Below are 72,089 nucleotides of genomic sequence, written 5' to 3'. Positions count from 1 at the left end.
AAAAAAAATCCTAACACTAAGCCACAAATAGGTACTCACCGTTCCTGAAGTACGGCAGAGAAGGTCTTCTTCCAGGCGGCTCCATCATCTTCTATCTTCATCCGGAGTGATGATGCCAGACAGCTCTATTCAATACCGGAACATAAAGGTACATAGGTATCCTGGCCAGGCTCCGCCCCCGTATCCTATCTTTTCTATGGGATCTGCCTAACGCCTGTATTTGGAGTCTTGGGAGAAGTGAGCGGTAGACCCTCTACCGACAAGACTCCTACCGCCAAAAAAAGTCAGTAGTTAAGAGCTTTATGGGCTAACGCCGGACTATAAAGCTCCTAACTACTGTGCTACAAAGTACACTAACACCCATAAACTACCTATGTACCCCTAAACCGAGGCCCCCCCACATCGCCGTCACTCTAATAAAAAAAAAATTAAAGCCGCAGAGGACCGCCGCCGTTGAGGACAGCCGCTGAGAAACCACACGTCGGGGAAGACAGCTCTGCACCGCCGCTGAGGACCGCCGCTGAGGATCCACAGCTCTGCACCCTTCGCTCCGGATGAATATAGAAGATGATGGAGCCACCTGGAAGAAGACCTTCTGGGGTTTTTATTTTTCAGATTAGGGATTTAATGGGCTCGAAAATAGCTGATTGACCTTTAAGGACAGTAAAAAAGCTGAATGCCCTTTTAAGGGCAATGCCCATACAAATGCCCCTTTAGGGGCAATGGGTATTTTAGATTTCTTTAGTGTTCTTTTTATTTTGAGGGGGTGGGTGGGTTTTTTTTTACTGTTAGGGGGTAATTGCTAATTTGTTTAGGTAAAAGAGCTGTTTAACTTGGTAGTTTAGTATTAGATTAAGGGGTGTTTTTATTTTGGGGGGATTTTTATTTTTATCGGGGTATTAGTTTAGATTTACATTTTTTATTTTGGATAGCTTTGTTTATTTTTTTCTGTAATTTTTATTTTTTTATTTTTTGTAGTTTTAGCTTTGGGGGTTGTAGTTTTTTTTAAATAGACTGCCCTGTGGGCAGGCTTATCGCCTAGTATATGATAAAGCTATTTGTAATTAGTGCATATTAAATGTTTTCTCTCCTTTTCTTGTAATTTTATTATAAAATTAATTCTGCCCCAAATCCATTTTATACTATTTTTTGGGGCCCCATAAGTATGTTCTACCTAGGTAGAAACATCATGGAGGCCCGCATTGTGCATTAAAACTATTTTTATGGCCAAAGCATGTGCAGAATCGCCCCGCTCTATCACATGGATTGTGACCTTGATGCCGGAAGGAGCAGCAGCAGAAGAAAGCTTAGCCAGATTGGTTGCAGTAAGTACATAAAGTACCGCTAGACCAACAAGCATGTTGAATAGTTATTTGTATATGGAGTACTAAATTTTTGTCTACCAAATGCAGATATGGATGTTAACACCATACTGAATACTGTAGATTGTTTATTACAGTTGAAATGTATTGAATCTTTCTATGTTGTACTTAACTCAAGAATCTCGATAAAAGAAAATTGAAAAAAAAAAAAAAGTACACTAACACCCATAAACTACCTATTAACCCCTAAACCGAGGCTCTCCCGCATCGCCGCTACTATAATAAACATTAACCCCGAATCTGCCGCTCCCGACATCGCTGCCACTATAATAAACATATTAACCCCTAAACCGCCGCACTCCCGCATCGCAAACACTAGTTATATATTATTAATCCCTAATCTGCCGCCCCTAACATCGCCGCCACCTATCTACGTTTATTGACCCCTAATCTGCCGCTCCGGACATCGCCGCCAGTATAATAAACATATTAACCCCTAAATCTAACCCTAACACCCCCTAACTTTAATATAATTAAAATAAATCTATATAAAACCTACTATTAATAACTAAATAATTCCTATTTAAAACTAAATACTTACCTGTAAAATAAACCCTAAGCTAGCTACAATATAACTAATAGTTACATTCTATCTAGCTTAGGTTTTATTTTTATTTCACAGGCAAGTTTGTATTTATTTTAACTAGGTAGACTAGTTAGTAAATAGTTATTAACTATTTACTAACTACCTAGCTAAAATAAATACAATTTTACCTGTGAAATAAAACCTAACGTGTCTTACACTAACACCTAACCTTACACTACAATTAAATCAATTACATTAATTAAATACAATTACCTAAATTAAATACAATTACCTAAATTACAAAAAAACACACAAAATTACACACAAAAAAAAAGAAATTATCAGATATTTAAACTAATTACCCCTAATCTAATAGCCCTATCAAAATAACCCCCCCCCCCCCACAAAATAAAAAACCTCTAGCCTAAACTAAACTACCAATAGCCCTTAAAAGGGCCTTTTGCGGGGCATTGCCTCAAAGAAATCAGCTCTTTTACCTGTAAAAAAAAATACAAACAACCCTCCAACAGTAAAACCCACCACCCACACAACCAACCCCCCCAAATAAAATCCTAACTAAAAAAACCTAAGCTCCCCATTGCCCTGAAAAGGGCATTTGGATTGTCATTGCCCTTAAAAGGGCATTTAGCTCTTTTTCAAGTGCTCAAACCCTAACCTAAAAATAAATCCCACCCAATAAACCCTAAAAAAACCTAACACTAACCCCCGAAGATCCACTTACAGTTTTGAAGACTGGACATCCATCCTCAACGAAGCCGGGAGAAGTCTTCATCCAAGCGGCAAGAAGTCCTTAACGAAGCCGGGAGAAGTCTTCATCCAAGTGGCAAGAAGTCCTCAACGAAGCCAGGAGAAGTCTTCATCCAAGCAGGCAAGAAGTCTTCATCCACACGGCATCTTCTATCTTCATTTATCCAGTGCGGAGCGGGTCCATCTTCAAGACATCCAGCGCGGAGCATCCTCTTCTTACGACGGCTCTTATGGAATGAAGGTTCCTTTAAGTGACGTCATTCAAGATGGCGTCCCTTGAATTCCGATTGGCTGATAGAATTGTATCAGCCAATCAGAATTAAAGGTGAAAAAATCCTATTGGCTGATGCAATCAGCCAATAGGATTGAGCTTCAATCCTATTGGCTGATCAGCGCTGCGGAATCTGTTGGCGCTCTACAAATACCTGATAATAATAATAATCCAATCAGCCAATAGGATTGAGCTTGCATTCTATTGGCTGATTGGAACAGCCAATAGAATGCAATCTCAAACCTATTGGCTGATTTTTTCACCTTTAATTCCAATTGGCTGATAGAATTCTATCAGCCAATCAGAAGTCAAGAGACGCCATCTTGGATGACGTCACTTAAAGGAACCTTCATTCCAGAAGAGCCGTCGTAAGAAGAGGATGCTCCGCGCCGGATGTCTTGAAGATGGACCCGCTCCGCGCCAGATGGATGAAGATAGAAGATGCCGTCTGGATGAAGACTTCTGCCCATCTGGAGGACCACTTCTGCCGGCTTGGATGAAGACTTCTCCCAGCTTTGTTGAGGATGGATGTCCGGTCTTCAAAACTGTAAGTGGATCTTCGGGGGTTAGTGTTAGGTTTTTTTAAGCTGATTTCTTTGGAGCAATGCCCCACAAAAGGCCCTTTTAAGGGCTATTGGTAGTTTAGTTTAAGCTAGGGTTTTTATTTGGGGGGGGGGGGGCTTTTTTATTTTGAGAGGGCTATTAGATTAGGCGTAATTATTTTAATTATCTGATAAAAAAATGATTTTGTGTAATTTAGTGTTTGTTTTTTGTAATTTAGGTAATTGTATTTAATTTAGGTAATTGATTTAATTGTAGTGTAAGATTAGGTGTTAGTGTAACTCAGGTTAGGTTTTATTTTACAGGTAAATTTGTATTTATTTTAGCTATGTAGTTTTTAAATAGTTAATAACTATTTACTAACTAATCTACCTAGTTAAAATAAATACAAATTTACCTGTAAAATAAAAATAAACCCTAAACTAGCTACAATGTAACTATTAGTTATATTGTAGCTAGCTTAGGGTTTATTTTATATGTAAGTATTAAGTTTTAAATAGGAATTATTTAGGTAATGATAGTAGGTTTTATTTAGATTTATTTTAATTATATTTAAGTTAGGGGGTGTTAGGGTTAGACTTAGGTTTAGGGGGTTAATAATTTTAGTGTAGTGGCGGCGACATTGGGGCAGCAGATTAGGGGTTAATAAATGTAGGTAGGTTGTGGCGATGTTAGGGGCGGCAGATTAGGGGCTAATAATATTTAACTAGTGTTTGTGATGCGGGAGTGCGGCAGTTTAGGGGTTAATATTTTTATTATAGTGGCGGCAATGTCCGGAGTGGCAGATTAGGGGTTAATAACATTATGTAGTTGTCGGGGCGGCAGATTAGGGGTTAATAAGTGTAAGATTAGGGGTGTTTAGACTCGGGGTTCATGTTAGGGTGTTAGGTGTAAACATAAATTTAGTTTCCCCAGAGGAATCAATGGGGCTGCGTTACGGAGCTTAACGCTGCTTTTTTGCAGGTGTTAGACTTTTTTTCAGCCGGCTCTCCCCATTGATGTCTATGGGGAAATTGTGCACAAGCACATAAAACCAGCTCACCGCGGCTTTCAGCAGCGCTTGTATTGGAGTGCGGTATGGAGCACAATTTTGCTTTATGCTCACTTCTTGCCTGCTAACGCCGGGTTTTTGTAAACCTGTAATACCAGCACTGTAGGGAAGTGAGCGGTGACAATAACGTGCAAGTTAGCACCGCACCCCTCATAATGCAAAACTCATAATCTAGCCGCAATTTAATAACTAAGCCCCCTAACCTAACACCCCATAAATTAACCCCAATACTAATTTACAAAATAAAAAAAATTAAACCTAATCCCTATTAAAAAATGCCCCCCCCCCCCAAATAAAAAAACCTCTAAAATAAATTACCAATAGCCCTTAAAAGGGCCTTTTGTAGGGCATTGCCCTAAGTTAAACAGCTCTTTTACATTTAAAAATTACTAAATTCCCCCTAACAGTAAAACCCCTCATCCACTAAATCCCCCAAAATAAAAAACCTAACACTAAAAAAAACTTTTAAGGGCAATGCTCATACAAGCATTTGTATGAGCATTGCCCTTAAAAGGGCATTCAGTTATTTTACCTCTTTTACAGCGCCCAAATCCCTAATCTTAAAAATAAAATAAAAATAAAAAATTTAAAAAAAATCCTAACACTAAGCCACAAATAGGTACTCACCGTTCCTGAAGTACGGCAGAGAAGGTCTTCTTCCAGGCGGCTCCATCATCTTCTATCTTCATCCGGAGTGATGATGCCAGACAGCTCTATTCAATACCGGAACATAAAGGTACATAGGTATCCTGGCCAGGCTCCGCCCCCGTATCCTATCTTTTCTATGGGATCTGCCTAACGCCTGTATTTGGAGTCTTGGGAGAAGTGAGCGGTAGACCCTCTACCGACAAGACTCCTACCGCCAAAAAAAGTCAGTAGTTAAGAGCTTTATGGGCTAACGCCGGAATATAAAGCTCCTAACTACTGTGCTACAAAGTACACTAACACCCATAAACTACCTATGTACCCCTAAACCGAGGCCCCCCCACATCGCCGTCACTCTAATAAAAAAAAAATTAAAGCCGCAGAGGACCGCCGCCGTTGAGGACAGCCGCTGAGAAACCACACGTCGGGGAAGACAGCTCTGCACCGCCGCTGAGGACCGCCGCTGAGGATCCGCAGCTCTGCACCCTTCGCTCCGGATGAATATAGAAGATGATGGAGCCACCTGGAAGAAGACCTTCTGGGGTTTTTATTTTTCAGATTAGGGATTTAATGGGCTCGAAAATAGCTGATTGACCTTTAAGGACAGTAAAAAAGCTGAATGCCCTTTTAAGGGCAATGCCCATACAAATGCCCCTTTAGGGGCAATGGGTATTTTAGATTTCTTTAGTGTTCTTTTTATTTTGAGGGGGTGGGTGGGTTTTTTTTTACTGTTAGGGGGTAATTGCTAATTTGTTTAGGTAAAAGAGCTGTTTAACTTGGTAGTTTAGTATTAGATTAAGGGGTGTTTTTATTTTGGGGGGATTTTTATTTTTATCGGGGTATTAGTTTAGATTTACATTTTTTATTTTGGATAGCTTTGTTTATTTTTTTCTGTAATTTTTATTTTTTTATTTTTTGTAGTTTTAGCTTTGGGGGTTGTAGTTTTTTTTAAATAGACTGCCCTGTGGGCAGGCTTATCGCCTAGTATATGATAAAGCTATTTGTAATTAGTGCATATTAAATGTTTTCTCTCCTTTTCTTGTAATTTTATTATAAAATTAATTCTGCCCCAAATCCATTTTATACTATTTTTTGGGGCCCCATAAGTATGTTCTACCTAGGTAGAAACATCATGGAGGCCCGCATTGTGCATTAAAACTATTTTTATGGCCAAAGCATGTGCAGAATCGCCCCGCTCTATCACATGGATTGTGACGTTGATGCCGGAAGGAGCAGCAGCAGAAGAAAGCTTAGCCAGATTGGTTGCAGTAAGTACATAAAGTACCGCTAGACCAACAAGCATGTTGAATAGTTATTTGTATATGGAGTACTAAATTTTTGTCTACCAAATGCAGATATGGATGTTAACACCATACTGAATACTGTAGATTGTTTATTACAGTTGAAATGTATTGAATCTTTCTATGTTGTACTTAACTCAAGAATCTCGATAAAAGAAAATTGAAAAAAAAAAAAAAGTACACTAACACCCATAAACTACCTATTAACCCCTAAACCGAGGCTCTCCCGCATCGCCGCTACTATAATAAACATTAACCCCGAATCTGCCGCTCCCGACATCGCTGCCACTATAATAAACATATTAACCCCTAAACCGCCGCACTCCCGCATCGCAAACACTAGTTATATATTATTAATCCCTAATCTGCCGCCCCTAACATCGCCGCCACCTATCTACGTTTATTGACCCCTAATCTGCCGCTCCGGACATCGCCGCCAGTATAATAAACATATTAACCCCTAAATCTAACCCTAACACCCCCTAACTTTAATATAATTAAAATAAATCTATATAAAACCTACTATTAATAACTAAATAATTCCTATTTAAAACTAAATACTTACCTGTAAAATAAACCCTAAGCTAGCTACAATATAACTAATAGTTACATTCTATCTAGCTTAGGTTTTATTTTTATTTCACAGGCAAGTTTGTATTTATTTTAACTAGGTAGACTAGTTAGTAAATAGTTATTAACTATTTACTAACTACCTAGCTAAAATAAATACAATTTTACCTGTGAAATAAAACCTAACGTGTCTTACACTAACACCTAACCTTACACTACAATTAAATCAATTACATTAATTAAATACAATTACCTAAATTAAATACAATTACCTAAATTACAAAAAAACACACAAAATTACACACAAAAAAAAAGAAATTATCAGATATTTAAACTAATTACCCCTAATCTAATAGCCCTATCAAAATAACCCCCCCCCCCCACACAAAATAAAAAACCTCTAGCCTAAACTAAACTACCAATAGCCCTTAAAAGGGCCTTTTGCGGGGCATTGCCTCAAAGAAATCAGCTCTTTTACCTGTAAAAAAAAATACAAACAACCCTCCAACAGTAAAACCCACCACCCACACAACCAACCCCCCCAAATAAAATCCTAACTAAAAAAACCTAAGCTCCCCATTGCCCTGAAAAGGGCATTTGGATTGGCATTGCCCTTAAAAGGGCATTTAGCTCTTTTTCAAGTGCTCAAACCCTAACCTAAAAATAAATCCCACCCAATAAACCCTAAAAAAACCTAACACTAACCCCCGAAGATCCACTTACAGTTTTGAAGACCGGACATCCATCCTCAACGAAGCCGGGAGAAGTCTTCATCCAAGCGGCAAGAAGTCCTCAACGAAGCCGGGAGAAGTCTTCATCCAAGTGGCAAGAAGTCCTCAACGAAGCCAGGAGAAGTCTTCATCCAAGCAGGCAAGAAGTCTTCATCCACACGGCATCTTCTATCTTCATTTATCCAGTGCGGAGCGGGTCCATCTTCAAGACATCCAGCGCGGAGCATCCTCTTCTTACGACGGCTCTTATGGAATGAAGGTTCCTTTAAGTGACGTCATTCAAGATGGCGTCCCTTGAATTCCGATTGGCTGATAGAATTGTATCAGCCAATCAGAATTAAAGGTGAAAAAATCCTATTGGCTGATGCAATCAGCCAATAGGATTGAGCTTCAATCCTATTGGCTGATCAGCGCTGCGGAATCTGTTGGCGCTCTACAAATACCTGATAATAATAATAATCCAATCAGCCAATAGGATTGAGCTTGCATTCTATTGGCTGATTGGAACAGCCAATAGAATGCAATCTCAAACCTATTGGCTGATTTTTTCACCTTTAATTCCAATTGGCTGATAGAATTCTATCAGCCAATCAGAAGTCAAGAGACGCCATCTTGGATGACGTCACTTAAAGGAACCTTCATTCCAGAAGAGCCATCGTAAGAAGAGGATGCTCCGCGCCGGATGTCTTGAAGATGGACCCGCTCCACGCCAGATGGATGAAGATAGAAGATGCCGTCTGGATGAAGACTTCTGCCCGTCTGGAGGACCACTTCTGCCGGCTTGGATGAAGACTTCTCCCAGCTTTGTTGAGGATGGATGTCCGGTCTTCAAAACTGTAAGTGGATCTTCGGGGGTTAGTGTTAGGTTTTTTTAAGCTGATTTCTTTGGAGCAATGCCCCACAAAAGGCCCTTTTAAGGGCTATTGGTAGTTTAGTTTAAGCTAGGGTTTTTATTTTGGGGGGGGGGGGGCTTTTTTATTTTGATAGGGCTATTAGATTAGGCGTAATTATTTTAATTATCTGATAAAAAAATGATTTTGTGTAATTTAGTGTTTGTTTTTTGTAATTTAGGTAATTGTATTTAATTTAGGTAATTGATTTAATTGTAGTGTAAGATTAGGTGTTAGTGTAACTCAGGTTAGGTTTTATTTTACAGGTAAATTTGTATTTATTTTAGCTATGTAGTTTTTAAATAGTTAATAACTATTTACTAACTAATCTACCTAGTTAAAATAAATACAAATTTACCTGTAAAATAAAAATAAACCCTAAACTAGCTACAATGTAACTATTAGTTATATTGTAGCTAGCTTAGGGTTTATTTTATATGTAAGTATTAAGTTTTAAATAGGAATTATTTAGGTAATGATAGTAGGTTTTATTTAGATTTATTTTAATTATATTTAAGTTAGGGGGTGTTAGGGTTAGACTTAGGTTTAGGGGGTTAATAATTTTAGTGTAGTGGCGGCGACATTGGGGCAGCAGATTAGGGGTTAATAAATGTAGGTAGGTTGTGGCGATGTTAGGGGCGGCAGATTAGGGGCTAATAATATTTAACTAGTGTTTGTGATGCGGGAGTGCGGCGGTTTAGGGGTTAATATTTTTATTATAGTGGCGGCAATGTCCGGAGTGGCAGATTAGGGGTTAATAACATTATGTAGTTGTCGGGGCGGCAGATTAGGGGTTAATAAGTGTAAGATTAGGGGTGTTTAGACTCGGGGTTCATGTTAGGGTGTTAGGTGTAAACATAAATTTAGTTTCCCCAGAGGAATCAATGGGGCTGCGTTACGGAGCTTAACGCTGCTTTTTTGCAGGTGTTAGACTTTTTTTCAGCCGGCTCTCCCCATTGATGTCTATGGGGAAATTGTGCACAAGCACATAAAACCAGCTCACCGCGGCTTTCAGCAGCGCTTGTATTGGAGTGCGGTATGGAGCACAATTTTGCGTTATGCTCACTTCTTGCCTGCTAACGCCGGGTTTTTGTAAACCTGTAATACCAGCACTGTAGGGAAGTGAGCGGTGACAATAACGTGCAAGTTAGCACCGCACCCCTCATAATGCAAAACTCATAATCTAGCCGCAATTTAATAACTAAGCCCCCTAACCTAACACCCCATAAATTAACCCCAATACTAATTTACACAATAAAAAAAATTAAACCTAATCCCTATGAAAAAATGCCCCCCCCCAAAATAAAAAAACCTCTAAACTAAATTACCAATAGCCATTAAAAGGGCCTTTTGTAGGGCATTGCCCTAAGTTAAACAGCTCTTTTACATTTAAAAATTACTAAATTCCCCCTAACAGTAAAACCCCTCATCCACTAAATCCCCCAAAATAAAAAACCTAACACTAAAAAAAAACTTTTAAGGGCAATGCTCATACAAGCATTTGTATGAGCATTGCCCTTAAAAGGGCATTCAGTTATTTTACCTCTTTTACAGCGCCCAAATCCCTAATCTTAAAAATAAAATAAAAATAAAAAAATTTAAAAAAATCCTAACACTAAGCCACAAATAGGTACTCACCGTTCCTGAAGTACGGCAGAGAAGGTCTTCTTCCAGGCGGCTCCATCATCTTCTATCTTCATCCGGAGTCAAGGCGGAGCGGAGGTGCGGAGCTGTGTTCCTGATGCCTGTATCCTCAGCGGCGGTCCTCGGCAGCGGCGGTTCTCAGCGGCGTGGAGGCTACTCTTTATGCGATCGTTTGCCGCACACTGACGATTAAATGCAAGGTACCCCATATTTATTGGGGTACCTTGCATTCCTATTGGCTAAAATGTTGAAATCAGCCAATAGGATGAGAGCTACAGAAATCTTATTGGCTGATTTGAACAGCCAATAGGATTTAAGTAGCTCTAATCCTATTGGCTGATTTCAAAATTTCAGCCAATAGGAATGCAAGGTACCCCAAATTGACTGCGGTACCTTCCATTCAATCTTTAGTTTACAACGGACATCGGATGAAGAGAAGCCTCCAAGCCGCAGAGGACCGCCGCCGTTGAGGACCGCCGCTGAGAAACCACACGTCGGGGAAGACTGCTCTGCACCGCCGCTGAGGACAGCCGCTGAGGATCCACAGCTCCGCACCCTTCGCTCCGGATGAATATAGAAGATGATGGAGCCACCTGGAAGAAGACCTTCTGGGGTTTTTATTTTTAAGATTAGGGATTTAATGGGCTCGAAAATAGCTGATTGCCCTTTAAGGACAGTAAAAAAGCTGAATGCCCTTTTAAGGGCAGTGTCCATACAAATGCCCCTTTATGGGCAATGGGTATTTTAGATTTTTTTTAGTGTTCTTTCTATTTTGAGGGGGTGGGTGTTTTTACTGTTAGGGGGTAATTGGTCATTTGTTTAGGTAAAAGAGCTGTTTAACTTGGTAGTTTAGTATTAGATTAAGGGGTGTTTTTATTTTGGGGGGGATTTTTATTTTTATTGGGGTATTAGTTTAGATTTACATTTTTTATTTTGGATAGCTTTGTTTATTTTTTTCTGTAATTTTTATTTTTTGTAGTTTTAGCTTTGGGGGTTGTAGTTTTTTTTTAAATAGACTGCCCTGTGGGCAGGCTTATCGCCTAGTATATGATAAAGCTATTTGTAATTAGTGCATATTAAATGTTTTCTCTCCTTTTCTTGTAATTTTATTATAAAATTAATTCTGCCTCAAACCCATTTTATACTATTTTTTTGGGGCCCCATAAGTATGTTCTACCTAGGTAGAAACATCATGGAGGCCCGCATTGTGCATTAAAACTATTTTTATGGCCAAAGCATGTGCAGAATCGCCCCGCTCTATCACATGGATTGTGACGTTGATGCCGGAAGGAGCAGCAGCAGAAGAAAGCTTAGCCAGATTGGTTGCAGTAAGTACATAAAGTACCGCTAGACCAACAAGCATGTTGAATAGTTATTTGTATATGGAGTACTACCCTAGAATAACAAGTAACGTTTGTATTTCCCTAGAGCAGTGCTTTCCAAACTGTGTGTCGTGACACATTAGTGTGTCTCCGGCAGTGTATAGGTGTGTCCCTGCTTCAGCACACATTTTTTTTTTAAATAAAATTTTTTTTAATTTACATTTTTTTTATTTTTGGGGTTTTTTTGACTTTCCGCCTGCCTGCTACGCATATCACATGGTTGACACGTGATTGATACCTAGTGGGTCACAGATCATCTTAACCTATTGGCGCAAATCAGTGGGAACTGAAATATTCCCATTGGCGGCACATTGGCTCCTGTCTGCATGTGTAGTCTCCTCAATCGGCTCGTGCAGGGCCGCCACTAGAAATTTTGGGGCCCCTGACTCAACCATTGATCAGGGCCCCCCCCCCCCTCCTTTGACATGTGCAATATTTGACCAAGTGACTAAAACGTATATGCACTTTATTCTTAATTGTCTATTTAAACTTGGAAATGTTGTAAAGTTAGTAACATACACACACAGACACACTCATACACTGAAACACACAAACACACTCACACATAAGGATTCACATATAGACACTCTAGCAGACACGCAAAGAAACACACTCAGACACAGAAACCCAAACAGACACTTAGCACTTGTTTACATTGACCTGACAAGTAATGAGGTAAACTACAGTTTTGTAAAAAAAGGAGATTTAGAAAACAAAATATGGAGTTCTGATTATCTTTTTGTAAAGGAAGATGACAACTAAATTATGACAACAGCATGCAGTGGCTGAAAGGAAGGGCCCTGAACTGCCTAAACAATAATTTAAAGGTTAAATGGTGGAGTGGTTACTTCCGGAAAGGTCTTGTTAGTTTCAAATTCTGTAGAAAGATGTGAATAATTAGTAGTAAGGTCAAAATGTCCTAAAAAGGAACAGACAATGGACACACACACACACAAACTCAAACTTGCACATACACCCAAGGAAACACCGACAGAGACAGCCTCAGAAAACACACAAAGACATATACACACATACACACACAGAGACACCCACAGAAAACACACAAAGACATACACACACACAGAGAGACAACCACATGAAAAACACAGAAAGACATACATACACACACCCTCACTGAGACATCCACAGAAAACACAGACATACATACATACACACAAACACCCTCACAGAAACACCCATAGAAAAAGCTCAAAGACATATGCACACACCCTCACAGACATCCACAGAAAATGTACAAAGACATACACACCCACCATCACAGAGAGACCCACAGATAAAAAATACATACACATAGAGACACAAACCAAAGCACAAAGACATAAACACATACACCAACAGAAACACTCACAGGAGGAAACATTTATGCACCTTGCATCCCCTAAATCAACAGTGTGTGACATGCATGATAAAAAAATGCAGAAATTAAGAGATTACTTTTTAAAGAATCATATTTGTAAATGTGCAAACAAAAATAATTCTGTGAATTCAAAATTGTACATTAATGAGCTGGGTAGATGAAGAAAAGTACCTTTAAAAGGTTGACATATGTTTGTTTGTTTTTTTCCCCAACCAAGAGCACCACTTCAAATATAGTGTACAAATTTTCCCATCTGTCAGCTGTACTTATGGATTTTGAAAATGCTGTACTCTATATGGTCTTGGTGGAACCATAAGCTGTGGTACTCATACCATTAGATCTGGTTAAATGCAGGATTTAGGCTTGTTGGTATGTATTTAAAAATTTAGTCAGCTGTAGTGTAAACTGAACAGTTTTAAGTTAACCTGTCTCATTTCAAACATTGAGCAATCTTAGTCTGAGAGTATAAAATTTTATGCAGATGTAAAAATCTTAGATAAAATGCCTCCTTGCATCTGGAAAGTCCTTGCATAAAGGGGCAGTAAACTGGAATTATATATATATATATATACACACACACACACACACACACACACTGCATATCTGCCAAAAGGGCATCTACCATTTGTGTATTGAGGAGGAGACATTTCTGCATGGTTTTAAATATAGAATCTCTACAGCATTGTCAAATAATCATAAATACACTGCTGCTAAAAAAAAAAATGTTTTTATGGACCCCTGGCCCCACCATACAACTACTACCACACTGAAGTTACAATCCAAAATTGCACAAAGAAATAAAAAACATTTGCTAAGTAAGTCCTACCTCCTCTTCAAATGAAAGTGATCTGCCGTCTGACTCAGGCACACACTGTACAAAGTGCCAAGTCTGTCTCACACTGAGCATAGGGGTTTAGTGCACACTAAGAAATCCTCTCAAATGCTAATACTTTACTACTTGTAATAACATTTCACATGATCAATTAGCACTCTGCTGTAGTACCCACTGGTGGCTGCCAAAATTTAAAAAAAAAAAAAAAAATTTTTTTTTTTAGTTCTTGCCTCATGGGGCCCCCCTGACTCATTGGGCCCCTGACAGGAGTCACCCCTGTCACCCCCTGATGGCGGCCCTGGGCTCGTGACTGCACGTGTAGTCAGTGAGTGGGATAGCAGTGTGTTTGCAGCGTGGGCAGTAGTCAGTCTGACTCACAGAGCTCTGAGGGCGGCAGCTTAAACGCTGAGCTGAAGTCCGTGTTTTTTGGGGGGTTTTGCAGCTAGCTCCCCGAAGTGCATTGCTGCTCCTGCTCTTGATATATGGATAGGAAGTGGAAGCTTAAAAATGCAAGTTAGTTAACCTGTTTGCTAGTACAACTGAATTACTGTGTCGCGAAATGATGTAGGTCTAAAAAGTGTGTCACCAACATGAGAAGTTTGGAAAGCTCTGCCCTAGAGAAACTAGCAGTTACATTTGAACTCTAGACTAACAATCAATAAGTATTTATATACCCCTAGACAAATGAACAATTGCAGATTCAACAAATAGGAAATACAAATATGATTGCTGTGCTATTCCGTCAGTAGTGTGCATGCAAATACCATATAAAACAAGTGCTCATGCAATGTGGAGTGAAATTATATCAGCAGCTTCGCCATTGAATGGGGGCGGTAGCTGGATTTACATAAACTATGCCTCCTTTTATGGGTGGTCGTTACTGCTCGTTTCATGAGAATATAAACTTAAAAACTGAGATATAAAGAAGCTTTGTTTTTAAACAAAAATAGTTTTAGTTAATTACATATAGAATAGTTATTATAATAATGTATTGTATAGGGTTAAATGTGCATCAATTTCTAACACTTTTAGATAATGTATATATTTTTAAAGTTAATTTGTTTACCTTTACCACTAGGTGCTTTGCCATGTTTTTCTGTTGCATATCTGGGGCCCGATCCGATATAATTCGTCGCCCGCAAAAGCCGGCGACGCCGAAATCTGCGCTGGTTTGGTATCCTATATACGGCGTAACCTAGAAGTTACGCTCGTATATTTCTGCCGTCGCCCGTAGTTTTTTGGGCCACAGGCAGGTATACCAAACCAGCGCAGTTTGGTATCCAATATACAGCGTAAGGACTTACGTGGCGAAAATGGAGAAATCTTACTCCATTTTCACTTCGCCACAAAATGCAGGCGTAGTAAGCCTTACGCTGTCTATTGGAGCCCCGTAACTCCCTAAACTACCTGCTAAATAAAACCTTACACCTAACGGATGCGCAATGTCTATCTACCTGTCAACCGCGATCTGCTAAATAAAACCTAACACCTAACGCATGTGCAATGTCTATCTACCTGTCAACCGCGATCCCCCGCCGCAATCCCTAATAAAGTTATTAACCCCTAAACCGCCGCTCCCGGACCCCGCCGCCACCTACATTAAAAGTATAACCCCCTAATGTGATCCCCCTACACCGTCGCCAGCTACATTACATACCCCCTAATGTGAGTCCCTTACACCGCCGCCATCTACCTTACCTACCCCCTAAAGTGAGCCCCTACCCCGCCGCCATATACCTTACCTACCCCCTAAAGTGAGCCCCTTACACCGCCGCCATCTATTTTATAAATATTAACCCCTAATTTAATCCCCCTACACCGCCGCCAGCTATATTAACTATATTAACCCTAATTATATTAGGGTTAATATAGTTAATATAGTTATTATATTATATATATTAACTATATTAACCCTAATTATATTAGGGTTTATATAGTTAATATCGTTATTATATTATATATATATATATATTAAGTATAATAAACCTATCTAACTCTAACATCCCTAACTAAATTCTTATTAAAATAGATCTAATTAATATTAATATTATTAATTAAAATATTCCTATTTAAATCTAAATACTTACCTATAAAATAAACCCTAAGATAGCTACAATGTAATTAATAATTACATTGTAGCTATTTTAGGGTTTATATTTATTTTACAGGTAACTTGGTATTTATTTTAACTAGGTACAATAGCTATTAAATAGTTAATAACTATTTAATAGCTACCTAGTTAAAATAATTACCAATTTACCTGTAAAATAAATCCTAACCTAAGTTACAAATACACCTACACTATCAATAAATTAAATAAACTACAAATATCTAAACTAAAATACAATTAAATAAACTAAACTAAATTACAAAAACAAACACTAAATTACAAAAAATAAAAAAAAGATTACAAGATTTTTAAGCTAATTACACCTATTCTAAGCCCCCTAATAAAATAATAAAGCCCCCCAATCAGCCAATCGGATTGAACTTGAATCTGATTGGCTGATTCAATCAGCCAATCAGATTTTTCTACCTTATTTCCGATTGGCTGATGGATGACGTCATTTAAAGGTATCTCATTCCGCGTTCAGTCGTCGTGCCGGATGGATGCTCCGCGGCGGAGAAATTAAGAAATTCAATGGCAGATAGCTTAAACTAATACCAAAGTTTAAGTTCAAAATCAAACATTAAAAAGCCCAGAAGTACCCCCTCCCCCCTAAAGTTTAAGAAAATAGAACCATATACTTTAATGGGGGAGTTTAAAGGGACAGTTTACCCCCAAAAAATCTCCCCTTTAATTTGTTCCCAATGATCCACTTTACCTGCTGGAGTGTATTAAATTGTTTAGTAGTATTTCCATTACACTTATATTGGCTTTTGAAATAGTTTATTTAGCCTGTTGTATCCTGAAAGTTTTTGGCCTCAAGGCCAAGCTGTGTTAAAGGGACACTCAGGTTTTATTAAATTTTCATGATTCAGAAACAGCATGTAATTTTAAACAACTTTCCAATTTACTTCCATTAAAAAAAATGTGCAGTCTTTTATATTTACACTTTTTTGAGTCACCAGATCCTACTGGGCATGTGCAAGAACTCAGACTATACGTATATGCATTTGTGATTAGTAAAAAGATATACAGACTCCTAGTGTGGAATTAGTAAGCAGAGTGTGAACCCACCAGCTTTACCAGCTTAAAAGTGGCCCAGCGCACATACCACTCCGGTGAAAGATGGTCCAATGTATTAAAAATGTTCAGATAAAAAATCCAGGAGACTCCAGATATATATAAAAAAACACTTTATATGAAGATATAACAGTGTACAATCTACTGATTTTTATTGTACACTGTTATATCTTCATATAAAGTGTTTTTTATATATATCTGGAGTCTCCTGGATTTTTTATCTGAACATTTTTAATACATTGGACCATCTTTCACCGGAGTGGTATGTGCGCTGGGCCACTTTTAATATACCCAGCTTGCTTCATTAGCACTACAGTGTGCTCTTATGCACAGTCAACTGGGACACTGATAAGTTTCCAGACTGCTCATCTAGGCATTATCTTTGCCTTCACTACATGTGAGTACAAAATCTATATCTCATTCTATTTATCCTTATATATACTGGCTACACTAGGAGGCGCCCTTTCTTTTTTGATGCATTTGTGATTGGCTGATTGCTATCACATGGTACAGGGGGAGTGGAAATATACATAACTTTGAAATGTGTTAGAAAAAAATCTACTACTCATTTGAAATTCAGAGTAAATGCTATTGTATTGTCTTGTTACCTTGCATTTGTTGATTATGCAAATCTAATGTGTTTACTGGTCCTTTAACACAGCCAGTAGAAGAAATTACACTTCCAGTGGGGTATAGAAGAGATAAAGTAATAAAATGTTAATTTTCCATTGTTCTCTCCAAGTACTGGTGATTGGTTTATGGACAGATATAAGATAAAGAAGCAGGTATATGTACACAATGTGATAAAGTAATGAGATCTGATTATACCTACAAGCTCAACCCATTTTATTAGGTTGTGGCTTCAAAACACATACGCCTAGATTTAGAGTTTTGCGTTAGAAGGGGTGCGTTAGCTACGTGTGCTTTTTTCTGGCCGCACCTTTTAAATATTGCTGGTATTTAGAGTTCACAGAAGGGCTGCGTTAGGCTCCAAAAAAGGAGCGTATAGCATATTTACCGCAACTGCAACTCTCAATACCAGCGGTGCTTACGGACGCGTCCAGCATCAAAAACGTGCTCATGCACGATTCCCCCATAGGAAACAATGGGGAAGTTTGAGCTGAAAAAAAACCTAACACCTGCAAAAAAGCAGCGTTCAGCTCCTAACGCAGCCCCATTGTTTCCTATGGGGAAACACTTCCTACGTCTGCACCTAACACCCTAACATGTACCCCGAGTCTAAACACCCCTAACCTTACACTTATTAACCCCTAATCTGCCACCGCCGCTATCGCTGACCCCTGCATTTTATTATTAACCCCTAATCTGACGCTCCGTACACTGCCGCAACCTACGTTATCCCTATGTACCCCTAATCTGCTGCCCCTAACACCGCCGACCCCTATATTATATTTATTAACCCCTAATCTGCCCCCCACAACGTCGCCGCCAGCTACCTACAATAATTAACCCCTAATCTGCCGACCGCACCTCACTGCTACTATAATAAAGTTATTAACCCCTAATCCGCCTCACTCCCGCCTCAATAACCCTATAAGAAATAGTATTAACCCCTAATCTGCCCTCCCTAACATCGCCGACACCTAACTTCAATTATTAACCCCTAATCTGCCGACCGGATCTCGCCGCTACTCTAATAACTAACACCCCCCTAAATTAAATATAATTTAAATCTAACGAAATAAATTAACTCTTATTAAATAAATTATTCCTATTTAAAGCTAAATACTTACCTGTAAAATAAACCCTAATATAGCTACAATATAACAAATAATTATATTGTAGCTATTTTAGGATTTATATTTATTTTACAGGCAACTTTGTATTTATTTTAACCAGGTACAATAGCTATTAAATAGTTAAGAACTATTTAATAGCTAAAATAGTTAAAATAATTAGAAAATTACCTGTAAAATAAATCCTAACCTAAGTTACAATTAAACCTAACACTACACTATCAATAAATTAATTAAATACAATACCTACAAATAACTACAATTAAATAAACTAACTAAAGTACAAAAAATAAAAAAGAACTAAGTTACAAAAAATAAAAAAATATTTACAAACATTAGAAAAATATTACAACAATTTTAAACTAATTACACCTACTCTAAGCCCCCTAATAAAATAACAAAGACCCCCAAAATAAAAAAATGCCCTACCCTATTCTAAATTAAAAAAGTTCAAAGCTCTTTTACCTTACCAGCCCTGAAAAGGGCCATTTGCGGGGCATGCCCCAAATAATTCAGCTCTTTTGCCTGTAAAAAAAAACATACAATACCCCCCCCCCCAACATTACAACCCACCACCCACATACCCCTAATCTAACCCAAACCCCCCTTAAATAAACCTAACACTAAGCCCCTGAAGATCTTCCTACTTTATCTTCACCATGCCAGGTTCACCGATCCGTCCTCTGAAGTCTTGATCCAAGCCTCCGAAGTCTTCATCCAAGCCCAAGCAGGGGCTGGCGATCCATAATCCGGCTGAAGTCTTCTATCAAGTGGCGGCTGAAGAGGTCCAGAAGAGGCTCCAAAGTCTTCATCCTATCCGGGAAGAAGAGGAGATCCGGACCGGCAACCATCTTGATCCAAGCGGCATCTTCTATCTTCATCCGATGACGAACGGCTCCATCTTGAAGACCTCCATCGCGGATCCATCCTCTTCTTCCGACGTCCAACTGAAGAATGAAGGTTCCTTTAAGGGACGTCATCCAAGATGGCGTCCCTCGAATTCCGATTGGCTGATAGGATTCTATCAGCCAATCGGAATTAAGGTAGGAAAATTCTGATTGGCTGATGGAATCAGCCAATCAGATTCAAGTTCAATCCGATTGGCTGATAGAATCCTATCAGCCAATCGGAATTCGAGGGACGCCATCTTGGATGACGTCCCTTAAAGGAACCTTCATTCTTCAGTTGGACGTCGGAAGAAGAGGATGGATCCGCGATGGAGGTCTTCAAGATGGAGCCGTTCGTCATCGGATGAAGATAGAAGATGCCGCTTGGATCAAGATGGTTGCCGGTCCGGATCTCCTCTTCTTCCCGAATAGGATGAAGACTTTGCAGCCTCTTCTGGACCTCTTCAGCCGCCGCTTGATAGAAGACTTCAGCCGGATTATGGATCACCAGCCCCCGCTTGGGCTTGGATGAAGACTTCGGAGGCTTGGATCAAGACTTCGGAGGACGGATCGGTGAACCTGGCATGGTGAAGATAAGGTAGGAAGATCTTCAGGGGCTTAGTGTTAGGTTTATTTAAGGGGGGTTTGGGTTAGATTAGGGGTATGTGGGTGGTGGGTTGTAATGTTGGGGGGGGGTATTGTATGTTTTTTTTTACAGGCAAAAGAGCTGAATTATTTGGGGCATGCCCCGCAAATGGCCCTTTTCAGGGCTGGTAAGGTAAAAGAGCTTTGAACTTTTTTAATTTAGAATAGGGTAGGGCATTTTTTTATTTTGGGGGTCTTTGTTATTTTATTAGGGGGCTTAGAGTAGGTGTAATTAGTTTAAAATTGTTGTAATATTTTTCTAATGTTTGTAAATATTTTTTTATTTTTTGTAACTTAGTTAGTTTATTTAATTGTAGTTATTTGTAGGTATTGTATTTAATTAATTTATTGATAGTGTAGTGTTAGGTTTAATTGTAACTTAGGTTAGGATTTATTTTACAGGTAATTTTGTAATTATTTTAACTATTTTAGCTATTAAATAGTTCTTAACTATTTAATAGCTATTGTACCTGGTTAAAATAAATACAAAGTTGCCTGTAAAATAAATATTAATCCTAAAATAGCTACAATATAATTATTCGTTATATTGTAGCTATATTAGGGTTTATTTTACAGGTAAGTATTTAGCTTTAAATAGGAATAATTTATTTAATAAGAGTTTATTTATTTCGTTAGATTTAAATTATATTTAAGTTAGGGGGGTGTTAGTGTTAGGGTTAGACTTAGCTTTAGGGGTTAATACATTTATTATAGTAGCGGTGTGGTCCGGTTGGCAGATTAGGGGTTAATTATTGTAGGTAGGTGGAGGCGATGTTGGGGGCGGCATATTAGGGGTTAATAAATATAATTTAGGGGTACATAGGTATAATGTAGGTTGCGGCGGTGTACGGAGCGGCAGATTAGGGGTTAAAAAAATATGCAGGTGTCAGCAATAGCGGGGGCGGCAGATTAGGGGTTAATAAATATTATGTAGGTGTCGGCGGTATTAGGGGCAGCAGATTAGGGGTACATAGGGATAACGTAGGTTGCGGCCGTGTGCGGTCGGCAGATTAGGGGTTAAAAATTTTTAATAGAGTGGCGGCGATGTGGGGGGGCCTCGGTTTAGGGGTACATAGGTAGTTTATGGGTGTTAGTGTACTTTAGAGCACAGTAGTTAAGAGCTTTATAAACCGTTAGCCCAGAAAGCTCTTAACTACTGACTTTTTTTTGCGGCTGGAGTTTTGTCGTTAGATTTCTAACGCTCACTTCAGCCACGACTCTAAATACCGGCGTTAGAAAGATCCCATTGAAAAGATAGGATACGCAATTGACGTAAGGGGATTAGCGGTATGGAAAAGTCGCGGCTGCAAAGTGAGCGTTAGACCCTTTCCTGACTGACTCTAAATACCAGCGGTAGCCCAAAACCAGCGTTAGGAGCCTCTAAAGCTGGTTTTGACGGCTAACGCCAAACTCTAAATCTAGCCGAAAATCAGCTAATTCATATACACAAATAAACCTTAAAAAGCAATTCTCATACATTTTATACTCTGCAGTTGGTAAAAAATGTAATTGGAAACACATTAAGGGAAAAACAATTTTAAAGTAAACTGTCCCTTTACGTTTAGAGTGTGTATGTGTTTTGCTGCTACCTTGTTATACTGACTGCTAAAGTAGAGATTCAGGGCTAGATCTTTTACTATGCCCTAAAATGGAGCTTCTATACAGAAAAGTAGCAGCATCAGCCATCTGGTAGCATAGCAAACATCCATCAGGAAGCTTGTGACACTGTAATCTCTGTTATATAGGTACTAAAGTTATAATCCCACCCCCCAGCATCTGAATTGTTGAGGAGCAAGAGAGGAAGGGTGTGTTGGCTGTATTATGTGACTCTTCCAACATTAGCTTGAAATAAATACTGCAGGTGGTGCTGACTATATATACGATCCTTACACACACTTTGATTTATGTCCTCTCTACCACAATGTGATATTGTTTTACCCTTGTCTGATTAGCTTAACAGCCGTTTTATGTGTCACATGGCCCCGCTGTGTAAAAACTGTATTTCGTCTCCCGTAGAGAGGCCAAAACAAAATCTGTAACCTAGGTTTTCAAAATTCTGAAAACAATCTAAACCATTTGCAGGCTACATCATTTGTGTTTTGGTGTCACTAAAGAGTGTGGGACATTGACATAAGTCATTTCTGCAGGACTGTCACTGTTTGCTAGCTCTGTCTAACGGCCCTTCCAGCTATTCACTGTTCTTACAAGGGCTTGTATGCCCTGGCTTCTATAAAGAGATTTAAGACTGCCCCTGACCACGTTGGAACATCCAGACGATGGCTGAGAGCCCTGTAACCTTTCCTTGTTTCGCTCAGTCCCTGGAATACTCAGCACATTCCCCCCTGAAGACCCTGTCCTGCCCATAGGACACAGAATTTTTTTAGCTGTCGCTAAATAAAGGTAACTATTCATCAGTTTGTTTGTTTTTTAAAGTGTAAATGAAAGTCTGCTTTTTTTTTTAGTGATGGTAAATCCTAGCGTTTTTGAAATACTAGAATTTACCATCACTTTAAGAATAAAACACCCAGAGTTCTTGAACCTGAAGTCTAAGTGAGCGCAGTTTTTCTACAACCATAGCCATCTAGTAGTGCTGTCTGTCCAACTGCATAGACAAGTACTTTGTGGCTATACCACTATTGAAGAGGGATCCAACTAGAATTTTGAGCCGCAAACTGCAGTCTAGAGATGGGATCCTATCAGTTAATGCAATTTGAAGAATATATTGAAGACTATTGCAAAATATCAGCTAGATTTAGAGTTTTGTTGGTAAAGACCCGCGTAGCTAACGCAGCTTTTTTTCCTACCGCTGCTTCCAAACAACGCTGTTATTTAGAGTTGTCTGAAGTGCTGCGTTAGGCTCCAAAAAGGGAGCGTTGAGCCGAATTAACCGCCACTTCAACCCTCAATACCAGCGTTGCTTACGGTAGCGGTAAGCTGGCAAACCGTGCTTGTGCACGACTCCCCCATAGGAAACAATGGGGCAGTTTGGGCTGAAAAAAAACCTAACACCTACAAAAAAGCAGCGTTATGCTCCCAACGCAGCCCCATTGTTTCCTACGGGGAAACACTTTCTAAGTCTGCACCTAACAACCTAACATGTACCCCGAGTCTAAACACCCCTAACCTTACACTTATTAACCCCTAATCTGCAGACCCCGCTATCGCTGACACCTGCATTACACAATTAACCCCTAATCTGCCGCTCCGGACACCGCCACCACCTACATTATCCCTATGAACCCCTAATCTGCTGCCCCCAACATCGCCGCCACCTACATAATATTTATTAAGATATTCAATATAAAGAAGGGAGATTATACAGCAACCGTAATTAGATTGCTATAAAAAATAGACAGGGATTTCAGCACATATTTTTATTTATTAGCTCAGCAAAAATTCTAAGCTCTGCTAAAATAGCGGTAAGTGTAATCTAAACTCATTCACCACATTCCCATATGCTACCCAGAGTCTATGTAGGTTAGAAAGTTACCACTTAATAGAAGAACACATGAACCAATGAGTCAGGAAACGTGATTGGACAAATGCATAAGCACAGATTCAACTGTGCAGTTCTATTGTAGTTCACACAGAGCAAAAACAAAAGCTGAACAGGAATGAGCTGTCTAAATTGACAACACCTCCACTAGTGGGTGGTTACGTGTAAACGTAAAATCTACCACCATAGTGATCATTGAGGATCTATGTCAAGGCAGCTCATGTATTAAATTAGACAGTAAGCAGTTTGCACTTAAACAGCTGATTAAAGTATGAGATGTAATGCTTAAATAATGTGCACTTTACCTAAATTGTCTTGGGAATTATTGTATAAATTAGCATATGCATATTGCTTAATGTTTATTTTCACAGTTAGTCTGTATACACTGGGGTTAAGAAACATAGATCCTGACACATTATAACATGACACCTGATACCTCTCATATAGTTGGTGGTGCCCGCTGTTACTGGAGTTGTTTCATTGGCCCCCTACAGACTATACTGTTCTCTTCTAAAATTACTTTGAGGAGGTTTATTGCACAATTTGGCCAAATTTAGGTAAAGTGCACATTATTTAAGCATTACATCTCATACTTTAATCAGCTGTTTAAGTGCAAACTGCTTACTGTCTAATTTAATACATGAGCTGCCTTGACATAGATCCTCAATGATCACTATGGTGGTAGATTTTACGTTTACACGTAAACACCCACTAGTGGAGGTGTTGTCAATTTAGACAGCTCATTCCTGTTCAGCTTTTGTTTTTGCTCTGTGTGAACTACAATAAAACTGCACAGTTGAATCTGTGCTTATGCATTTGTCCAATCACGTTTCCTGACTCATTGGTTCATGTGTTCTTCTATTAAGTGGTAACTTTCTAACCTACATAGACTCTGGGTAGCATATGGGAATGTGGTGAATGAGTTTAGATTACACTTACCGCTATTTTAGCGGAGCTTAGAATTTTTGCTGAGCTAATAAATAAAAATATGTGCTGAAATCCCTGTCTATTTTTTATAGCAATCTAATTGCGGTTGCTGTATAATCTCCCTTCTTTATATTAAATATCTAAATAATTTAACGGTCTGCACATTTGCCATTTTTTCCTTCATATAAGGTTTTTGTTACACCTGGGCGTTGCCATATAGTCCAAGGTAAAGAATCAAATTTTTGGCTCTACTAGCTTCCCTTTCCCTATCTTATCTTTGTAAATAATATTTATTAACCCCTAATCTGCCCCCCCCCCAACGTCCCCGCCACCTAACTTCAAGTATTAACCCCTAATCTGCCGACCGGACCTCACCGCTACTATAATAAATGTATTAACCCCTAAAGCTAAGTCTAACCCTAACCCTACCAGCCCCCTAAATTAAATATAATTTTAATCTAACTAAATAAATTAACTCTTATTAACTAACGTATTCCTATTTAAAACTAAATACTTACCTGTAAAATAAACCCTAATATAGCTACAATATAACGAATAATTATATTGTAGCTATTTTAGGATTTATATTAGTTTTACAGGCAACTTTGTATTTATTTTAACTAGGTACAATAGCTATTAAATAGTTATTAACTATTTAATAGCTACCTAGTTAAAATAATTACAAAATTACCTGTAAAATAAATTCTAACCTAAGTTACAATTAAACCTAACACTACACTATCATTATTAATTAAATAAATTAGCTACCAATACCTACAATTAAATACAATTAAATAAACTAAACTAAATTACAAAAAAAAAACCACTAAATTACAGAAAATGAAAAATATTACAAGAATTTTAAACTAATTACACCTAATCTAAGCCCCCTAATAAAATAATAATAAAAAAAATAAAATTAAAATCCCTACCCTATTCTACATTACAAAGTAATCAGCTCTTTTACCAGCCCTTAAAAGGGCTTTTTGCGGGGCATGCCCCAAAGTAATCAGCTCTTTTGCCTGTAAAAAAAAATACAACCCCCCCAACATTAAAACCCACCACCCACATACCCCTACTCTAACCCACCCAAACCCCCTTAAATAAACCTAACACTACCCCCCTGAAGATCTCCCTACCTTGAGTCGTCTTCACCCAGCTGGGCCGAAGTCTTCATCTGATGGGGCAGAAGAGGACATCCAGACCTGCAGAAGTCTTCATCCTATCCGGGCAGAAGAGGACATCCGGACCGGCAGACATCTTCATCCAAGCGGCATCTTCGATCTTCATCCATCCGGAGCGGAGCCATCTTCTTCCCAGCCGACGCGGATCCATCCTCTTCAACCGACGCCTACTCGCCAAATGAAGGTTCCTTTAAATGACGTCATCCAAGATGGCGTCCCTTGAATTCCTATTGGCTGATAGGATTCTATCAGCCAATCGGAATTAAGGTAGGAAAAATCTGATTGGCTGATTCAATCAGCCAATCAGATTCAAGTTCAATCCGATTGGCTGATCCAATCAGCCAATCAGATTGAGCTCTCATTCTATTGGCTGATCGGAACAGCCAATAGAATGCAAGCTCAATCTGATTGGCTAATTGGATCAGCCAATCGGATTGAACTTGAATCTGATTGGCTGATTGAATCAGCCAATCAGATTTTTCCTACCTTAATTCCGATTGACTGATAGAATCCTATCAGCCAATCGGAATTCGAGGGACGCCATCTTGGATGACGTCATTTAAAGGAACCTTCATTCGGCGAGTAGGCATCGGTTGAAGAGGATGGATCCGCGTCGGCTGGGAAGAAGATGGCTCCGCTCCGGATGGATGAAGATAGAAGATGCCGCTTGGATGAAGATGTCTGCCGGTCCGGATGTCCTCTTCTGCACGGATAGGATGAAGACTTCTGCCGGTCTGGATGTCCTCTTCTGCCCCATCGGATGAAGACTTCGGCCCGGCTGGTTGAAGACGACTCAAGGTAGGGAGATCTTCAGGGGGTTAGTGATAGTTTTTTTTTAATGGGGTTTGGGTGGGTTAGAGTAGGGGTATGTGGGTGGTGGGTTGTAATGTTGGGGGGGTATTGTATTTTTATTTTCAGGCAAAAGAGCTGATTACTTTGGGGCAAGGCCCCGCAAAAAGCCCTTTTAAGGGCTGGTAAAAGAGCTGATTACTTTTGTATTTTAGAATAGGGTAGGGAATTTTTTATTTTGGGGGGCTTTTTTATTTTATTAGGGGGCTTAGATTAGGTGTAGTTAGTTTAAACTGCTTGTAATTCTTTTTTATTTTTTGTAATTTAGTGTTTTGTTTTTTTTGTATTATAGAATAGTTTATTTAATTGTATTTAATTGTAGGTAATTGTAGTTAATTTATTTAATTAATTTAATGATAGTGTAGTGTTAGGTTTAATTGTAACTTAGGTTAGGATTTATTTTACATGTAATTTTGTATTTATTTTAACTAGGTAGCTATTAAATATTTACTATTTAATAGCTTTTTTACCTAGTTAAAATAAATACAAAGTTGCCTGTAAAATAAATATAAATCTTAAAATAGCTACAATGTAATTATTAATTATACTGTAGCTATATTAGGGTTTATTTTATAGGTAAGTATTTAGTTTTAAATAGGAATAATTTAGTTAATTTTAGGAATATTATTTCGTTTAATATAAATTATATTTATGTTAGGGGGGTGTTAGGGTTAGAGTTATGTTTAGGGGTTAATAACTTTATTATAGTAGTGGCGATGGTGAGGGCGTGAGATTAGGGGTTAATAATTGTAGGTAGGTGGCAGCGATGTTAGGTAGGGCAGATTAGGGGTTAATACAATTTATTCTAGTGTTTGTGAGGCGGGAGTGCGGCAGTTTAGGGGTTAATACATTTATTATAGTGGCGGCGAGGTCCGATCGGCAGATTAGGGGTTAATAAGTGTAGTTAGGTAGCAGCGACGTTGGGGGGGCAGATTAGGGGTTAATAAATATAATATAGGGGTCGGCGATGTTAGGGGCAGCAGATTAAGGGTTCATAAGTATAACGTAGGTGGCGGCGATGTCCGGTCGGCAGATTAGGGGTTAAAAAAATTATTAGAGTGGCGGCGATGTGGGGGGGCCTCGGTTTAGGGGTACATAGGTAGTTTATGGGTGTTAGTGTACTTTAGAGCACAGTAGTTAGGAGCTTTATATTCCAGCGTTAGCCCATAAAGCTCTTAACTACAGACTTGTTTTGGCGGTAGGAGTCTTGTCGGTAGAGGGTCTACCGCTCACTTCTCCCAAGACTCCAAATACCAGCGTTAGGCAGATCCCATTGAAAAGATAGGATACGCAATTGGGGTAAGGGGATCTGCGGTAGCTTGGAATCGGGGTAGGGAAGTGAGGGGTAGACCCTTTCCTGCCTGACTCTAAATACCAGCGGGCGGCCAAAAGCAGCGTTAGGACCCCTTAACGCTGCATTTGACGGCTAACGCCAAACTCTAAATCTAGGCGTATGAATGTACAATTTAAATTTGCTTGCTACAATGAAGAATATAGTGATCAGGCAGACAAGGGGGGGTAACATATTGGTTATGGACAATTTTTGCATGGACTTAACTAATATCCCAAGTCACATATCAAAGATTACTATATAATTTGGTAGATGGAAAAAAGGTTTGGTATATAGTTGGTGATACTTTTGATTATTTGTATCCTGTTAATCCCATTATCCCAGTTTTCCATTATCTTCTTAAACTAAACACAAATTTTGAAAGATATAATGAGTAGACCCATAGTGAACTACTGGGAGCTAGCTGCTTATTGGTGGATGAATATATATTAAATGTGTCATTGGCTCAGCCTATGTGTTAGCTCCCAGAAGAGTGCTGCTGCTCCTTCAATAAAGGATACCAAGAGCATGAAGCAAATTTGGTAATAGAACTAAACTGGAAAGTTGTTTAAAATTGTATATTCTATATGAATCTTGAAATAAAATGTTTGGCTTTCATGCCCCTTTAAATATTTTAAATATACAATTTAAGTCTCCCTAAAGACTCTACTACTTCAGGGATGCATACAACCAACACTAACCTTTCCTAACTCCATTGCTTTCCCCTTGAACCCCTTAGAATGTAAGCCTATGAGCCCAGCTGTTTGTAGATCGCCTTCATAAGAGCCGACTAAAACAGTGCAACTCTCGGCAGGGCCCTCTACCCATTTGATCCCTATAAATATTATCCTGTATACCGACTATGTTTATAGCGCTGCAGAATCTGTTGGCGCTCTACAAATACCTGTTAATAATAATAATAATATTAAAAATAATAAAATATTGAAAGCAAGATAGAGGCTATCATTCTAAAAATGTTAGAGAGGACTTATTTATCAATTTTGAACTCAGAGGAACCCTGCTAAATTAAATGACACGCCTATGAGGGATACTCTTGATGGTGGTTTTAAACATTTAGTATACATTATGTTGAAGTTAACCAATAAAATGACATAAAAGATTCTAAACATTTATCTGTCTACTTTGTATGCAGTTGTTGATTTGGTTACATTAATTTTGAAGGGCTGATGATCTGTTATGTAATATAATGTAAGATAGATAGAGATGGATGAATGAATGATTGTATATAGTGTAATATATACAGTCCATATAATCTAAATATGGACAGGCCAAGGGAAAACAGGAAAACCTGCAGCTGTGATACGCATAAAATATGCAAGTAGTATATTTTATTCAGTTTAAACGTTATGTTCCTTCCAGCAACATGTAACATCTGTGAAAAATATAATAAAACAAAATAGCTAGCAAACTGTCTAAATACACGTCCGTCTGAATAACGATTGCATCAGAGATCGCTACCGTAACAACAGCTTTTGTTTCTCTGGATCTTGGTTGTCTTGGTTACTAGCCAAGCCTACAGCCGTGATTACATTAAGCCTATGTGCCTTTAGTAAAGATGACAGTTCGTCTACTTTCTTCTCATTCGATGCGACAGTTGCATGTGATACCGGTGTAAGGATGGCTGAGAAGCGACGTGTTGTAGGATCGCCGGTCCCACGGCCTCCCCCAGGCCCGGCTAATGAGTCTGAGTTTCTAGCGCAATCCGGGGTGCGGGACATGATGCGGGATGCTGTGATGAAGGTGCTGGAAGCCAGGCCGGAGGACCCTGTTGTTTTTCTTGCAGAGTACTTTGAAAAATTGGGACACAGCTCAGAGGAGAGGGCGGCGGCGGGAGCGGCTGAGGCTCAGGGCCCATTCATGCATGGACAGCAGCGGATATGCAGAGCTCTGTGGTACCTGAAGCTGGCTCATCACTCACAGAGGTCGGAGCAAAAATAAACATATGGTGGAGGGGTTGCTGTTAAAAGCTGGGTATAAGCACAGTTATTACTGTCTAGTACATTATGCTTGACATAGCGAAAAGGGGGTTCTCAATTTTGTACACAAACCTTGTGATATTTTTCCGCTCTACCACTGCCACAGAGAATATAAATAAGTCCCACAAAAAATAATCGATAGATGCAATATAATAGGGTCTATTCAGTGTGTCTACCCAGTCAGATCCACCCTCATGCTGCTTGTAAAAAGGTCCATACTGGACACAATATTTATAAATGACCATCCTGTCTCTTTAGGAGGCCATGACTTTAATTTTCATATGTGGCAAATTTAAGTCTTCAGTTATAAAGGGATAATCAGTTCCTATGTCATATAGTTTTTAAAATAAGGATGTTTTTTTTAGTTATTTATAATGTGCAACCAGTATCATTCAAGGGCACATTATAAATTGAATTCATTGAATATTATTTATCTTGGCTGATCTCTTTAGCACTCACCAGCAAAGATGGCTATTTAATACCCGGTTGTACATTAAACTTAAAGTGATTGTAAAGTCAGCCTTCTGTCTAAACAGCTGTGTAACAGTTATCACGAAAAAACTTGAGTTTCATTCATCAAATTTTAAGATTTCAAATGGATACCTGTATTTTCATTATTTTCTATCAATTTTCGGCTAAATCATCCTCCTCCCGGCATTCGCGCTCCGTTGCTGTCCTTTTTGATGGACGTCTTAATAGCCAATAATGGCTCTAACCATGGGGGGACCCACCCTCTTATCATGACGTAATACGTCCTTATTGCGCATGCGTTCGTCTTCGGTGCAGAGCTAATCTATTGTAAGCTCGTGCACATTTCGCACATGCGCAATAGTAGTAAACACGGCGTAGCAATAGAATATTATACGGAGTCCTGTCATTTCCTCTGTATTGTAAAGCTTGGATTAGTGGATCTGAAAGGGCTCCGTATATAGGTTAGATTGTTTTATTTATCTTATCTATGTGACAACTATGTTATAAAGCGGAAACAGCAGTAACGCATGCGCAATGGAAAATAGACACAGGAGCGCGCAGTGCCGATACGTAAACAGCGGGTGGGACCGCTGTTTACGTAATATGGAGGAAAATTAGCAAACAGTGAGTGTGAGGAGCGGGTAAGTGAATGAGTGATATTGAATATATAACATAAAAAAGAAATTAAAAATTTTATTAAAAAGTTCTTGTAGCGGTATGCTTAATCGGATGATTCTCTACCAAACTATATTAGACAAACATGAAAAATTTACATTCACTTTAAATCCTGAGCCCCACTGGCCCAACCTTTTTAGATGTTACAAGACTCTTTCCTCCCCTGCTTTTACCATTTTAGTATGCTTTTACATCCTTTTTTAATATTTTTTTCTTTATGGTGAACCTTTTATATTTATATAGTTTGGAAGGCCCTATGTATTTATATGTCTTTGGGTTACTAAAATGTGTATATTCTGGTAAATAACATTTTATCTATGTATTTTAAATGGACTGTAAAAGACAAAAAAAGATTAACATTTCTCTTATTTTATGCTAACAGGAGACGCAGCCAATCAAAATCCATACCCATATCCAATTGTGAAATAGTAGAGGCAACTCTCGTGCCTCCGCTCAAGCTGCTGCACAGCTATTTCTCAATGGGATAGGGAGTAATGCGTTTGATTTGCTGCACCACAAGTGGCACAATGTTGTTGTTTATTTAAAAAAAAACAAAAAAACTTTCAGCTAGATTACGAGTTGTGCGTTAAGGTAAAAAAGCAGCGTTAACAGGTCCTAACGCTGCTTTTTTACGCCCGCTGCTATTACGAGTCTTGCAGGTATAGGTGTACCGCACACTTTTTTGGCCTTACCGCAAACCTACTTACGTAAATTTCGTAAAGGCTTTTTTCGATGGGACTTCCATAGCGCCGGTATTACGAGTCTGTCCTGGGAGGCCAAAAAGTGAGCGTTACAGCCTCTACCGCCAAGATTCATAACACATTTTAAAGTCAGTAGTTTTGAGTTTTACACTACAACGCTGTAGCATAAAACTCATAACTAAAGTGCTAAAAAGTACACTAACACCCATAAACTACCTATTAACCCCAAAACCGAGGCCCTCCCGCATCGCAAACACTATAATAAAATTTTTAACCCCTAATCTGCCGCTCCGGACATTGCCGCCACTATAATAAACATAACCCCTAAACCGCTGCACTCCCGCCTCCCAAACACTAGTTAAATATTATTAACCCCCTAATCTGCTGTCCCTAACCTCGCCGCCACCTACATTACAGTTATTAACCCCTAATCTGCCACCCCCAACATCGCCACCACTATTCTAAATTTATTAACCCTTTAAACCTAAGTCTAACCCTAACACCCCCTAACTTAAAAATAATTTAAATAAATCTAAAAAAATTAATATCATTAACTAAATTATTCCTATTTAAAACTAAATACTTACCTGTAAAATAAACCCTAAGCTAGTTACAATATAACTAATAGTTACATTGTATTTATCTTAGGTTTTATTTTTATTTTATAGGCAAGTTTGTATTTATTTTAACTAGGTAGAATAGTTACTAAATAGTTATTAACTATTTAATAACTACCTAGCTAAAATAAATACAAATTTACCTGTAAAATAAAACCTAACCTATGTTACAATAACACCTAACATTACACTACAATTAAATAAATTCCCTACATTAAATACAATTAAATAAAATTAGCTAAATTACAAAAACAAACACTAAATTACAGAAAATAAAAAACAAATTACAAGATCTTTAAACTAATTACATCCAATCTAATAGCCCTATCAAAATAATAAAAGCCCACCCAAAAAAAAAAAAAAAAACCTAGCCTAAACTACAAATAGCCCTTAAAAGGGCCTTTTGCGGGGCATTGCCCCAAAGAAATCAGCTCTTTTACCTGTAAAAAAAATACAAACAACCCCCCCAACAGTAAAACCCACCACCCACACAACCAACCCCCCAAATAAAACCCTAACTAAAAAAACCTAAGCTCCCCATTGCCCGGAAAAGGGCATTTGGATGGGCATTGCCCTTAAAAGGGCATTTAGCTCTATTGCTGCCCAAAACCCTAACCTAAAAATAAAACCCACCCAATACACCCTTAAAAAATCCTAACACTAACCCCTGAATATTCACTTACCGGGAGAAGTCTTCATCCAAGCGGCAAGATGTCCTCAACGAAGCCGGCAGAAGTGGTCCTCCAGATAGGCAGAAGTCTTCATCCAGACGGCATCTTCTATCTTCATCCATCCGGCACGGAGCGGGTCCATCTTCAAGACATCCGGCGCGGAGCATTCTCTTCTTCCGACGGACTAACGACGACTGAAGGTTCCTTTAAATGACGTCATCCAAGATGGCGTCCCTTAGATTCCGATTGGCTGATAGAATTCTAGCAGCCAATCGGAATTAAGGTTGAAAAAATCCTATTGGCTGATTATTCTATTGGCTGTTCCAATCAGCCAATGGAATGCAAGCTCAATGCTTTTGGCTGATCCAATCAGCCAATTGGATTTTTTCAACCTTAATTCCGATTGGCTGATAGAATTCTATCAGCCAATCGGAACCTAAGGGACGCCATCTTGGATGACGTCATTTAAAGGAACCTTCATTCGTCGTTAATCCGTCGGAAGAAGAGGATGTCTTGAAGATGGACCCGTGCCGGGTGGATGAAGATAGAAGATGCCGTCTGGATGAAGACTTCTGCCCGTCTGGAGGACCACTTCTGCCCATCTGGAGGACCACTTCTGCCGGTTTCGTTGAGGACATCTTGCCGCTTGGATGAAGACTTCTCCCGGTAAGTGAATCTTCGTGGGTTAGTGTTAGGATATTTTAAGGGTGCATTGGGTGGGTTTTATTTTTAGGTTAGGGCTTTGGGCAGCAATAGAGCTAAATGCCCTTTTAAGGGCAATGTCCATCCAAATGCCCTTTTCAGGGCAATGGGGAGCTTAGTTTTTTTTTAGTTAGGATTTTATTTGGGGGGTTGGTTGTGTGGGTGGTGGGTTTAACTGTTGGGGTTTTTGTTTGTATTTCTTTTTCAGGTAAAAGAGCTAATTTCTTTGGGGCAATGCCCCGCAAAAGGCCCTTTAAAGGGCTATTGATAGTTTAGTTTAGGCTAGGGGCTTTTTTTATTTTGTTAGGGCTCTTAGATTAGGTGTAATTAGTTTAAAGATCTTGTAATTTGTTTTTTATTTTCTGTAATTTAGTGTTTTGTTTTTTTGTAATTTAGCTAATTTTATTTAATTTATTTAATTGTATTTAATTTAGGTAATTTATTTAATTGTAGGGTTAGGTTAGGTGTTAGTGTAACTTAGGTTAGGTTTTATTTTACACGTAAATTTGTATTTATTTTAGCTAGGTAGTTATTAAATAGTTAATAACTATTTAATAATTATTTTACCTAGTTAAAATAAATACAAACTTGCCTGTAAAATAAAAATAAACCCTAAGCTAGCTACAATGTAACTATTAGTTATATTGTAGCTATCTTAGGGTTTATTTTATAGGTATTTAGTTTTAAATAGGAATAATTTAGTTATTAATAGTAAGTTTTATTTAGATTTATTTAAATTATATTTAAGTTAGGGGGTGTTAGGGTTAGACTTAGATTTAGGGGTTAATAAATATAATATAGTGGCGGCGACGTTGGGGGCGGCAGATTAGGGGTTAATAACATTATGTAAGTGTCAGCGATGTTGGGGGCAGCAGATTAGGGGTTAATAAATATAATGTCGGTGTCTGCGATGTTGGGGGCAGCAGATTAGGGGTTCATAAGTATAATGTAGGTGGCGGCGATGTCCGGAGCGGCAGATTAGGGGTTAATCAGTATAATGTAGGAGGCGGCAGATAAGGGGTTAATAAGTGTAAGGTTAGGGGTGTTTAGACTCGGGGTTCATGTTAGGGTGTTAGGTGTAGAAAAAAGGAAATTATAGGCGCTAAAGGACAGTACCCAGCTTAACTAGTGAATTCCCCTCCAAGAATACAAAGTGGCAAAAGCAATGTGAAAAAGTGAAGTTAAGCGCTCAAAGCACGGGTGTATCTAGGAGATGTGTATTTAAATAAAGGGACCAGTGTCCAGTATGTAATCAGCGAAAAAATATATTCATCAAAGTATTTATATGTAATAATATATAGGAAGGAATATATATATATGTACCAGAACAGAGACAGAGGCGTAAATATAGTTCAAATGGAAAATTTCCAAGGCAATTTATTATACTAATAAAACAGAGGTGTCAAGATGTCTAAAATGATACAAAATGATACAATGTAAAACAAAGGGACGTCTCCCTTAATAAATGTATAGATACATAAAATAAGCATAAAAGAACAATAAGAAAAAGTACTTGCGCTTTAGCGAAAAATGTACTGATGTCCCAAGATATTGACTTGCCAAGTGACAAGAAAGTAACTGTCCAGTTGTAGGCTTAAATTGCCTGTATATGGTGGTTGGCGTTACTGGATGAGAGAAAAGGGCGCCTTTTTGTGTAAAGGTGACGTGACGTCACGTTTTAAAATGGTAGGTGATGTTGCCGTGGCAACCCCTATTCCTAAATCTGTAAGGAAATCCTGGGGGATCTAAAGATAATCTTTGCGCTCACGAAAGATGATAGCTTTGTTATCGTGAGGAAAGACTAGCAGGATCTTGAAATTTAGAAATGGGTCTTTGCGGTCGCTAGTAGCGACTAGTTTATCCTTTGTTGAGGGACTTGGCGGTCGCAAACAGCGACTAGGAGAAATATACAGATCCTTCCAGTTGAAGATAAGGTGGTCGTTAGTAACGACTTGAGGATCTTTTAAGAAGTGTAGGTTGGTCTTTGCGGTCGCCGGTAGCGACTGGTGTATCCTTTGTTGAAGAACTTGGCGGTCGCAAACAGCGACTAGGAGAAATATACAGATCCTTCCAGTTGAAGATAAGGTGGTCGTTAGTAACGACTTGAGGATCTTTTAAGAAGTGTAGGTTGGTCTTTGCAGTCGCCGGTAGCGACTGGTGTATCCTTTGTTGAAGAACTTGGCGGTCGCAAGTAGCGACTAAGGAATTCTTTGGTTTAGGATGAGGTGGTCGTTAGTAACGACTCGCGGATCTTTTAGGATAAGTAAGATGGTCTTTGCGGTCGCTGGTAGCGACTGGGTTATCCTTTGTTGAGGAACTTGGCGGTCGCAGGGAGCGACTAGGAAATTCTTAGGAGACAGTCGGTTTTGTGGTCGCTAGTAGCGACTAGGAGTTTCTTTGTAGCAAGGTTGGTGCCAAACGGCACAGCAGTTGGTGGAGTTAGTTGTCAGTTGGTGCCAGCATGCACATAGAAATTCAAATGGAAAGTCCTTATAATGAAGAGCATTAAATATAGGGCTGCAGCAAACAAAGAACCTGACTCCCTGCAGTCCAGAGCCAAAGAATACAGCATCTGTTAAAGTGATCCTTTTAAGTTCAGCTCTTAGAATGGAATGAGCTGTCTTCTTTGTCCGATGTCACCTTTTAGAAGAAAATGCCTCCAAAATAAGACAAGCAGTGTAACTGTTTATGCTGATCTTGAAGCCGCGCTGTAAACCCCAGCTACAAACACTTCTGTCTCTTGCTCAGTTATCACCTATACCGGTTAGGGCACTGATTAGCTTAGTATTATGGGAGTGTCTGGTTTGAGCTGTGGGGTGCCGGCTCTACAGCTGATCCTTTCTTTCTCACGTGTTTCCGCTGAAATTACTTCAGCCTTTGTCAAGCTTGACAAAGGCTGAAGTAATTTCAGCGGAAACGCGTTGCGGATCTCCTAGTGTGCATCAAGAGGAAGAAAAGAAAGGATCAGCTGTAGAGCCGGCACCCCACAGCTCAAACCAGACACTCCCATAATACTAAGCTAATCAGTGCCCTAACCGGTATAGGTGATAACTGAGCAAGAGACAGAAGTGTTTGTAGCTGGGGTTTACAGCGCGGCTTCAAGATCAGCATAAACAGTTACACTGCTTGTCTTATTTTGGAGGCATTTTCTTCTAAAAGGTGACATCGGACAAAGAAGACAGCTCATTCCATTCTAAGAGCTGAACTTAAAAGGATCACTTTAACAGATGCTGTATTCTTTGGCTCTGGACTGCAGGGAGTCAGGTTCTTTGTTTGCTGCAGCCCTATATTTAATGCTCTTCATTATAAGGACTTTCCATTTGAATTTCTATGTGCATGCTGGCACCAACTGACAACTAACTCCACCAACTGCTGTGCCGTTTGGCACCAACCTTGCTACAAAGAAACTCCTAGTCGCTACTAGCGACCACAAAACCGACTGTCTCCTAAGAATTTCCTAGTCGCTCCCTGCGACCGCCAAGTTCCTCAACAAAGGATAACCCAGTCGCTACCAGCGACCGCAAAGACCATCTTACTTATCCTAAAAGATCCGCGAGTCGTTACTAACGACCACCTCATCCTAAACCAAAGAATTCCTTAGTCGCTACTTGCGACCGCCAAGTTCTTCAACAAAGGATACACCAGTCGCTACCGGCGACTGCAAAGACCAACCTACACTTCTTAAAAGATCCTCAAGTCGTTACTAACGACCACCTTATCTTCAACTGGAAGGATCTGTATATTTCTCCTAGTCGCTGTTTGCGACCGCCAAGTTCTTCAACAAAGGATACACCAGTCGCTACCGGCGACCGCAAAGACCAACCTACACTTCTTAAAAGATCCTCAAGTCGTTACTAACGACCACCTTATCTTCAACTGGAAGGATCTGTATATTTCTCCTAGTCGCTGTTTGCGACCGCCAAGTCCCTCAACAAAGGATAAACTAGTCGCTACTAGCGACCGCAAAGACCCATTTCTAAATTTCAAGATCCTGCTAGGGTGTTAGGTGTAAACATAAAATGTGTTTCCCCATAGGAATCAACGGGGCTGCGTTACTGAGATTTACGCTGCTTTTTTGCAGGTGTTAGACTATTTCTCAGCCGGCTCTCCCCATTGATGTCTATGGGGAAATCGTGCACAAGCATGTACAACCAGCTCAACGCTGACTTAAGCAGCGCTGGTATTGGAGTGCGGTATGGAGCACAATTTTGCTCTACACACACTTCTTGCCTGTTAACGCCGGGTTTGTAAAAACCCGTAATACCAGCGCTGCAGGTAAGTGAGCGGTGAGAATAACGTGCACGTTAGCATTGCACCCCTCTTACCGCAAAACTGATAATCTGGCCGTTTGGCTGTTATCAGGTCAGGGGAGCAGGACAAGGCAACCTTGGGGGCCCGAACAACACCCTAAACAAGCTCTGGGAAGCTTGTATGGATGTATTGCAAAACACTTTTAGATGGTATGTGCTACTACATTTTTCTACACTTACTGTCCCTTTTAAGTGACAGTAGTGCAAAAATTACATGCACTAATTCACTAGAGAATGTCATTTTTCACTGCTAACTGTGGATGGTGTTTGGCAGGGTTGTGCGTCTGCCACTGCCAATTGGCTGACCAGCTGTTTTCCTGCTTGGAACCAGCAGTTCTCTTCAGCTCCCAAGTGGGACTATCAATGTTAAAACTCATTAGGGTGGGTTAAACACCATAGAATTCTAGGGTGAGTAGTGGAAAAATGGCATACTTTGGGTTATTAAAGCATTTCCTTTTTGCACTAGAATGTCCATTTATGGGGGGGGGGTTTGACATATTATTTTACATGTGTACCTACGCATTCAAATAACTGATAATCATCTGTGGTTTGTAACATTAGGCTTAGGAGTTTATAGTGTCTGAGAAAACAAGGCAAATGTTTCATTATCTTTGTCATATCCTTTATGACTAACCATGGCTGAATGTTTAGAATCAACATATGCAGAAAAAATGAAGGGCGCTTTTATTTCATTTTCATTTTTGCTTTTTATATGCGGATTAATTAATTTATTTTTTATTTTTTCCATTCAAAGGGGAGACGTCCCTATTTTAGTATGTATTTTAACTTATGCAGTGTCTTTGAATAAATGTGTTTTTTTACTTTTGGCTTTGTAGCGCCCTCCATTTTATCTGTATATGTTTGTTCTGTTATGTCCATCTAAAGGGAAGGTGAATCAGGAGTGGCAATCAATTGTAAAATCGTGCTTAGCGCTGACTTTTCTTTTTGCTTTTGAATGTTTAGAATAAACTGATCTGCTCCCAGTACTGGGCCATGTGAAGTAGATCAAAAAATTATTTCAACACAAGTTGATAAGCCTCATTTTGGATATAAGATACTTAATTGCTCTACACAGCCCATCAGTTACTAATTGAACAAGCCTGTTGGGAATGTTACTCACAAATGTTCCGATGGTACAGTGCAGAAGATGCTAAAATTTCTTTTTAGATAAATTATTCCACAGAATGAAATTATCTGCCCTTGTCACTGCTGCGCATTTTATATGGACATTATCCTGATGAATAACACAATCATATTTATGCATACAAAGAGAGAAGCGCTCTACCAGGAAAGAACAACAGCTCAGTAGCTTGTTCTATTTCGAGTTACTACCTATGAGCAGCCTCTTTTAGCCCAGTTGTGCTTTTCACAGAGAAAAACTTTCCTGAGGTATATCAGTCTGATCCCGCCAAGTAAGGTCAGTCCAGCCCCGAAATACCAGGCAATTTTACTTTGAACAAGGAAAATGACAACCCCAGACAATCGTTTTGGCTTTTCTGTGGGCCTCGTCAGTAAGGTGCAGCCATATTCCTCTAAGCACACTGGGCAAGGAGTCCACATCTGGTTTCCCCCATCACCCTTAGGGAGACCTCCCCAGTTTCATAATACAAATGCATACAAAAAGAGAAGCGCTCTACCAGGAATGAACAACAGCTTAGTATCTTTTTCTATGGCGAGTCACCACCTAGGAGAAGCCTCTTTTAGCCCAGTTGTGCTTTTCACAATGAAAAACGTTCTTGAAGTATATCAGCCTGATCCCACCAAATAAGATCAGTCCAGCCCTGAAATACCGGGGAATTCTCCTTTGAGCTGAGCTGTTGTTCATTCCTAGTAGACTGTTTCTCTTTCTGTTTGTATCATGACCCTGGGGAAAGTCTCCCTAAGTGTGATGGGGGAAACCGGATGTGGACTCCTTGCCCAATGTGCTTAGAGGAATATGGCTGCACTTTACTGACAAGGCCCAAAGGAGGCCAAAACATCTGTCTGGGGTTGCCGTTTCCCTTGTTCAGAGGAGAATTGCCTGATATTTTGGGGCTGGACTGACCTTGTTAGGCGGGATCAAACTGATATACTTCAGGAAATTTTCCTCTGAAAAGCACGATTGGGCAAAAAGAAGCTACTCCCAGGTGGTAACCAGGCCGTAGAACAAGCTACTGATCTGTTGTTCGTTCCTGGCAGACTGCTTCTCTTTCTGTTTGTATTTGTATTATGACCCTGAGGAAAGTCTCCCTAAGGGTGATAGGGGAGACCAGACGTGGACTCCTTGCCCAATGTGCTTAGAGGGATATGGTTGCACCTCACTGACAAGGCCCAAAGGAGGCCGAAACGATTGTCTGGGGTTGCCGTTTTCTTTGTTCAGAGGAGAATTGCCTGGTATTTTGGGGCTGGACTGACCTTGTTAGGTGGAATCAGACTGATATACTTCAGGAAAGTTTTCCTCTGTGAAAAGCACAATTGGGCAAAAAGAAGCTACTCCCAGGTGAAAATTGGGCCATAGAACAAGCCACTGAGCTGTTGTTCGTTCCTGGCAGACGGCTTCTCTTTCTGTTTGTACAATCATATTTATATCAGAGCAAAGTGCTCAGAGACTCACAATGGATACATCTGACCCTAGATTACAGTATTCAGGGTTGTGGTGCAACATTAGTAGAGACATTGGTCATTCTACCCTATTGATCAAGGTCTAGGCATGGATTCAACAAGATGCTGAAAACATTGTGGAGGTTTTGTGTACCATGCAGACATGAGTGTGTCATGCAACTCCTGGAGATTTGACAGAGGTGTAGACCTGCAGCGAATAGCCCTTTCCAGCGTATCCCTAAAATGTTCAATAGGATTAGGACCTGGGGCCACTGCAGCAAAGAAAAGTCATTGTCATGTTCCAGTAACCATACCATAGTGATGCGATCTTTGTGCACCGGCACTTTATCCTTAAGGAAGTAACCACCTACCTGAGGATAAACTGTCAACACGAACTGATGCACTTGGTCAGCAACAATGTTTACATATGTTGCAGCATTTAGACATGAATCTAGGGGTATCAATGGACCCAACATGTGCCAGGAAAACATTCCCCACACCATAATATCGCCCCCCACCACCTTGCACAGTTTTCATCAGACATGATGGGTCCATGGATTCATGCTGTTTTCGTCAAGTTCGGAGCCTGTAATCAACATCACACAATAGGAACTTCAACTTGTAAGACCAAGCAACCTTTTTCCAGTCTTCGATTGTCCATTGCTGGTGTTGTTGTGCCCACAGAAGGCATGCTCTCTTGTTCTTCTCTGATAACGGCTCCCAACGTGAATGCCGGCTGTTGTAGCCCATCCGTGACAAGGTCTGCCTAGTTGTGCGTTGCAATATGTTTTTCTCTGCACCAGGGTTGAATTCTAATATGATTTGCAAAATTGAGGGCTATCTGCTTGCTTGCACAAGTCTAGCCATCCTCCTCTGACCTCTCTCATCAACAAGTGTTTTTTTCCACAGCACTGCAGCTGACTGGATGGTTTTGTTCATTGTACAATTCTCAATACACCCTTGAAACTGTGGTACATGAAAAGTTCAGGAGTACTGCCGTTTCAGATATGGTTTGTCCAGCACGTCTTGCACCTACTATCATGCCACGTTCAAATCAATTAGATTATTGCTCTTCCCCATTTTGCTGCAGTTTGTACACTTAACTGATAGTAGGCAGGTTATTCTGCTGTATTTATACCAAAACTGTGGCCCCGTGATGTGCAACGTAGTGAAACAAACCATTTGTGTGCAGAGCAGGGCTGTACCTAATAAAGTAGCTGCACAGTTTATTTCTAGGACATATGTCTTCCTTCCTTTTGTTTAGTTAAGAAAGCAATTGATGGGAAAACGATATGCTCTTTAGATGTTGCCTGATGTCTTCACATCTTCCCTGAATGAGCTAAAGAATGGAGGAAATGTGATAAGGACACCATAAATGCTTTATGCAAGTGCAGTTTGAAGATGGATTGTGCAAAGTACCTTCAATTCCTAAAATGCTGGGATACTACAAGGGCTGCCTCTTTGTTTTGGGCAATGGAATCAGACATTTCTTCTAATGACTTATGTAAGGCAGCAGTATTGTCTTCTCAAACAGTCCTAGAACATTTCAAATTAGACACACATACCTTAGCTGAGGTGCAAATTAGACACACATACCTTAGCTGCGGTGCAAATTAGACACACATACCTTAGCTGAGGTGCAAATTAGACACACATACCTTAGCTGCGGTGCAAATTAGACACACATACCTTAGCTGAGGTGCAAATTAGACACACATACCTTAGCTGAGGTGCAAATTAGACACACATACCTTAGCTGAGGTGCAAATTAGACACACATACCTTAGCTGAGGTGCAAATTAGACGCACATACCTTAGCTGCGGTGCAAATTAGACGCACATACCTTAGCTGCGGTGCAAATTAGACGCACATACCTTAGCTGCGGTGCAAATTAGACACACATACCTTAGCTGCGGTGCAAATTAGACACACATACCTTAGCTGCGGTGCAAATTAGACACACATACCTTAGCTGAGGTGCAAATTAGACACACATACCTTAGCTGCGGTGCAAATTAGACGCACATACCTTAGCTGCGGTGCAAATTAGACACACATACCTTAGCTGCGGTGCAAATTAGACACACATACCTTAGCTGCGGTGCAAATTAGACGCACATACCTTAGCTGCGGTGCAAATTAGACGCACATACCTTAGCTGAGGTGCAAATTAGACGCACATACCTTAGCTGCGGTGCAAATTAGACACACATACCTTAGCTGAGGTGCAAATTAGACGCACATACCTTAGCTGCGGTGCAAATTAGAATACAAATGCATTCCTCTGTATTGGATGATAACGTTTTTAGTATTTTTCAATTATGACTGCCTTACAATTTTTCACTGTTTTATAAATCTTCATTGGGGAGTGCTACTAGTGTGAGCCAAAATCACTTTCAAAGTCATACTTGTTACCATACATTTTTGCCTTAAAGAGACCTGAAACTCAAAAAATTATTTCATGATTCAGCGAGAGAATACAATTTAAAAAAAAAGTTTCTATTTTAGTTTTATTATAAAATGTACTTTGTTCTCTTGTTATACTTTGTTGAAGATATATCTAGATAGAGTGCACACATCTGGAGCACTAGGACAGTAAATAGTGCTGCCATCTAGTGCTCTTGCTAATGTATAACATTGTTGCAAAACTGCTGCCATATAGTGCTGCAGACACGTGCACACTCCTGAACTCACCTTCATTCTTTTCAACAAAGGAAAAGAAGAAAACAAGGAAAATGTGATAATAGAAGTAAATTGGAAACATATGTGTATATATATATATATATATATATATTTATATATATATGTATATATATATATATATATATATATATATAATCTAGGGTGTCCAAACTTTGCTCTCCAGAGGTTTTGGAACTACATTTCCCATGATGCTCAGCCAGCATTTTATATATGATGCTCAGCCAGCATTTTATCTAGCTGAGCATCATGGGAAATGTAGTTCCAAAACCTCTGGAGAGCAAAGTTTGGACACCCCTTTTATATATATATATATATATATATATATATATATATATATATATATATATATATATATATATATATATATAGCAAGTAGAATAACTAAAAAACAAATTAGCCTAGTTGTGCAAACAGTCAAAACTGGTCTACATTATTCCCTTTCTAATAAGTATGCAGGATTCACATCTTTCTCTATATAAAAATAGACTGTTTTAGCATTTCTTACACTATTTGTCCAGTTTGATTTTACATATACACCCCAGAGCAACTGTTTTCATGCAGAATATTGAAGCAAAAAGAGGAGAATATTTGGTGGATATCTATTATAGGACAAACCTGTATTTAGCACACAATTGTGATACTGTTTTCTTCAATAATTCCATTTATTTATAAAAAATATACTCGTTTTCCAGCTTTGAGAATTATGCGCACAAGTGATCATGATCTTAAAAAGTTAGTAGGATCTGGAGTTCTTTACAGAAAGGGTGGATAGTTCATGGAATACAATAGCTGTTAAAGGGACACTATACATAGTTAAAATTAAACTTTCATGAATGAGATAGAGGATGCAGTTTTAAGAAATGTTTCAATTTACTTCCATTATCCAACTGCAAGAGATTACAGTGTATATGTATATGATTCTGTGATTGGCTGATGGCTTTTATTATTATTTATTCATAAAGCGCCAACATTTTATGCAGCACTATTCAAAGGTACATTACAAGCATAAGGGTACAATACAATAAAAACTTAGAATAAGATATTATGTAAGCCTATAGAATGTACATTACTACACTTGCATTCACAAACAAACAAAATGAGAGGTGTGCCCTGCCCTTGAGCACAATCAGTTGTATATGAACATTTATACAAAGTGAGCTGATAAAGGCCTGACTAGGCTGAAACGCGTAGAAATTTGCTCATAACTTGTGAAATTAAGTAGTAGGTAAGGTGGTTGAGACCAACTCTAATGCACAGAGTTGTTTTTTCTTGGAAATACCATCATACCCATGATCTACTTTCTTCTGTCCAGCACTGGAATCTGAATAATATGGACACTGTTACAAACTTCACTTGCAATACAACTGCTTGACTTACATATGCGGTAGGTGCGGTGCATTGAGCCTCTTTAATATATGAATTGACTCTATATGCGTAATTCCCACCCATGACCCACATTTGTTAAAAGCAGTTTGATTCATTTTAAATTCAAATAAACAAAGTCTGTCGCTGCTCATCATTACTCCTGCACTTTGACCTCCTGACCGGAACCGGTCCACAGCACGGGACATCCCGCAAATACGGCTGTGAATGTGTCTTTGAAATTTAACTCACAGTCATTGGATACAAGCCAGAAGATTCTTGCAAGTTTTTCGCTGTTTTAAAAACAACGCAGAGGGAATTTTCCAAGTCATACCTGCATTCATATAAACAGCTGGATCAGACACTCTAATCACTGGCCTGATTGTGAAAGGACGGTAACATTGACTCTGTTTAAATTTTAACATTGTGTTACTTTGCAACATATTATTATTTTTATAGTTACTTACAGCACTACACACTGATGTTTTATATTTTATGTTGATTCTTATCCTATTTTAATTGTACTATTTTACTTTGTAACAGATGCCGGCATCGCTTATTGTAATACAATTATAAACTTTTTTATTATACTCTTCCTTATATAGTTCTTTACCTCTCATATGCTGTTTTGTACAGCGCGTTCCCATATCCCCTTGTTCTTTGTCTATTTTGGTTTGATGTTAGGAGGTGCACTTACCTTTTGGGAACAGCATTTGAGATTTGAGCGTTGTATCTTATACCTACCCTGTTGTTTTGACAAAGTGAGCTACAGTTAGAGAGGCTCTCAAGCTTCAAATCTAAAGGCTGTCACATGATACAGGGCAAATTAAACAATATTTTTAAATTTGTTAGAAAAAACAAATTGCTCGTTTAAAATGTCATTATCTTTTTACTATGCACTTGTTGATTATACAATCCTACTGCATTTAATGGTCTTTTAAGGATAAATACTGTTAGGGAGTTTAAGAAGCCTGGGATATGTCTAAGGCTATTCTAAGAATTAAAGGGGCAGTCTAGTCAAAAAATAAACTTTCATGATTCAGATAGGGCATGTAATTTTAAACAACTTTCCAATTTACTTCTATTATCTAATTTGCTCAATTCTTTAGATATCCTTTGTTGAAGAAATAGCAATGCACATGTGTGAGCCAATCACACAAGGCCTCTATGTGCAGCAACCAATCAGCAGCTACTGAGCATATCTAGATATGCTTTTCAGCAAGTGATATCAAGAGAATGAAGCAAATGAGATAATAGAAGTAAATTAGAAAGTTGTTTAAAATTACATGCTCTTTCTAAATCACAAAAGAAAAAAACTGGGTTTCATGTCCCTTTAGCACACATGAAGAATTAGTTATCTTAAGGCGTGTTATGTAAATATTAAATATAAAGGGCCAGGTTACAAGTGGAGCGCTAATTAACGGCGATTGAGCATTAATTGCACTAGAATTAAGCTTTTTGTGCGCAAAAAGCCGAACTTACAATAAGGCGTGCTCGTTCATGTATTCAACCCTAGGAGCCAATGGAGAAAAAAAGTGGGAACAAACACCTTACTCTTGCACAAACCCGATCACATATTCTCAAGTGCCCTAACCCGACATAAAAATATGAATATTTCACATTCCAAAGTTCTTCACATAGAAGAATATGCTACATTTATTCATAAATAAATATTTCTATATATATCTCATGTTTGTTGGTACAATTTATAAATCTATACCAATATATATATAGATGATTATATATATGTGTATATATATATATATATATATATATATATGAATATTTATTTATAAATACATAGAACATATTCTGTTATGTGCAGAACATTGGAATGTTAAACATTTACAGTAAAAATACACTATAAAACTTTATTAAAAAATAAATATTGAATAAATATGTTATTCATGTTTTCATCTACTTAACTGCAAATACACTTTATATATATATATATATATATATACACATACATATACATTTTTAAAGATGTATATGTATGTATCTCTATGTTAAAGCCCTTTGCCTACCAGCCTTTTCTAACACCTGATATCTCATATCTTTAAAAACTTTTTTGTGCAATATATATATATTTTTTGTAATTTGTATTAGATGGTGTTAATATGAGTGTAACTGTACTTTGTAATGTATTTGTGATGTGTTTTGTGCAGCTTTTATGTTTTGCAAAACAGTTACCAGAGCTCTGAAGTCGCAGTAATCATTCTAGTGTTTACTTTCAACTCGTAATACCAGTAGTAAGCCTGATGAGCGTAAAACCCTACAAAAAAAACCTTATCACTCGGGCGCAAACATTTGTGCTCCACTCGTAACCTAGCCCTTAATATTGACATTTTTTAATAATATAGAATTATTATAGATGCTCTTAAAGATTCAAAAAATAATTTGAATGTATATATGTATATTTTACAGTAACTATAATTATTCATAATTATTATTTGTTCAGTATTTCGTATTTCATATTTACATAACGTGCCTTAAAGGGATATGAAACCCAAATGTTTTATTTCATGATTCAGATAGAGCATGCAGTTTTAAGCAACTTTCTAATTTACTCCTATTATCAATTTTATTTGTTCTCTTGGTATCTTTATTTGAAAATCAGGAATGTAAGCTTAGGAGCCGGACCATTTTTGGTTCAGAATCTGGGTAGCGCTTTGCAGTCAAGTACATGGCCATATACCTTTGAACCCTTATAAAAAAAATGCTTTTATATTTTTATTAATAATTTTTAGCAGAAAGTGTTTATATGAGTGTAACTGTTTATTTTAATGTATTTTTGTTGTGTTTGGTGCACATTGGTTTTTAAAGTTTTAGCCTTTACTTGAGGTGTTCAGTCAAGTTAACCTGACGTGTTAAATTTAATTACTCGAAACACGTCTACTTTCACCTTGTATTACGCACGCAAGTTAACGTGGTTGCGATATTGCTAACGATAGCGCGCCACTTGTAATCTAGCCCATAATCTACAAGCAGTATCTACTTTTAGAACTTATAAGGGAATTCAATAATTTGTATCTCTATTTGTTAGCTGTATTTAAATATAAACTCACACATTTTCCTTTGCTATTCCATTAAATCAGCTTCCTAAATTGAACATGCAGTCAGTAATAGTAAAACTGGGTAGGATTTTGCCTATACAGTATATATTGGCAAGTGAACAAAAATGTAGTAGGTTCTCCAATTCAAATTGCTGACTGCAATTGCCTTTGTGATTTTAGACATACGACAATAGAGATACAGTGGGGAATGTTCGCTCTTGGTTGCTTATCTCTGTCAAAATCTATGATTAAAAATGGCAAAGCCTTTAGCGCACGCAGAAATTACTCTAGGGGTGTGGTAATAAAAAATATCCAAGACTTAATTATCTATCTGATTCAAGCAGTGCTTTTATTAGAAAACAAAAAAGGTGCCGGTACTCAGTGATTATTGATTGATATATTATGCTCAGTAACTTAGAGCAGTAACTTAGAGAAAAGCAATGTGCGCAAATGTATGGGTGCTTGATATATTGTTCAGCGCCCTACTGAACGTATTTACATGACCATTACAAATGTTACCTGTTATGAGATGGTAGAGGTGGCGAGTACCCCAACAAAAAAGTCCTGGTCTTAAGTATGCGAGTGTTAAAGAGACAGTAAATTAAATGTTCATGATTCAGACAATGCAATTTAAAACATCTTTCCCAGTTACTATTCAGTTCTATTATCAAATTGCTTTGTTCTCTTGGTATCCTTTGTTGAAGAGTAATTCTTTGGTAGACTGTTAAGAGCTTAGAAGTGTGCACTTGTCTTGAGCACTTTATGGTAGCAGTGTTTGCAACTATGTATAACATTGCTATAAACAGTGTTGCAAACACTGCTGACAAATAGCTAAGACACGTGCACATATCTAGGTTTACTCTTTAACAAAGGATACCAAATGAACTTAGCAAAATAGAGAGTAGAAATAAATTAGAAAGTTATTTAAAATACCATGCTCTATCCAATCCATTAAAGTTTAATTTTGACTTCACTGTTTATTTAAGAACAAGACTACTGGGAATTAAATTGACATTCTGATATTCTGAGATTTGAGGGTTATATTATTGACTCTAGCTAACTATAGTCTCAACCACAATCTTTAAGGGATATTGTAATATAAAGTGTTTAATTATGTGTTGTTAAATAAAACTTTGCAATATACTCATTTATTTTGTGCCCCCTTTCTGTAATTTAACTCTGAAAATTGTTGGCTTTCTAAATTCCATTGATACTCTATAAAGTAATGGGCGGCACCATGTTTTAACTTAAGTTGCATGTTAGCTCTGTCTTCTGTGAGGAACATTGAATTAGGGACAGATATAAAACAGTCAATAAGAGACTGTCCAAACAAGGCTGCATGGAAAAGAGGATTATCTTTGTACAAACAGAGATAAGCAGAAAACTAGTTCAAGCATGGCAGTGCCCATAACTTTATAGAAACTATATGTACTTTACTGAAATAAGCCTTTATACTAATATTTCAAATAGAAAATAAAAAATATAATTGAAAAATGTCATATACATATTATTCTAAGGCTAATATTTGTGCTCGAGTGCTATTAAATTTAACGCGGGACGGGTTAGCTCAACTTCAGAGTTCTGGTTAACTGTTAAGCTCCAATAAAAAGTTGCACAAAATATATCAAAAATACATTTAAAAGTAGTTACACTCATAATAACATCATCTAATAAAAATGATTGAAAAAAATGCTGCATAAAAAAGTTATAAGGGCTTAAAGATATGAGGTATCAAGTGTTAGATAAAAAAGGCATTCAAAGGGCTTTAACATAGAGATACATACATATACATGTCTAAATATTTATATACATGTATATAATTATGTGTGTGTGTATATATATATATATATGGCTATGTTTATATGTATATATAGTAGTGAAGAAAAGGGATGCACTCTCCAGGATTTTTAAAGTTACCATTTAATGTAACGTTTCGGGGTGTTACCCCCTTCGTCAGACAATACAAAATAACAATGTATTGTCTGACGAAGGGGGTAACACCCCGAAACGTTACATTAAATGGCAACTTTGAAAATCCTGGCAAGTGCATCCCTTTTCTCTTGTTAAGTGTATCCAGTCCACGGATCATCCATTTCTTGTGGGATATTCTCCTTCCCAACAGGAAGTTGCAAGAGGATCACCCACAGCAGAGCTGCTATATAGCTCCTCCCCTCACTGCCATACCCAGTCATTCTCTTGCAACTCTCAACAAAGATGGAGGTAGTAAGAGGAGAGTGGTGTATTATAGTTAGTTTCTTTCTTCAATCAAAAGTTTGTTATTTTTAAATGGTACCGGAGCATACTATTTTATCTCAGGCAGTATTTAGAAGAAGAATCTGCCTGCGGTTTCTATGATCTTAGCAGAAGTAACTAAGATCCACTGCCGTTCTCACATATTCTGAGGAGTGAGGTAACTTCAGAGGGGGAATGGCGTGCAGGTTATCCTGCAATAAGGTATGTGCAGTTAACATTTTTCTAGGGATGGAATTTGCTAGAAAATGCTGCTGATACCGGATTAATGTAAGTTAAGCCTAAATGCAGTGATTTAATAGCGACTGGTATCAGGCTTATTAACAGAGATACATACTCTTATAAAAGTGCAATATAAAACTTTTGCTGGCATGTTTAACCGTTTTTATATATGCTTGGTGATAAAACTTATTGGGGCCTAGTTTTTTTCCACATGGCTGGCTTGATTTTTGCCTAGAAAAAGTTTCCTGAGGCTTTCCACTGTTGTAATATGAGTGGGAGGGGCATATTTTAGCGCTTTTTTGCACAGCAAAATTACAGACAGAGACATTCAGCTTCCTTCTGCATGATACAGGACATCTCTGAAGGGCTCAAAAGGCTTCAAAAGTCGTGTTTGAGGAAGGTAACAGCCACAGTAGAGCTGTGGCAGTTGTTGTGACTGGTTTTAAAAACGTTTTTGTCATTTATTATTCCGTTTTTGGTATTAAGGGGTTAATCATCCATTTGCAAGTGGGTGCAATACTCTGCTAGCTTGTTACATACACTGTAAAAATTTCGTTAGTGTAACTGCCTTTTTTCACTGTTATTTCAAATTTTGTCAAAATTAGTTTTTCTTAAAAGCGCAGTAACGTTTTTTATATTGCTTGTTAACTTGGTTTAAAGTGTTTTCCAAGCTTGCTAGTCTCATTGCTAGTCTGTACAAACATGTCTGACACAGAGGAAACTACTTGTTCATTATGTTTAAAAGCCATGGTGGAGCCCCATAGGAGAATGTGTACTAAATGTATTGATTTCACCTTAAACAGTAAAGATCAGTCTTTATCTATAAAAGAATTGTCACCAGAGGGTTCTGTCGAGGGGGAAGTTATGCCAACTAACTCTCCCCACGTGTCGGACCCTTCGCCTCCCGCTCAAGGGACGCACGCTAATATGGTTCCAAGTATATCAGGGATGCCCATAGCGATTACTTTGCAGGACATGGCTGCGATCATGGATAATACCCTGTCAGTGGTATTAGCCAGATTGCCTGAATTAAGAGGCAAGCGCGATAGCTCTGGGGTTAGACGAGATACAGAGCGCGTAGATGCTGTAAGAGCCATGTCTGATACTGCGTCACAATATGCAGAACCTGAGGACGGAGAGCTTCAGTCGGTGGGTGACATCTCTGACTCGGGGAAACCTGATTCAGAGATTTCTAATTTTAAATTTAAGCTTGAGAACCTCCGTGTATTGCTTGGGGAGGTGTTAGCTGCTCTGAATGACTGTGACACAATTGCAGTGCCAGAGAAATTGTGTAGACTGGATAAATACTATACAGTGCCGGTGTGTACTGATGTTTTTCCAATACCTAAAAGGTTTACAGAAATTATTAGTAAGGAGTGGGATAGACCCGGTGTGCCGTTTCCCCCCCTCCTATATTTAGAAAAATGTTTCCAATAGACGCCACTACACGGGACTTATGGCAGACGGTCCCTAAGGTGGAGGGAGCAGTTTCTATTTTAGCAAAGCGTACCACTATCCCGGTTGAGGACAGTTGTGCTTTTTCAGATCCAATGGATAAAAAATTAGAGGGTTACCTTAAGAAAATGTTTATTCAACAAGGTTTTATTTTACAGCCCCTTGCATGCATTGCACCTGTCACTGCTGCGGCGGCGTTCTGGTTTGAGGCCCTGGAAGAGGCCATCCATACAGCTCCATTGACTGAAATCATTGACAAGCTTAGAACACTTAAGCTAGCTAACTCATTTGTTTCTGATGCCATTGTTCATTTGACTAAACTAACGGCTAAGAATTCCGGATTCGCCGTCCAGGCACGTAGGGCGCTATGGCTTAAATCCTGGTCAGCTGACGTGACTTCAAAGTCTAAATTACTCAACATTCCTTTCAAGGGGCAGACCTTATTCGGGCCTGGTTTGAAAGAGATTATTGCTGACATCACTGGAGGTAAGGGTCATACCCTTCCTCAGGACAGGGCCAAATCAAGGGCCAAACAATCAAATTTTCGTGCCTTTCGAAATTTCAAGGCAGGTGCAGCATCAACTTCCTCTGATTCAAAACAAGAAGGAACTTTTGCTCAGTCCAAGCAGGCCTGGAAACCTAACCAGTCCTGGAACAAGGGCAAGCAGGCCAGAAAGCCTGCTGCTGCCTCCAAGACAGCATGAAGGAACGGCCCCCTATCCGGCAACGGATCTAGTGGGGGGCAGACTTTCTCTCTTCGCCCAGGCGTGGGCAAGAGATGTTCAGGATCCCTGGACGTTGGAGATTATATCTCAGGGATATCTTCTGGACTTCAAAGCTTCTCCCCCACAAGGGAGATTTCACCTTTCAAGATTATCTGCAAACTACGCTGCATGCAAGACCTCCTAGTAATGGGAGTGATCCATCCAGTTCCGCGGACGGAACAAGGAGAGGGTTTTTATTCAAATCTGTTTGTGGTTCCCAAAAAAGAGGGAACCTTCAGACCAATTTTGGATCTAAAAATCTTAAACAAATTCCTCAGAGTTCCATCATTCAAGATGGAAACTATTCGAACCATCTTACCCATGATCCAAGAGGGTCAGTACATGACCACAGTGGACTTAAAGGATGCCTACCTTCACATCCCGATTCACAAGAATCATCATCGGTTCCTGAGGTTTGCCTTTCTAGACAGGCATTACCAATTTGTAGCTCTTCCCTTCGGGTTGGCTACAGCCCCAAGAATTTTTACAAAGGTTCTGGGCTCACTTCTGGCGGTTCTAAGACCGCGAGGCATAGCGGTGGCTCCTTATCTAGACGACATCCTGATACAGGCGTCAAGCTTTCAAATTGCCAAGTCTCATACAGAGATAGTTCTGGCATTTCTGAGGTCGCATGGGTGGAAAGTGAACAAAGAAAAGAGTTCTCTATCTCCTCTCACAAGGGTTTCCTTCCTAGGGACTCTTATAGATTTTGTAGAAATGAAAATTTACCTGACTGAGTCCAGGTTATCAAAACTTCTAAATGCTTGCCATGTTCTTCACTCCATTCCGCGCCCCACGGTGGCTCAGTGCATGGAAGTAATCGGCTTAATGGTAGCGGCGATGGACATAGTGCCATTTGCGCACCTGCATCTCAGACCGCTGCAATTATGCATGCTCAGTCAGTGGAATGGGGATTACACAGATTTGTCCCCTCTACTAAATCTGGATCAGGAAACCAGAGATTATCTTCTCTGGTGGTTATCTCAGGTCCATCTGTCCAAGGGTATGACCTTTCGCAGACCAGATTGGACAATTGTAACAACAGATGCCAGTCTGGAACTCCCTGAAGGCTCAAGGTTCATGGACTCAGGAGGAGAAACTCCTCCCAATAAATATTCTGGAGTTAAGAGCAATATTCAATGCTCTTCTAGCTTGGCCTCAGTTAGCAACACTGAGGTTCATCAGATTTCAGTCGGACATCATCACGACTGTGGCTTACATCAACCCTCAAGGGGGAACCAGGAGTTCCCTAGCGATGTCAGAAGTCTCCAAGATAATTCGCTGGGCAGAGACTCACTCTTGCCACCTATCAGCGATCCATATCCCGGGCGTAGAGAACTGGGAGGCGGATTTTCTAAGTCGTCAGACTTTTCATCCGGGGGAGTGGGAACTCCATCCGGAGGTGTTTGCTCAATTGGTCCATCGTTGGGGCAAACCAGAACTGGATCTCATGGCGTCTCGCCAGAACGCCAAGCTTCCTTGTTACGGATCCAGGTCCAGGGACCCAGAAGCGACGCTGATAGATGCTCTAGCAGCACTGTGGTTCTTCAACCTGGCTTATGTGTTTCCACCGTTTCCTCTGCTCCCTCGACTGATTGCCAAAATCAGACAGGAGAGAGCATCAGTGATTCTGATAGCGCCTGCGTGGCCACGCAGGACCTGGTATGCAGATCTGGTGGACATGTCATCCTTTCCACCGTGGACTCTGCCTCTGAGGCAAGACCTTCTAATACAAGGTCCTTTCAATCATCCGAATCTAATTTCTCTGAGACTGACTGCATGGAGATTGAACGCTTGATCCTATCAAAGCGTGGCTTCTCCGAGTCAGTTATTGATACCTTAATACAGGCACGAAAGCCTGTCACCAGGAAAATCTACCACAAGATATGGCGTAAATATCTTCATTGGTGTGAATCCAAGAACTACTCATGGAGTAGGGTTAGGATTCCTAGGATATTGTCCTTCCTCCAAGAGGGTTTGGACAAAGGATTATCAGCTAGTTCTTTAAAGGGACAGATTTCTGCTCTGTCTATTCTTTTACACAAGCGTCTGGCAGAATTTCCAGACGTTCAGGCATTTTGTCAGGCTTTAGTTAGAATTAAGCCTGTGTTTAAACTTGTTGCTCCTCCATGGAGCTTAAACTTGGTTCTTAAAGTTCTCCAAGGGGTTCCGTTTGAACCCCTTCATTCTATTGATATCAAACTTCTATCATGGAAAGTTCTGTTTGTGATGGCTATTGCCTCGGCTCGAAGAGTCTCTGAGTTATCTGCCTTACATTGTGATTCTCCTTATCTGATCTTTCATTCAGATAAAGTAGTTCTGCGTACAAAACCTGGGTTTTTACCCAAGGTGGTTTCTAACAAGAATATCAATCAAGAGGTTGTTGTTCCATCATTGTGTCCTAATCCTTCTTCAAAGAAGGAACGTCTTTTGCATAATCTAGACGTAGTCCGTGCCTTGAAGTTTTACTTACAAGCTACTAAAGATTTTCGTCAAACATCTAGCCTGTTTGTTGTTTACTCTGGACAGAGGAGAGGTCAAAAGGCTTCGGCAACCTCTCTTTCTTTTTGGCTTCGGAGTATAATCCGTTTAGCCTATGAGACTGCTGGACAGCAGCCCCCTGAAAGAATTACAGCTCATTCTACTAGAGCTGTGGCTTCCACCTGGGCCTTTAAAAATGAGGCTTCTGTTGAACAGATTTGCAAGGCTGCGACTTGGTCTTCGCTTCATACCTTTTAAAAATTTTACAAATTTGATACTTTTGCTTCTTCGGAGGCTGTTTTTGGGAGAAAGGTTCTACAGGCAGTGGTTCCTTCCGTTTAAGTTCCTGCCTTGTCCCTCCCATCATCCGTGTACTTTAGCTTTGGTATTGGTATCCCACAAGTAATGGATGATCCGTGGACTGGATACACTTAACAAGAGAAAACATAATTTATGCTTACCTGATAAATTTATTTCTCTTGTAGTGTATCCAGTCCACGGCCCGCCCTGTCCTTTTAAGGCAGGTCTAAATTTTAATTAAACTACAGTCACCACTGCACCCTATGGTTTCTCCTTTCTCGGCTTGTTTCTGTCGAATGACTGGATATGGCAGTGAGGGGAGGAGCTATATAGCAGCTCTGCTGTGGGTGATCCTCTTGCAACTTCCTGTTGGGAAGGAGAATATCCCACAAGAAATGGATGATCCGTGGACTGGATACACTACAAGAGAAATAAATTTATCAGGTAAGCATAAATTATGTTTTCTTCACTACTATCAATACTTTGAAAGCACCCTGGGTGGATGAAATGTTAACCGTGAGTGCTGACCTGCCTGCTGTTTACATTTATTTATATATATATATATATATATATATATATATATACATTGGAGCCATTTGCAGTAAAGTGGCTGAAAATATGTAAAATCATGTGTATGCAATATTCATATATAATAAAGTTTTTAACTGGGATAGCTCTGTAAATATTTCACATTCCAATGTTCTTCACATACGGGAATATGTTCTAAGTATGTTTAAATATATATATATATATATCTGTGTGTATATATATATATATATATATATATATATATATATATACCTATGTATAATAATTATATATATATATATATATTGTACCAAAATATATAGAAATAGAACATATTCTTCATTGGAGGTGATCGAGCAGGACTACGGTGGCTGTGTAGTTACCTGATTATGGGGATATGTTATGATATGCCATATATTTTATGTTCATTTTGTGTCTGTCTATATAAGCGTATTTTTTAATAAATTACATCTTTATATGAGTCACAGTTGCGCTCTCTCTTTTTCTTGTTTTGCATTATTAATATTTTCATGTCGGGTTAGAGCACTTGAGAAAATGCTTTCAGGTTTGCGTGTGAGCAATTGTGTTTTTTCCACTTTTCGTGCTTTCATGTGATATTCTAACTTTGGCTTTTTGCATGCATCAGGTTAGCACATGGGCAAAAACCTTTTACTTTCAACCTGTAATATGCTTGGTACCCGACGCATGCCAAAAGCATACTTCTAGCATAATTAGCGCATGAGCGATAAATAATGCTCCACTTGGAATCTAGCCCTTGATGGGGGGGGGGGGAAGCACTGCCTATCTATGGAATCAAGCTCCAAATATATGTCCAAGTCAAGAGAGCTTGTATCTTTTGTGAATGCTCCTTGCTATAGACACATAAATAAAAAAAATATACAATATATTGCTTGTTAGATCATATTCATATTGCTCCATTTATTTCTGTTATTGCAGCTCTTTTTCACAACTTTTCTTTTTGTATTTTTTTTTTTGTATATATACAGAACAGCTTTTACCAACAATCTTAATGTTGCATATGATTGTCTGAGCGCTGAAGGGAGGAAGAAGAAGCCTGGTTTGAATGGAAAAATCTACAGTGAGGTTCTGGGTAGAATCTGCCAGGATGGAGGACTTCCTAGTGAGATCACTTCTCTGCTCCTTAAGAAGATCCAATGCCAAGACCATGAAGCTGTCCCATTCGATGTGTTCAGATACGGTGTGTTAACATGCTTTGTGCTACTTGAGTTTATGTCCAAAGCAGAAAGTCTGTTTGGGATATTCAATGAGAGCAGTCAGGCAGGCCAGAGGCTTTGCCAGGCAGTACTAAATACCCTAGAGGAAGCGCTAGTGGCTAGTGATCTCTGTGTTCCAGCAAGCTACTTGGAAGCCGGGTCAAAGCTAGGACCAGACTGTTTGGCTGTTGCCATGAACAAAGCATTTCTGGACAGGAATCCTAAAGACTGTATGAACCGTGTGGAATTTCTCAAAGAAGCATCAGCTTTGTTCCTTGAAAAAGTGAAACCCATCCAATGATTTACCTGCATGTTCTACTATGTACAAGATTTTTTAGATCCAACACTGAATAGATTACCTGCTCCAGCATGTGTTCTGGTGTAAACAAGATTGTTTGTCTGTATTTTGTATATTTTCCTGTACCCTGATGTACTGGGTGAGATTGATTCCTTATTATCCAGAGGTCTATCACCAACAGACCTCATTTATTTTCCACAGAACAAAAACATTGGTTGTAATGTATGGGAAGAACTTTTTACAACCTTGATTTTGTCACATTTTTTGTCCCTGGAATCAAAATAAAGTATGCAAGCTTAATGTAATGAATGTATTTTTTATACTCAGAAAACATAGTAAGCTGATAGATATTTTGCTTAATAGAAATGGTCATTTAGGATTCCAATAGTTGCTGTAATATCAACTAAGGAAGTGCCAAGTTACCTTCTCTTCTTTACAAATATATATATATTAGAGGTTGATCAAAGTTATACTTTCGTGAATTTAACGCTCCCACTCACCCGATAACTCTGCTAGAAATAAGCTTTTTGCGCGTCGGGTAGCGCTCATATCACAAGTTAAAAATAAAAAGTTTTAGCTTACGTGCAAAAAAACAGAAGTTAGAATATCACAAACACATTAACGTTTTCCCCAATAGAAGTCAAAGGAGCAAGAAAAGTGTGTGTGTGGGGGGGATTAACACACTATTCGCGTGCAAACATGATTGCATATTCTTAAGTGTGCTAACACTACATAAAAATATGAATATTTGACATGCCAATGTTCTTCACATAGAGGAATATGTTCTATTTATTCATAATTACATATTTCTACATATTGATAACTCCATCATTACCCCTACCTAACATGCCCGATGTCTTAGTGTCGCACTTGACTCAGATCTTTCTTCACTCCTCACATTCAGTCCTTGGCTAAAGCCTGCCACTTTCACCTTATAAACATCTCTAAAATTCGACATTTCCTTACACAAGACAGAACTAAGATTTTAATACACTCTCTTATCCTTTCCCACCTTGACTACTGCAACTCCATCCTCTCTGGTCTCCCTAGCTGCCATCTAGCACCTCTGCCAGGCTCATCTTCCTTACATGTCACTCTTCATCCGCTGCACCTCCTTGTCAATCCATTCACTGGCTTCCTCTTGCCTCCAGAATTAAAAGGAAAATTCTGACTCTTAAATACAAGGCCCCCAACTGCACCGCTCCCTCTATATTTCAGACCTTGTCTCCAGATAATCTCCCTCCCATCCCCTTCGCTCTGCTCACAACCTCCAACTCTCCTCTCCTGTTACCTCCTCACATTCCCGTTTACAGGACTTCTCCAGACTGGCCCCTATCTTGTGGAACTCTCTGCCTCGCTCCACAAGACTCTCCCCTAGTTTTGGAAGTTCCAAGCGCTCCCTAAAGACTCTACTGCTCAGGGATGCATACACTAACTTTTCCTATCCCTAGTTCCTCTCCTCCTTTGTTGTCCCCTTGAACCCCCTTGTCATTTTAAGCCTATGAGCCCAGCTGTTAGTGGATCACCTTCATAAGAGCTAACTACAACAGTGCAATTCTCGGCAGGGCCCTCTACCCTCTTGATCCCTATAAATGTTACCTTGTATACCATGCCTAATGTTTATAGCACTGCAGAATATGTTGACAAATAACTGATAATAATAAAATAAAAATAGAACATATACATATATACATAGAACATATTCTGCTATGTTCAGAACATTGGAATGTGAAATATTTACAGTAAATACACAGTATAACACTCTATTAAATATGAATATTGCATAGACATGTTTTCATCTACTTAAAGGAACATGAAACCCGATTTTTATATTTTATGATTTAGATAGAACATGCAATTTTAAACAACTTTCAATTTACTTCTATTATCTAATTGACTTCATTCTCTTGATATCCTTTATTGAAAAACATATATAAATAGGTTCTTTAGCTGCTGATTGGTGGCTGCACAAAGATGCCACTTGTGATTGGCTCACCAATGTACATTCCTATTTCTTCAACAAAGGATACCTAAAAAATGCAAATTAGATAACAGAAGTAAATTGGAATGTTTAAAATTGTATTCTCTATCTGAATCGTGAAAGAAAAGTTTTGGGTTTCATGTCCCTTTAACTGCAAAGGGCTCCAATGCACTTATATATATGTCTATATATTTATAATTATGTATTTATGTGTTTATATGTGTATATATGTCTGTAAATACATATATACAGAAATAAATACATATGTACACACATATACATATATATATATATATATATATATATATACTGTATTTACAGTCGTATGCAAAAGTTTAGGCACCCCTGACAATTTCCATGATTTTCATTTATAAATAATTGGGTGTTTGGATCAGCAATTTCATTTTGATCTATCAAATAACTGAAGGACACAGTAATATTTCAGTAGTCAAATGAGGTTTATTGGATTAACAGAAAATGTGCAATATGCATCCAAACGAAATTAGACAGGTGCATAAATTTGGGCACCCTTGTCATTTTGTTGATTTGAATACCTGTAACCACCTAGCACTGATTAATTGGCTTGGTGAGCCCATTAAGCCTTGAACTTCATAGACAGGTGCATCCAATCATGAGAAAAGGTATTTAAGGTGGCCAATTGCAAGTTGTTGTTCTCTTTGACTCTCCTCTGAAGAGTGGCAACATGGGGGCCTCAAAACAACTCTCAAATGACCTGAAAACAAAGATTGTTTAACATTATGGTTTAGGGGAAGGCTACAAAAAGCTATCACAGAGATTTAAGCTGTCAATGTCCACTGTGAGGAACATAGTGATGAAATGGAAGACCACAGGCACAGTTCTTGTTAAGGCCAAAAGTGGCAGGCCAAGTAAAATATCGGAAAGGCAAAGGATGGTGAGAATGGTCAAAAACAGCCCACAGACCACCTCCAAAGACCTACAACATCACCTTGCCGTAGATGGTGTCACTGTGCATCGTTCACAAGGAGAAGCTGTATGCGGAAGAAGCCATTTCTGCACAAACGCACATTTGGATAAGCCAGCTTCATTTTGTTAGAAGGTGCTGTGGACGGATGACACAAAGATTGAGATATTTAGTCATAACAAGGGGCGTTATGCATGGTGGCAAAAGAACACAGCATTCCAAGACAAACACTTGTTACCCACAGTAAAATTTGGTGGATGTTCCATCATGCTGTGGGGCTGTGTGGCCAGTGCCGGTACTGGGAATCTTGTTAAAGTTGAGGGTTGCATGGATTCCACTCAATATCAGCAGATACTTGAGAATAATGTTGAGGAATCAGTCACAAAGTTGAAGTTACGCTGAGGCTGGAAATTTAAACAAGACAACGACCCAAAACACTGCTCAAAATCTACTCTGACCATCCCAGTCCCCAGACCTGAATATCATTGAAAATCTGTAGGGTGATTTGAAGTGGGCTGTCCATGCTCAGCAACCATCAAACCTAACTGAAGTGGAGATGTTTTGCAAGGAGGAATGGTCCAAAATACCTTCATCCAGAATCCAGACACTCATTACAGGCTATAGAAAGCGTCTAGAGGCTGTTATTTCTGCTAAAGGAGGCTCTACTAAATATAAATGCAATATTTCTGTTGGGGTGCCCAAATTTATGCACCTGTCTAATTTTGTTTTGATGCATATTGCACATTTTCTGTTAATCCAATCAACCTCATTTCACTACTGAAATATGACTGTGTCCTTCAGTTATTTGACAGATCAAAATGAAATTGCTGATCCAAACACCCAATTATTTATTAATGAAAATCATGGAAATTGCCATGGGTGCCTAAACTTTTGCATATGACTAACTATATATATATATATATATATATATATATATATATATATATATATATATATAAATACAAAATTTGTTTTTTTAGCACACCTTACAAAAAGTTTAAATCAACATCTGGGAGTGCTGCCAATATGACCCAGTAATTACACAAACAAAGAGGTATCAGCGCACATCCATTTTCAAAAGCACAACATATTTTTTACTGCTGCAAAAAATTGCCTGCATATACATCAAGAGACAACTATCTTTTTTTAAATAATATTGGGAACTTAGTCACACAATATGGCCATATTTTGCTTAGCCAGTCACCGCTTACAAGGTGCCCCAATTCGACTGGTCCTACTCAAAATGAAATTGCTGATCCAAACACCCAATTATTTATTAATGAAAATCACATACGTATACATTTTTAGACATGTATATGTATGTATCTCTATGTTAAAGCCCTTTGCCTGCCACCTCATCATTTTTGAGCCCTAATAACGTTTTTTTTGCAATTTTTCTTTTAAAATCATTTTTATTAGATTGTGTTATTATGAGTGTAACTGTACTTTTAAATGTATTTTTGATGTGTTTTGTGACACTTTTTTGTTTTGCATGTTAAATTCAATTGAGCTCAAGCAATTGCGTTTACTTTTAAGATGTAATATGAGCGCTACATCAGATGCACGCAAACAGCCTTGATAAACCCGATATCGCTCGAGCGTAAACTGTTAGCGTGCCACTTGTAATCTAGCCCATAGTTGGAGATATAATTAAGTGGTAAGCAAACTTTTTCTATAAAGGGCCAGATAGTAAATATTTTAGGCTTTGTGGGACAAGAGGATATTATGTAGGTACTTATATAACAAGAGAGAAAAAGATTTCACAATATTTTATAGCTATTGAAGAAATTCAAAATATAAGATATTTATGGACACTGAAATTTGAATTTCATGTGTCACAAAATTATATTCTTCTGACTTTTTATTCAAGCATTTAAAAAATGTTAAACCATTCTTAAGCATGCAGACCATACAAAAAAGGTGGTGAACCTGAATTGGCTTACGGGCCATATTTTGTCTACCACTGCTATACTGCATTAGAGCATGCATTTTTTGCACTAGAATATCCATTTGAAGGGATACTAAACCCACATTGTTTCTTTCATGATTGAGATAGAGCATGCAATTTTAAGGAAAAAAGAAAAAGTGGAAAGTGTGTAACGCTTAAAAACACAAACATTTTATTAACAACAGTCCATTAAAAGCAGGATACAAAGGGTCAAAACAGAAGAAAGTCTGACTGTTTCAGTCTTCCAACCATACTCATAGACCTGCAACTTTCTAATTTACTATTGTCAATTTTTTCTTCGTTCTCTTGCTATCTTTATTTGAAAAGCAAGAATGTAAGCTTAGGAGACAGCCCATTTTTTGTTAAAGCACCTTTGGTTGCGCTTGCTGATTGGTGGCTAAATGTAATCACCAAGCGCTATCCAGGTTTCCGAACCAAAAATGGGTCAGCTTCTTAGCTCAGATTCCTGCTTTTTCAAATAAAGAATGAAGAAAAATTGGTAATAGGAGTAAAGAAGAAAGTTGCTTAAAATTGATGCTCAGAATCATGAAAGGAAAAAAATTGGGTTTAGTATCCCTTTAATGGTTTTTTAGAGTTGGGGGGGGGGGGGTAAGTTGTTAATTGTGGTGGGTGGGGTAATTGTGGTGTCAGCCATTAAAGTTAAAAGGGATTAAAAGTTAAAGGGATATGAAACAGTGCTTATTTACTAAAAGTAAATAGGTTAAATTAAAGTAAACCTAAAAAGACATAAAAAAACAGCAAACAACCTACTTGTTTTTTATTCAAAATGAGTACTTAGAAATTATCAGTGTAGCCACTGTCCTCAGGGAGAAAAGAGAGCTGACATGTTGACAACTTAAGTTGCATTCTGCCTCTTCTGAGTATGGGCAAAACTGACTCCCTATAAATCTAGTATTCATTTAATAGTAAATTAGATCATGTTGCTCTAAACATTTTATGATAAGCCTTCTTTTACTTAAAGGGACTTTAAACACTTTGAGATGGTAATATAAAATGATAAATCACATTAATTAAAAAAAGTCTGCATTATACTTTAATTATTTATTTTGTCCCATTTTCCTGTAATTCCATTCTGAAATTGTGAGCCTATTTAGTTAGAAATGGAAGTGCAAAACTCTGTTATATTCCGCACAGCTATTGGCTACTCATTCTAGTGACCTATTTATAACTGTCCCTAATTAGTCACAGCAGAGAAGGTAACCTAAGTTACAAAATGGCAGCTCCCATTGCTTTATAGACACTAAAACTTTATACTTTTTTTCCAACATCTGTGTGTTTCACTTACTATAACACATAACGTTAATTAAAAAAAATAAAAATAATAGGAAATAAATTATTAACCCTTTCGTGTTGGCTCTAAATTGTCTACATCAGAACAACGTTTCTATGTAAACAAATTGAAATCATGCAATTGTGCATACTATTCTGAGATTTCAATGATGGGATTGGGTAAGGGGGGAGTCCCTATAATGCTTGGCATGCCCTCCATGCCGCAATCCCAATCTGTAAGCGCCGTTGGCTTCAGTATAGCCAAACCGCTAGGACGCAGACCAGCGCAGTTAGGACGGCAAGACGGGAAAAGGTTACAAACAACCTCTTCAACAACTTTACAGTTAAAGGAAAATTGTTTTCTTTCATGACAGAACATACAATTTTAAACATCTTTCTAATTTACTTCTATTATCAAATGTTATACATTTTCTTGTTATCCTTTGTTGAAAAACAGGGATGTAAGCTCAGGAGTGTGCACGTATTTGCAGCACTATATGAAAGCGGTTTTGCAACAATGTTATACATTAGCAAGAGCACTAGATAGCAGCACTATTTACTGTCATGTAGTGCTCCAGAAATGTGCACACTACCTACCTAGATATATCGTCATCAAATAATTTTTTGGGCAAAAGGTGGCAACCCTAGTGGCACTGTATAAAATGCCTTTGCAAAATCTAAGTATATCACATCAACTGATTCCCCTTTATCTATATTTTTACTTACTTCCTCATAGAATCTAATTAGATTAGTTTGACATGATCTTTTTCTCCTAAAACCATGCTGATTAGAACTCATACTGATCCCTGGGGTACTCCACTGATTACCTTTGTCCAATCTGAGTATGATCCATTTACTACTACTCGTTGCTCCCTATCTTTTATCCAGTTATTTATCCACAAACTAACATTTTCAACTATTCCCAGTCTCCTAATTTTGTGCATTAATCTCTCATGTGGCACTGTATCAAACGCCTTTGCAAAATCTAAGTATATCACATCAACTGATTCCCCTTTATCTATATTTTTACTCACTTCCTCATAGAATCTAATTAGATTAGTTTGTCATGATCTATTACTCCTAATACCATGTTGATTAGAACTCATAATCTTGTTTACACGAATATGCTCATCAATATAATCCCATATAATCCATTCAAATATCTTCCCCACTATTGATGTCAGACTAACTGGTCTATAGCTTCCTGGATCATCCCTACTTTACGCCAATCCTTGGGTACCATGCCTGAGGATAATGAGTCTTGAAAAATTAAGAGCAGAGGTTTGTCTATAACAGTGCTAAGTTCCCTTAACACCCTTGGGTGTATTCCATCTGGGCCTGGAGTTTTATTTACCTTAATATTATCCAGTTTTTTCCTGATATCCTCTAAACATAACCCAGTTAATGGTATGGACTTGCATGTTCTATTTTGTTCCAAAGTATCATCCAATGGTTCCTCTCTTGTGTATACTGAAGAAAAAAAAACTGGTTTAGTACCTCAGCCTTCTCCCTGTCATTATTTATTATGCTACCCTCCACGCATTTTAATGTACCTATAGTGTCCTTCTTAGATTTTTTTGCTATTTATGTACTTAAAGAACCTTTTAGGGTTAGACTTAGAATCCTTTGCAATTCATTTTTCATTTTCCATTTTGGCTAATTTGATTGCTTTTTTGCATGCTTTGTTACATTCCTTATATATATGGAATGTTGAGTCTGTACTATTTTCTTTGAATAATTTAAATGCCCTACGTTTTTTACTAATTTCCCTTAGCACATTTTTATATAGCCACATTGGCTTTGATTTTTTATTTTGATTTTTATAACCATATGGTATTTGTTGATATGTATATTTATTTATTAAAGTTTTAAATATTATCCATTTATCCTCTGTATTTTTTATTAGAGAATACATTGTCCCAATTTATATTATTTAATGATTTCCTTAAATCGTTGAATTTTGCTTTCTTGAAATTAAAAGTCTTAGACCATTAAGACACTGTATATGAAAAGAGATTTCAAATGTGACCATGTTATGATCACTGTTACCCAAATGTTCTTTGACTATGTTTGATACTATATCTGTATTGTTTGATAGCACTAAATCCAATATAGCTTTACTCCTAGTTGGCTCCTCTATTAATTGTGACAAGAAGTTATTCCTGAAAACACAATTAAAAATAAACGGGGCCAATGAAACTAGTAATTCAGCTAAGGGGGATACCCTTAGCTGAATTACTAGTTTCATTGGCCCAGTTTATATCAGGGTAGTTAAAATCTCCCATAATTACAGCACTGTTATTAGCAGCCTTACCTATTTGGATTAGTAGTTGAGTTTCCTCTGTGTCACTAATGTTGGGGGGCTTGTAGCATGTTCCTAGTAATATTTTTTTAGGATTTTTCACCCACTCTTTATTTCAACCCACAGCGTCTCTACATTGTCACTTGTATCATAAATATCTTCCCTTATTGTAGGTTTAAGGTTAGGTTTAATATACATGCAGATTCCTCCACCCCTTTTATTATTCCTGTCCCTCCTATATAAAGTATACCCCTCTAAGTTAACTGCCCAGTCATATGAATCATCCCATGTATTATTTTGCTGAGCCAGAATTAAGCAGAATCAGAGGATTCCCAACTTTGCACCTCTCCATGGCAAAAGTTTACAAAGTGACTGCAGACAGTGTAGGTTTGTTACATAGCTGAATTACAGAAAAACTACACAAGGAACTGAAGGAAGCCATGTATCTCAGCCCTGTGCTGTAAACAGATGACAAGCATCTGCCACCTTTGCCATTGGACTTCTGTGACCAGTACTGGCATGCTTACAGTTAACTTCCCACTGATGCAAATTATATTGATATGGTGTGTGGAAGCACACCAATCCTCAAGGGGGCGCTCTCAATCAAAACAGATGTAACACAATGTAAAAAGTACAATAATAATGTATATAACAACACTCTAAAAATGAACAGCAGAATACCAGAGATAAAGAGATAACCTTATGACTGGAAACACAATAAATGTCCAAAACCTAATGATATCCAGTCAATCCCAATAGCTCCAGATGATTGCAAAGGTCAGCTCTCTGTCATATGGGGGTCAATATCCTGATGATAACAGATTGTCGTATGGGGGTCAATATCCTGATGATAACAGATGGTCTGAAAAAAGAACACAGAGGTGCCCAATGGCCTAATACCACAATACCAAGGGACAAGCAAAATATGTAAGACTAATACTCACAAACGAATAGCACCAAAAAGTGCAAGGAAGCAGACTAGAACCTCACAGTTGCCCAGCAAACTGAACAGACGCAGAGATAATTCTGTAGTAGTTCTTCACCAGTGAGGTCCTCCTGGTTCCTAAAAGTGAGGATATAGAGCCAACATTGCCCAGTACAGTTTGTACAAGTGTATGTGTATACAGGGAATATGCACACTTGCATGTAGCAAAGCACCTCCAGGTACAATATACACAGACTGGGACTTCTCAGTCGCCCAGCTGACTGTTTCAAAGGTTTCAGCAGATAAGATAGCTCCCAAAACTGATGCAGGAGTGTAGATGGTTTCCCAGATAAAATCCAGCAGCAAGTGTATTAGTTAAAAAGAATATTTTTATTTTAAAAGCAACATGTTTCTCAGCCTACAACTGGCTGTTTCCTTAGGCTATGATACATACAATTGAAATACACTTGCTATATAAGGGGTAACAAACATTCTCTGATAGGTCTAGTAATTAAAGGAAAACTCAATCAAAATTAAACGTTCATTATTCAGATAAAGCATGCCATTTTAAACAACTTTCCAATTTACTTCCACTAACAAAATGTGCACATTCTTTTTATATTTAAACTTTTTGAGTCACCAGCTCCTACTGAGCATGTGCAAGAATAAGTGTGTATGCATTTGTGTATGGCTGATGGCTGTCACATGGTACATGTATGCATTTGTGAATGGCTGATGGCTGTCACATGGTACATGTATGCATTTGTGAATGGCTGATGGCTGCCACATGGTACAGAGGGAGTGGAAAAAGACATAACTTTTAAAATTGTCAGAAAAAAAATCTACTACTCTTTTGAAGTTCAGAATAAGTGCTATTGCATTGTCTTGTTATCTTGCATTTGTTGATTATGCAAATCTACTGTGTTGACTGGTCCTTTAAATGATTTCACCTGTATGTGTTTACAAGAAATTGGTGGTCATAGAAACAAAGGTAAACAATGACCTCACAGAAAGCATATGGTTTACAACATAGTCAGTTGACATGGCAACCAGAATAAACAATGGCTTAGCATATATAGATATCATCAGAATATACAACTAACAAGATAAAAAATATGCGATTAAAAATATAAACATTATAATATATACAACCTACAGACTCTCCCTCTCTCCCCTCCCTCCATATTTATGTGAAACCACTGGCATATTCGAATACTAACACATTGGTACAAGTATACATATTCCTAATGTGAACTTGTTTAAAACAATCTAGCCATGTAGACCCATTAGTGCTCTAGGCTACATCAGCTTGGTATATGTACTGAAAACTTAGATGATGGGACAAATAGTTCAAAATTAACTTTTTTTTAAAATATTCAAAAAAAAACAGCAGTTGAACTTAACTTGATATTAGAACATGTCAAATAAAAATTGCACCTGCCTTTCTAATGCTAGTGGAGCGAACTATTCCAGCAGAGATAACAAATACTTTGAGAGGAGCTGCGGACTGTATTTGTGTGTGACAAACACTCATGGCGTCACTGCCATTCAGTCTCCAACTCGGGGAGACTTACGTTTGTGAAGGGGTGTATACCTGTGCATCATTCACGGTGTAATGGAGATCAGAAGGGGCGAGGCCAAGCATGATTCATAGCAGAATCACTTGCTGACGTTGCGTGTGTAAAGGGGTGTGTGCCTATGTACCAATTACGGTGTAGTGGATACCAAAAGGGAGGAAAGGCCAAGCGTGCTGTATGGCAGAATCACTCACAACGTCACACATGGAAACATTTATATGTGACTGAGTGGTATTTAGTTTGCCAATTCTTTCTAGGTATATGGTCTAATAAATACACAATAGTAGCCCTATATGGGCAAATCGCCAGAGTATTAGTCTTACATATTTTGCTTGTCCCTTGGTATTGTGGTATTAGACCATTGGGCGCCTCTGTGTTCTTTTTTCAGAACTTCCCATTGATAAACATTTTCATCCCCTTCTGCATGTCAGTGAGATTCAGGTCTTGTCTATATGACATGCTGCCATGCAGTGTGTTCCACTTCCCTGGAGAACATCCTGAAGAAAGGCAAAGGGAAGATAGCACTTTGCTTCAGGCTGGGCAGAAGAGACTTGTGGTTGTGCTGCAAGTGAAGGAGAGAGATGTAACGGCCAGTTCTGAAACTCTCTCCTCCCAAAGGGCAATTCTCAGTCACTTGGTAAGGTTTCAGGACCACTTCTCTAAGAGACCATGGCACCCTGCGTTTCTGAAGCCAAATTTCTTTATATATTAATTGGGGTAATATGGATTTTAGCTGTTAGAAATGGGCTACAAGTTAGCAGGGGTTTGGTGTTTTAATTAAAGGGAGGATTGTTTTAGTGGGTCTTTGGGGTACTAAAATTGATGCACTACACACAAAAATAGAAGCGCTGCTGTTTATTGTAGTGCAACCATTTAGCTCAATGCAAGGGGGTATCTAGCCCTTTTACAAGTTATTTATGTGTCTTCACACTGCTACAGGTATGATTGGGAATAGGTAGCCTAGTTGTAAGGGGAAAAAAATTATGCTTACCTGATAAATTTCTTTCCAGATATGGAGAGTCCACAACGTAATTCAATTACCAGTGGGAATATCACTACTGGCCAGCAGGAGGAGGCAAAGAGCACCACAGCAAAGCTGTTAAGTGTCACTCCCCTACCCATAATCTCCAGTAATTCGACCGAAGGGAAATGGAAAAGGAATAACACAAAGATGTAGAGGTGCCTGAGGTTTAGACCGAAATCCCAAGGAACCACCAGAGCATCTATCAGTGCGGCCTGAGGATCTCTTGACCTTGAACCATACCTTGGTTGCTTGGCATTCTGCCGAGATGCCATCAGATCCAACTCCGGCATCCCCCATTTGAGGGTTAACCTGGAGAACAACTCTGGATGGGGAGCCCACTCCCCGGGATGAAATGTCTGTCTGCTCAGGAAATCCGCTTCCCAGTTGTCCACTCTAGGAATGTGGATGGCAGATAGACAACACTTGTGAGCTTCCACCCACTGAATAATCCATGCCACTTCTTTTATGGCTAAGGAACTCTGAGTTCCTCCCTGGTGGTTCATGTAAGCCACTGAGGTGATGTTGTCCGAATAAAACCTGATAAACCAGGCTAAAGACAATTGAGACCAAGCCATCAGAGCATTGTAAATCGCTCTCAACTCCAAGATGTTTACTGGAAGAGCAGACTCCTCCCAAGTCCATAGTCCCTGCGCATTTAATGAGTCCCAGACTGCTCCCCAGCCTAGCAGGCTGGCGTCCGTGCTCATAATCATCCAGGAAGGTCTCCGGAAGATCGTGCCCTGAGACAGATGGTCCTGAGAAAGCCACCTGTCAGGTTCCTCCTTCCTACTTCACCTGTCACTTACGCCCACTTCCTCCTGATTGGATAATTCTCCTTTAAGACACCTGTTCACTTTTCAAACTGTGCTTAGTATTGTAATTCGTTGGTTACTAGGATATCAAGTCTTTTCTCAAGTCTGCCAAACTCTCCAAGGAAGTTATATTCTAAGAATGTGACTATTTTCTACACCTCAACGGACTCATCTAATAACCTCTGTTTTGAACTAAGCCTTCCAAGTTATAACTCTTACTCAGTGGGGTATGTACATTCCAGCTCTACATTGATTCTTTTGCAGTTACCTTGTTCTTACAGCTCTTCCCCACGCTGACTTCTAACGCTGCCTGTCAGCACTACTTCTCCACTGCAGTGTGATGTCACTTCCGGTTTCCCCGGCACCAGCTCCACATCACTCACCGCAGTTCCGGACGAACACGCTTAAGCCTGGCACTAAGGAACAAGCAGGTACCGCTATTCAGCTCCACAGTACCTAAACCTGTTTAGCCTTTGTTATTCTCTTGCTTATGACTTTATTATTGCTGCATTGCTAAAACGAACTGTGCCTATGAGTAAAGCTCCCTCTCCGGCTGCTATCAGTTGCTGTGCACCTTTGAACTCTGCTGTCTATAATACATAGCCTCTGAACCTGCTAATATTTCTTTGAGAACCCTGTGATAAACGTCAGCTTCACTCACCTACAGAACCTTCTGTCTGGTTTGTCAGTTATAATACAATCTGAGCAAAAACACTTACTGAGTAATTTTCCTTTTCACTCATAGAGGAATTCTATCAGTTAAGTGTGACATTCCAATATTATTTAGGTACTGCAGTTGTGTTCCAAATCCTCATTCTAGCTGTACCTTATATAATACTAAGCCTTTTACAATATGGAACCAGCAGACCTACGCCAGATTGTGTACAATCTAACTCAAAAAGTTGATCAGTTGGCCCAGGGATTGCATGACCTGCAAATTGAAAATGCATCTTTGAGAAACATAATAAAAGAGTCTATAGCCTTAAAAGCTACTCAGAGCAAAGGGATTATTGAACCACAGATTCCTTTCCCTGATTTATTCTCTGGAAACCGTAAAGATTATAGGCAGTTTAAAAATGCCTGCTACCTTCTCTTCACTATGAGGCCTAAAACATACCCCACTGAGAGAGTGAAGGTCATGACGACTATCTCCTTCCTCAGGGGGGACCCAAGAACCTGGGCTGACAAATTTCTAGAGACCCAAGATCCTATATTAGGCTCCTTAGAGGATTTTATTTCTGCAATGGATGAGTTGTTCCAAGACACAGATATACAGCTTACTGCTGAAACAAGCTTAAGGAATCTTAAACAGGGTAAGAGACCGGTTGAAGAGTACATCTCGGACTTTAAACAGTTCGCCACTGATTCTCTCTGGAATCCTGTTGCTCTCAGAAACCAATTCCTTTGGGATTGTCTGAACAGTTAAAAGACGAATTTGCCCGAATTGAATTGCCAAAAACACTTGATCTCTTCATGAAAACGGCTACACAGATTGAGCGCTGCTTACGTGAACGAAAGGCAGAGAAGTATGCCTTAGATTCAAAGCAAAGGTCTCTTATGTACCCTCAACCCTCTCCACTACTTCTAGTTCTAAGGTTCAAGTTGAACCCATGGAGATTGGTTTCCTGAGGGGTCCACTCACACCTGAAGAAAAACAACACAGAAGGCTTAAAAACCTCTGTATGTACTGTGCTAGCTCCTCCCATTCTGTCCA

The 72,089-nt window shown here is 38.8% G+C and overlaps 1 protein-coding gene across 1 annotated transcript; it reads left to right on the top strand.

Moving 5' to 3' along the window:
• The first annotated feature begins 29,765 nt into the window (after positions 1 to 29,765).
• Positions 29,766 to 57,878, top strand: TPGS1 (tubulin polyglutamylase complex subunit 1). Its single transcript, XM_053700668.1, has 2 exons — positions 29,766 to 30,137; positions 57,048 to 57,878. The coding sequence occupies exons 1-2, from the start codon at positions 29,833 to 29,835 to the stop codon at positions 57,574 to 57,576; spliced, it is 834 nt and encodes a 277-aa protein (XP_053556643.1). The 5' UTR covers positions 29,766 to 29,832; the 3' UTR covers positions 57,577 to 57,878.
• Positions 57,879 to 72,089: the final 14,211 nt, after the last annotated feature.

Source organism: Bombina bombina, chromosome 2 (genome assembly GCF_027579735.1).
Source record: "Bombina bombina isolate aBomBom1 chromosome 2, aBomBom1.pri, whole genome shotgun sequence".
Lineage (NCBI taxonomy): Eukaryota > Metazoa > Chordata > Amphibia > Anura > Bombinatoridae > Bombina > Bombina bombina.
This window is presented reverse-complemented; position numbering and strand designations above follow the sequence as displayed.

Bases quoted from the DNA above. Each gene is read 5' to 3' on its own strand.
- TPGS1 (XM_053700668.1), top strand. From the start codon at position 29,833: ATGGCTGAGAAGCGACGTGTTGTAGGATCGCCGGTCCCACGGCCTCCC. The intron at 30,138-57,047 runs GTCGGAGCAAAA...GTATATATACAG, and splicing joins CTGGCTCATCACTCACAGAG to AACAGCTTTTACCAACAATC.